The 63065-nt window shown below is 42.7% G+C and overlaps 2 protein-coding genes across 7 annotated transcripts; both read left to right on the top strand.

The window, feature by feature from the left end:
* Positions 1-3898: 3898 nt before the first annotated feature.
* On the top strand, positions 3899-7180 carry LOC138615586 (RING finger protein 228). Its single transcript, XM_069689347.1, has one exon. The coding sequence runs from the start codon at positions 4315-4317 to the stop codon at positions 5083-5085; it is 771 nt and encodes a 256-aa protein (XP_069545448.1). The 5' UTR covers positions 3899-4314; the 3' UTR covers positions 5086-7180.
* A 5065-nt stretch (positions 7181-12245) lies between these two features.
* On the top strand, positions 12246-41851 carry pax3b (paired box 3b). Of its 6 annotated transcripts, none has more exons than XM_069689145.1 (9): positions 12246-12694; positions 13292-13527; positions 13717-13771; positions 14211-14354; positions 28427-28626; positions 29357-29522; positions 30255-30463; positions 35249-35528; positions 40963-41851. In XM_069689145.1, the coding sequence occupies exons 1-9, from the start codon at positions 12610-12612 to the stop codon at positions 40995-40997; spliced, it is 1410 nt and encodes a 469-aa protein (XP_069545246.1). In that variant the 5' UTR covers positions 12246-12609; the 3' UTR covers positions 40998-41851. The 6 variants fall into 6 exon arrangements, with proteins under 6 accessions (XP_069545246.1, XP_069544986.1, XP_069545165.1 ...); XM_069688885.1 differs by having other exon boundaries at positions 13717-13843; XM_069689064.1 differs by having other exon boundaries at positions 13714-13771.
* Positions 41852-63065: the final 21214 nt, after the last annotated feature.

Raw genomic sequence — 63065 nt, 5'->3', positions numbered from 1 at the left:
AGTTCAGTTGTCCAAAACCAGGCTGATATGAGATTCAGTCACTGTACACTGTTCTACATGACATAGAACTAATTGCACCTTATAGACCCAAATAACAGAGTTTGGAGAGTTATCCTGAGTTATCCTTAATTTTGAACATTTGAGTTCAAACCACGAGTCTGCCTTTTCATCAGCCTAATTCATTCATAATATTTGTAAAATCTTTAATTTGTTGTTCTGCATAGCTTGTATACCATAGGGTCTAACAGGTCTTCTTGAAACTCTTTGTAGTTTTTTTAGATATCTAGATTTTCAGTGGGAAAAGTGGGCATCTGCAGGGCCCCCCCACCCCCACCCCTTCTCCATAACACTCATTTAATTTATTGTACATTTGGCAGAACTGTCTGAAGCACATTATAAACCATCCTTCATCTTGTTGCCTTGCTTTTTGTTTACTGGTGGAACTCAACTGTGTCCTGGTATTAATAATAACAATTGTAAAATGTATTATGTCCGTTGCATTACGTGCTAAATTTCATGTGTGGGGCCGAACCACAGACTATGGACCGAGCATGGCATGAAATCTGTAATACTTGTTAATCCAGAACTTTTGTATTTCTTTCACATTCTTAGGCCTGAAGAGAACAGTGGAGTGCTCTCGTCACATATATCAGCAAGGAACGAAGAAAACCAGCCACCGCGGGCCCATGTGGGTTTAGTGTGGGCAGAAGCAGCCCACGCATATCGGACCCACTGTGTATTTTCCAATTTAAATTTAATCTTCACTGACAGCCCACATGCAGTTGTGCACCACAGAGCCCATAGTCTTTTCTCCTTTTGGCCCCATTGTGCATTGTCTGTGGACAGTCCACATTTTGACTTGCCTGCAGTTACCCAACACGGGCCCACCGCTGGCCTGCCCGTACCAGGCCCCCGATGTTTCTCCATTTGGGAAGCCCATTTGGGCTTACCCATAGGTACCCCACACAGGCCCATTACTGCCCAGCACTGACCTCCCACATTGGCTATTTGTGAGCCTCCTCACACATGCAATCACTGGGTAATGTGTCAGGCTATTGGAATTTAAAATGTAATATATCATGGATATGTAATGTACGGTTTGCCTTTTAAAGCTTCAGACAAGGCCATTTGGTCGACGCCTGTGTTTTGAAACCAAGTACAAGCACATTATGGCAGATTTTTCATTTGAGTTTTAGGAAATTCTTGTTGAGATCTGTGCTAGACGCAGGCCTACATGAAATTGTCCATCTTAATGTGCTCTGCCTGACTGCTGCACTGGAAAAAAGAAACAAACAGATAATGGTTGGGCATTAATTTAAATGTTGGGTTGGTTTGCACTGTTAAAATCTCTTGTTGTGTGTATGTGTGTAGCTTTAAGTTCCTATATTTGGTTAAATTGGATTATTTTATGATTATAAAAATAATACCTGTCTTTTTGACATAAAGTAATACTAAACACTTGGATAAAACTGGAAATTCATGCGACAGTGATGGAGTAAAGTTTCAAAGTTGTTTCACACCAGTTTACTGGCATTGTGTGTAGCTGACGCTGGTGCTTTTATTCTGAAAGGATGAGCTAGCCAGGTCCGGAGCAACACCAGGTACCTTAATACAAGTAGACCCCTTTCTAGCTAATATTAGCTCAGTCAAAACCATTAGCTTTCCTCAGGTATGAATTTAAGACAACCTGATTCATAAAAATGAATTTGTTCTTACTTGAACCAAATGTGTTCTTGGAGTATTTACGGTGTACTTCTCTGTGTAATCATGTCTGTTTGTTAAAGTTAACTCCATATGTTGTGAATGTAAATCGCACAGTTTGCTGTTTCTTCTTAAAGCTTTTATTTTCCTTTCACAGCCAGCCAGCCGGGATGTGAAGCTTCAGAGAGAAGAGTACAACAGCAGTGACTTGCATTGGCAGGTATGTCTTCAAACAGTGCTGTCTAGCATCTGTTTATCTCCATCACCGCCCTGCTTAGAAACACTGCAGATCACGAGAGCATCTTTGACAGCTGGACAACATGAAAACTTGTAAAACAATAATAATAAATAAATAAAGATGTGTTGAAGGTCTTGTAGACGCACGAGGAAATTTTGATTGAGGATAATTTCTCTAACTCAATAGGTCCATCTTAGTATACAAATATTATATGATGTAAAACTGTGTATTGGAAATAGGCAAATACTTTTGAAATGTTGGGGTTGTTCTGGTACTATGGCAGCTATTTTGAGGGGCAAAAAGACACATTACTAACAGACAAGGATGTTATATTTAGATCTTATATATTTTATCTTTTAGTGGCACACTGGAAATATACTGGAATGTTTAAATCCAATTTGGATTGTTCTTAATATAACAATGAAGAAATTGTGACTTTGCCATGTATGAGTCAAACATACTGCATACAAGTAGAATAATTTTGATCTGGCAGATATAAAGACCCCCCTCAGATATAAAGTCCCCCCCTCAGATATAAAGACCCCCCTCAGATATAAAGTCCCCCCCTCAGATATAAAGTCCCCCCCTCAGATATAAAGACCCCGCTCAGATATAAAGACCCCCCTCAGATATAAAGTCCCCCCTCAGATATAAAGACCCCCCTCAGATATAAAGTCCCCCCTCTTCTCTGATAAACACAGCTGAAGGAAGTGGAGGAAATATGAACCCACCCAACAGGGACTGTGTTGTGCTGTTTTTCTGATAATTGTTGTGAGTTTCAGGCCTATGGGATATTACACGTTTATTATGTTCTTTTACATCATTTAAAACTTTTTTCAGTATTGTGAATTTTTTCACATGATCAATTATGTACTTTTGAAAAACAATTTTCATTTTTTTGGAATAGCTTTTGTATGACGTACGTGGGATTGTTGTGGCCCACTGTTGGTCTGTGGCACCTCTATAATAATCGTTGGGCCCTTCGGGAGCCCATTAGCGTCCCACCTGTAGTGGGTCCACACCACCAGGGAAATGAGCCCAATAGTGTTCAGCCCTCACCGGGTCCGCTCTTTTGGGCTTGGTGTCGGCTGCCCACTGCGGCCCACTTGTGGCCAACATTTCACGGCAAATACGGGCTCCATGTGGACATCCCAAATGGGGTCCAATTTTCAGCCCTCAGTGGCCCCCAAAGTGGGGTTGTTTGACCCGTATATCAATTAATGTCCTTAGCGTATATTGACTTGTAAAACCTGTAGGAACTATTCAGCCAGAGATTTAATCATCCTCATCTGGAAATCCAAACAGAGTACCTCACTTGCAACCTATTATTAAAAAAAACTAAAGTCAGGACTTTATTTTTCATATCTTGGTCCCCGTTATTACAAACTCATGAAGTCATTGTCGTGAAATCAATTTTAATCATTCATTTGATGTGCTCTGATGTCGAGTTCAACTAAAAACTGGTAGGAATCCATTTCCTTGCTTCAAATCCTGTGATCTAAATCACGAGTTCGATCATCAAAAGAAGTTCGACTTCTAAAAAAAAAAAAACAAAAACATATTTCAAAGTACATGAGCGTCCTGTGGAGAGAACGGTTTGGGTCAGTTTGATCCCAACCAAATGCCACAAACTATCAATGTCATGGGTGATATTAAATATTCAGAAATGATGAAGTTATTTTACCTTCAGTCCCTGACTCCCCCCAGTTTCATTCCCTAAATCATCCCTACCCTCTGACAGCACCTCCATCACTGTAAGAGTGCTGTATCACCCTCACAGGTTCATCAGCTGCTAGTTGTACAGTTGGACTTCTGTGCCTGTATATTGAAACAGATTTTGTACTTTGGATGTTTTGCTGGTGCTCTACAGGAAACAGTGAATTGACGCCCCCACTTGACCAAATTAGCGCATCCTGTTGTCCGCTCGTGTCTACGTAATTGCGATCGAGCATGGCAGTCAAATGCTGCCTGCACAGCCAGCACTGAACACAACAACCTCTCTCTCTCTCTTTATAACGGGACTTCGGGGCGACACATCGTCTCTCTCTCTCTCTCTCTCTCTCTTTGCTCTGTGGGATGCTCGGACTCCCTGGACGGATGAGCCCTCGCTCGCACCGGAGTCACCACCATTACATCATCTACTCCCACACAGCCCAACGCCAACTGAGAGCTTTTTAATATTTCACCGGGACCCTGGTCGTTTCGACCGAGCCGCCCCGCTCTTCACAAAGGACGCCGAGAGGGATTATTAAAACACATCCACAATATCTGCGGGGATGATGGCGTTTCAATAAAAGGGGGAGGAGAGGAGGAGAGACGTGCACCGTCATCAGCATCTGTCCGCCAGCTCCCTTTGTGTTCACCGGAGAATGTGAATGGCGAAAGATGACATGGCAGAGGTAGATTTGGCATCAAACGGAGCGGAACCCCCCGGCGAGGCCCCCCCGGTGTTTCCGTACGAGGAGTACGAATGCAAAATCTGTTACAATTATTTCGACCTTGACCGCCGGGCTCCTAAGATCCTAGAGTGCCTGCACACGTTTTGCGAGGAGTGCCTGAACACGCTTCACCTCCGGGAGGAGCGGCCATGGCGCATCAGCTGCCCCGTCTGTCGCCACCGGACTCCGGTGCCGGATTATCGGATACAAAACCTGCCCAACAACACCAAGGTGACGGAGGATTTTCCGCTCTACATCGACTCGGACCCCCTGCCACAGGACGCTTTGCCGCTGTACCCTCCCCCGCTGCACCCAGCTCTTGTCGCCCTCCGCCGGGAGGAGGCGTCGGGGACGTCCAGCGCCAGCCAGGCGACACCATCCACCACCGTGTCCACGGCCACGACCCTCTCGCAGGATTCGGTGCGCTACGACAGCTGTCAGAGCTGCAAGAGAGTGGCGCTGACCACCGGCTGCGTCTGCGTGATCTTCTCCTTTCTGTCCATGCTGGTGTTGCTGTTCATGGGCCTGATCTTTGTGCACAGTCACAGCATTCCGCCCTCGCCGGCGGGACCCATTTGCTTGTCGGTAGCCAGCATCCTGGCCATGTTCTCCGTGGTCGTCACATGGCTCATCTGCTGGCTTAAATACAGACCGGACCATGAGACAGGCCGCGCGTCCGCCACCAGTAACTCCCGGAGAAATGCCTGATAGGCAGCGGGCTCTGACTATTGATGGAGATGTTGTTCCGTGGGTGTGTGATTATGTACATAGTACTGGCAACTGATACTCCTGCTCCCTTTACTTTTCTAGGAATAATTCTTGCCCAAAAATGGCCTTTTATCAGTATAGTAAACACCCAAAGGCCTTCGAGTTGTTTGGAGCAATAGGCCTACATGATCCTCCATAATCTTTTCCTTAAATTGTGCACTTGAATTTGCAGTAGGCCCGGCTGACTGGGCATCTTGATGAGTGAACTGAAGACTTAGACCCCCTGCTGTTGGTCTGAGCCGGTTTGGTGATTGAATGTGAAGTGCTTATTTCCAGGATTTGACAACCTCCCCACCCTCTCTCACTAAATAATATGCATATGCCACTCACTGTATGATAACTGTCCATGATGATTCACTCACATGTCAACAAAGCACTATTGTATTGTACAGATATTTGACAATGTTCACTTCAGAGTTTGCAGGTGATGGCTTATGGATTCTATTGAGGCTCATCGTAGCCTGTATGTTCACGTGGGAAGCCTCTAATATGTCAATCCGTTAAGAGTCGTATCCACAATCCAAATGTGTAAATAGTCCACGAGTAGCTACAGAGAAGTGGTGAGTGATACTGGGTAGGCGTGATCAGCCTTCTTTGAAGACCTTCCTGAATCTTGTGCTTTAACCTAATCCTGCAGGATGGCACAGTTTCCATTGAAAACAATGAAAGGGCACCTCCTCCAGCAGACAAAGGGATACAAAGAGATAGCTTGTGATTTTTGAACCTGTGTTTTTGCTACTTTTGTGCATGTTTGGCTACTGACCGGTCAAAGCTTTTGATTTTTCCCTCTTTTTCTGAATTTTGATGGAAGTCACTCCTGACCCGTGTGCCTCACCTTGTTACTGAATGAAGCTAAACTTCACTGTTATCATGATCAAAATCACGCACGGGCATCCCTCCTGCCTCCGACAGCATCCGGCTGGGGTGCATGTCGGCAGGGATTTCCTCCTCTTCACCTCATTTACACGTTAGGTGAAAACAGGGTTCCCAACATTTAGTACCTTTTTTTTAATTTTTTTTTATACTGATGAAAAATGTCTGCGTGGTTTTGCGTTCAGCTTTGGGGAAAGAGTAGAATTCTTAAGTAATCAGTGCTCCCCTTTCAGCTGCTTCCACATCCACTCCTCTTCTTCCTTCAAAGCCATAAGTGAGAATCCAATCTTTGCAGAGAATTTCTGAAAGGAAACATTTGGTGTCACTCTGGTTCCTCTGGGATTGTCAGGAGTCGTAATTACCTGTGGAAAGAGCCCCGTGAGCTGTGTGGCTGAGACTAGAATGAGTCCTTTAAAGGAAAAAACACCACAGTATGGGCTGAGAGAGCGTGTGCTGCACTAACACCACGCAAACACTGAGCGATGCTAAACTAAATCTATTTTTCCCTCTGAAATACATGGTGTGAAAAGACAGACAATGTAATGAAAAAAAGCTCAAAGTGAAGGGACTAGAGCGGACAGACTTGTTTTGAGAATTACTGTGAATCGTTGGTAACGTTTGTGTTTGTTACTGTTGCTACAATCTATTCAATTATTTATTTATAGGTCTTAGATATGGCAAAAATTGCTACCCTATGAATGTGGGTATTAGGGCATGTGAATTGGAATCTTCTGGCTCCCTGAGGGCTTTTGATTTAGATATTTGGACACCTAAGTGTTTTTTTTTTTCCTTTATTCTGAGCACTTCTTGCACACTGGTATCCGTACCTCACAGCAGGGGAAACAGAAAAAGCAATTTAACACTATTTTTAAACCCCCTCAATCTGATCGTCATGCTCGCTCCAATCATCCCGCCAAACCTTCTCCCAACTTCTATATATGATGCACTTTCACCCTCTTATTTGACACAAGTAACGGGGTATACCTTTGACAAATGGACGCATATTGTATTTATTTCAGAGGACCTAAAAAAATGCCGTTGGTTTTTATGAGAATCTGTGGTTGTTGTTAAAGTACCAAATTGTATTTGCACAGAGAAATGTTCTTTATGTGCTGTTTTACATACATAAACACATTTCAGTAATAAAGGTATCGTGAATATCCGCTGCGTTCATCATTTGTCTCAATGCTGGGTGAAGAACAGCTGATGGATAGGCCTGTTACCGGCTTTATTTTGTCATGCTCGGTCTTACATAATGACTGGTAATAATCTGAATATGATCCAAGCTGACACATTTACTCTAGCTCCCTGCTGTGCATCAAATATGCCCCCTGCTGGATGATAAAGGATTCTACATGCTATATATATATATAAAAAAGATGAAATCCACCTTTCTGTCAGCATGGTTGCATTTGTCATGTAGGTCTGGCTGTGTAAACTTCTGGTAGCTAAAGCTTGATTAAAAGTAAATACATTTTTCAGTTTGGGCAGGATGCTGATGTCAGTGGGTAATATCACAGACAAAGATTTATCATATGTGTTTACCTGTTCATACAAGGCTCCCCTTTTTAGGTGATATAAATCCAACCATTCAGAAACAACATTTTCCTCTCAAACAGCAGCAGAATATATATTTTTATTAAAAAGCCGCGCTGGCTGGTCACCATCTAATTGCTGGTGACCATTAAGTTCATACTTCACATCACGTGCCAACCTAAAGTCCAATGCTCCACAAATGAATGCTGTCACACAGTGGGTTTACTACAATAATATACCTCTCTCTCATCATCTCAGCTCCACGTTAAAAAACAACAACACAGTCTCTGTTCACTGATTGGTCAATTCAGTGCAGCACAACAGGAACAGGTTTTACTGGAAAACACTTACAGAGGCAAATGTGTTTACAAATTAGCCGTGACAACAAACAGCATCCGAAAATCAGACATGTTTTTGTAAGTATCGCTGGTCTAATGCATTTGAATGCCTCTCATGAGATATTTAGCTCAGGGTACAAACTTTGGCTTAACAACGAGGAGTTTTCATCCAGGGCTCTCGTGCTACATCGCGTGACTTTGCCGGCAACGGGAAAATCATATCAGGTGTATAAAAGCTTTGAGTTTACAACTCTCAGTAACCTGCAGACTAACTCCTGCTTGGTGTTTGCATCTCCATCATACTTGAGACGACTGCATCTTGATGCGACACCCGGACCCGGTTTAAGTAAACATTTGAATTATTACTGTAAAACACCCAATAAAAGTTGGCTAGAACTTGGAGATAACAAAAACATTTTAGTATTTAGATATAGGCCTAGAGCGAACATTTACTTTTAGATTAAAAAAAAAAAGGAAAAAAGATTAAGCACATATTCATTGGTCTTTTAGTAATTCGTCATTATAGACGGGTCGATATAATCTAAATAATAGGAATAAGCTTTTTTTTCTTCACTAGATTGGCAAATAGTTAAAATATTCAACATGGAGAAAGAATAACCAAAATAACTGATGTAAATCAGGTTATTAAATTTAAAAAAAAATACACAACCCAATTTGAATCCACGTCTCATTGTGTTGATTATAGCCTATAGTTTATTATAATTTTTTAATTATTTACATTATTGCGCATCCAAAGTTCTATATTCAGTGGTGGAAGTGTATTTACATAATGGAAATCAAAAATGGTGTGCTGTCATTAGTAAGCTACAAAGCTCATTCGTAATGAAATGATTGAAAATGTAAAAATACCCAGATACACTTCCACTGTGCAGTTTGTATTTATGTGCATTAATGGAATATGATGTATTAACTGTTCACCTCTCAACATTTAAGACAAGTCACCCGTCCAGGTCAGAGTTAAAGGACAAGTGAAGGGGAGAGGGAGAGAAGAGGAGAGAGCGCAGATAAATGCCGCAAATGAGTGACGCTCACCAGATCAGTGGAAAACAGGAGCTAAAATATACACATGGTTATTCTGAGGCAGCTATGAAATGACTCTTCCTCCAAAGACTGAGAAGAGTGAAAGGAAACTTGCTGTGAGTACAGAGGCTTCATGCAGACAAGGGTTCATTTCATTGAGGATGTGTTTGTTTTTATGCAGTTTGCTTTACGGACATCAAGTGCGTCATAAATGGTGGTCTATCGGTAAAAGTAGCTATATATATAAAAAAAAAAGAAGTAAAGATATACTTACTGTGCACAAAGGCAGTTCATCTCAGTATTTATCATCTGCATGAATGGAATATGACGCATTAACCTTTGACAGAAAGGACCTGAATTTGTACACTTTTCACTTTATTGAGTGTAGTTGAATGTGTCGTGTTTAAAAAAAAAAACAACTTTCTTCCTAAACTGAATCAACAAATGTAGTGGAGTAAGAAATCTTCAAAATCAGTCCGAAATGTCGTGGAGCTGAAACTTTTGTGTGTAAATCCACAGCCACCCCGATCTCTCTATTAATGATTACCCTAACACACTGATGGAAAACTAATTGATTTGACAACTACGTGTTTGTGAAGTCCCTCCACACAGAGCATGTGATGCAACTAATTTATTTCTCATCAGGAGAGATTTCTGACTTTGAGTTTCATCCCCCGGTAATGGATTGGACACGGAGATTGAGTGTCGCTTTAAAAGAAAGGGCCGAGGTATGCATCATGCCTCTCTGTTTTCCATTTGCTCCCCTTTGTTGTTTTTTTCTTTTCTTACTCTATAATATCCAATTTCAATCCGATCTCCCCCAAATCGTCACGTCCATCAGTGTAAAGAGTGATGGTTCTCTTTCGTACCCCTCGGGTTGTTCTATCATTTATTTTGTTGTCCTTAAAACAACATATTCATTCATATATTAACTCCGAACTGTTCATTTTTTTATTTGCCTACCGCCTGTAAAACCCAAAAGGTTTGAATATTCCCTAAAGAGTACTATCTAGTTTACAACAAATGTAAAATGAGTCAAAAACAAACTCACACGTCCCCTCTCTTTGAAGCCATGCTGTGAAAACCTGCAGGTTCCATTCATTTCACGCATGATAATCATCCAGTGTCTGCAGGATGACACCCCCTTTTAAGCAGGTGAAAGACCGCCGTTAGTCCTTCTTATTCTAATCCTTTGTCCGCGCGCGTATTTGTCAGCAAAGACAACATTTGAAGTGCGTTTCCCCCCAAACAGTCAATAAAAGAGGCCAATGTTAATTGAAACCTACTTATCCTGTGGGATATCTCCTCCCTGCGCATATGAAGGTGAATAACGGTGACCCCCCCCCCCCCCGCCCACCCCCCGTCGAGGCCTCGTTATTGCTCACATAGCCCACAGGTGAGTGGGCTGGGACATTAAAGGGATGATCAGGTGCTCGGGGTGCTTTTCAGCTTTAATTTTGCATGAGTCACACGAAGCTCTCGGGGCTTCAGGCGTTCAAACAAACTCTGAGGTAGAATATATATATATATCCTGCTACAATCACTTAGATATTTCCAAGTGGGCACAGATGTCCTATTTGACCAGTAATGTATATAAATTTGCTTTATAATCTTGAATTCTGCACCCTGCCAGGAGATGAGGTAATCTGTGCCAAAAATATAAGATACAAATGTATTAATTCGAGTTAAATTTATCACACGGTTTTGCAGCAATTCTACAGCCTGCAGATTTAACAACAACAACAATACAAATCTAAATGAAAATTAAAAAAAAAAGTTCCTCTCTTGCACCCGTTCAAGGATCCACTTTCCCAGCAGTGATGACGGAGCTGCCTTTCTTCGGACGATGGACAGTGAAGTAAAACGAGCCTTTGTCTCGTTTCAAAGCTCACGAGCGGAATCTTTGCTCCAGTGATTGATTGTGAACTAAAGGATGCTGTGACCCACGACACTAAAAGAGAGAGAAAGCCAGCAGAACTTTCAAGGGAAACAATACCTTCGCGCTCCTATTGTCTCTGCTGGGTGGTGACGCAATGTTGATTATTAGACATTTGAGTCGGAATGAAAATACACCCTCTGCACTGTGGTGGCTCGGAGCTAGACGCGCTTTACGGCCGCCCCGGCGTCGTATCCTGCTGTGGCGCACGTCCCCCTTCAGACTGTTCTCGGCTGGCTGGTGCTCAGTCTGAAAACCACAATAAATTCCTTGAGGTGCACACACTTTAGCACCATTTGTGTCATATATGAGGCCACGGGGTGGAAACAAATTAGAGGTCGTGTGCGATTATATGCGTTAAACACTTCGGAGATGATATCATGCGCAGTTTGGCAACAAGGGAATCTGATGAAGATATTTTTTTGTCCCAATAATTTCTAAAGATCTGCACATAGGAAAAAGTTACAAGTTTGGGCTTTGCTTCATCAGGCCATTGCGGCTTCATTAAAGCCAGAATAATACTGGCATGTAAGCAGTGGTCAATGGAGAGGAGCCTACAATAAATTGACCAAATATGAAGCGCTTGGCAGTTATCATTAAAATTGGTCTTCAAGCTGTGTCAGGAAGTTCTGCCCTGGTATCAAAATCAAATCAGCCTACGTAAAATATAAATAATCGTAATTTAGTTCAATGCAGCAGCTCAGCAGTGCCAGTTCAGTCTTGTTCAGTATTATTTTGGGGCTGAGACTTTCTTCGTTTTTATTTTAAGGCTGCAAGTGCTATTTTAGGTGACAAGTGTTTCTAATAAATCGTCCATCTTCTTCACATACACGAAGAGGCAAATATTTCACAAGGAAAAGTGCCTGAATTACACCGATTTTTTTTTATCTGTCTGCAGCCCTTTGTTTAATATTTAGGCTGTTCATTTTACAGATTAGAATACAGGGAAGAGATGATAAATGGACAGAAAATAAATGGAAAAATGCTGACTTCAGTGTGTGTTTGTGTTAATAGTTTGGTGACTCACTAATAGTTCATCACATTAACCAAATAATTAGAGCTCTGCCTCTCAATCATCTTTTTCTTGCTGTACTTTCCACCCAGCGGTTCACTCAACACCGACGTTTTGCGGGTTAAACAGTACATTCAGTGAGTCTGCCACAGCTTTGGGTTTTGTGAATCGACGCCCCTGTCCCGTCCGAGCCGAGCTGTGACAGCGTCCCTGATAGGACCAAAGTTTTCGGCCTCAGCCAATCATCGCACGCCGCTGCGCACCGGACTGTACCCGCTCGACCAATCCGAGCCGGGAGTGCTGACTGGGAGAGAGAAGAGCTCCGCTACTTTGGACGGACTCCTCTCACTTTGAACGGGTGTCAACAAACAACAACAACAATAACAATATTTTTAGCCTGAGCTGCACCGTCTTGGCAACCTCGTTCCCAAAAGCGTCAATAGTGGGGAATAAAAACCAGCAGGACGAAGAAACGAACTCCTTTAACGCCCTCAAATCACGTTTTCTACTTTTTTTTGTTGTCGTCAAATCGAGCTCCTCAGAGGGTTGAGTCTGTCCCGGGACGCTGCTTGGCTGTAGCGGCAACTCTAACCCGAGCCCAACTCCCAGGAAGCTTCTCACACAGGCGACCGTTTTAAACACCGTCCTCCTGCGGCACCGTCGCTGTCGGGGGAGCAGCTTCTCCGTCAGGAGGAGGTCTCCGCAGTCACTGGGGTGGTGGAGGAGGTATGACTGCGTTGGCGGGGTCTATTCCCAGGATGATGCGACCCACGCTGGCCCAGAACTACCCCCGCAGCGGCTTCCCACTGGAAGGTAAAGCATCAAAGGACGGAGGACGCTGGAGGTTGTCAGAGGATCATTTAGCTCTCAGTTGTAGTCAGTGAAAAGTTACTGTTGCTTTTATGTGGCCGCGGACCTCTCAGTCAGCCATGTCTCCATAAAACTCAAGCTCAAAAACCAACTAGGCCATTTGTACACTGAAAGGACGTACAACTTTGAAAGAATTAGGCCTTCACCTCAGTTAGATGGACCATCATTATGTTGGCTATTTTTCATCGCAATTATTTAGCTGCTGCTTTGGTATTTCATTTACTGATTTTCTAATCATTTTGGTTGTAATTTTGCCAATCTTGTTTGCAGGCTCTTTTTTAATAATTCAACTATTAATTCGGCTTAAATTAGCATTTACATGAATGATGTACTTGTTCCCATAATGCATTGTATACAATTTTATTTAGTAAAACAGTTATTGTCACTTATTTTTGGTTGACTTATATCATTAATGATGTCTTTTTTCTGAAGTACGTCTTTGTCATTCTTACAATCACGTGGAGATGGTTTAAACTCGCCCTGCCTGTGCTGTTTAGTGTCTCTGGTGACACGTTCCTCTCGTGTGTTGATGAAATGCAGTGTCTACCCCGCTGGGTCAAGGCCGAGTCAACCAGCTCGGAGGAGTTTTCATAAATGGCAGACCTTTGCCCAACCACATCCGCCATAAGATCGTGGAGATGGCCCACCACGGAATCAGGCCGTGCGTCATCTCCCGACAGCTCCGGGTCTCCCACGGCTGCGTGTCCAAAATCCTGTGCCGGTACCAGGAGACCGGCTCCATCCGACCCGGAGCCATCGGAGGCAGCAAGCCCAAGGTAGGGACCAGAGAAAGCAGAGCCGGAACAATCAATCCTTTGATATATATATTCAAGTGTTGCGCACAAGCTGCGTAAAAATAACCTGTTGATGTATTTGTTTTGCCCTGTAGTAGACTCTGTATACATTGTGCCCCAAGGGCCGCAGCAAGTGACTAAACTGGGCAACTTTTCTGACCTTTGAAGCAGGGAACCACGCCGGACGTAGACAGGAGAATAGAAGAATACAAGCGGGAAAACCCGGGTATGTTTAGCTGGGAGATTCGGGATAAATTACTGAAGGATGGGATATGTGACCGCAACAACGTTCCTTCAGGTAAAAAAGGGCAGAAATGAACGAATATACTTCTTAGGCTAATTTGATTTGAGTTCATTTAATTTCACGTGACTTTATAATTGATATTATAATATTTAATTATACTTTTAAAGTTATAAAATGGCCAATTGTAAAAAAAAAAAAAAGAAAAGAAAAGAGAAAGAAAATACAGCGATAAATAAAGTAATAAAATGTTTCTCACTTTAACAAGTTTATTTTATTGTTTTAATTCTTAGAGACAATTAGTTTTAATGCTTGCCTTTTATTTTGTAGTATTTTCATCTGCGAGTATAATTGTTTTATTTCCGCTTAATTACTTTCGTACTTTTTCAGTGAACTTCATTTGTTTTTGCCCCAACTTTCACAGTGAGCTCTATCAGTCGCATCATGCGGAGTAAGTTCGGGGGTAAAGGCGATGAAGAGGAGGATGAAGATGATATGGAGAAGAAAGAGCTGGAGGACAGCGACCGGAGAGCCAAACACAGCATCGAGGGCATCTTAGGAGACAGATGTGAGTGAACTCTTCGACTTGTTGCTGCAAAAAAAAACTGCAAAAAGAAAAAGAAAAAAAGTTGGCTGTTATAAGTTGAGTTATCTTTGTCATATCAGTGACCACAATGAGACACATTAGAGCCCAGCGGGATCCTGTTCCATCAGATATCGTCTCAGTGAGTCCATATGGGAGGATGTTTTAATTTAGTATCGTTAAGCAGTCCAGTTAAGATAGACTTGAGGAAACAGCGGTGTAGTGAAAGTGAAAACTCAACTTTCCATCCATTTATAATCTGACTGAGAGGAGGAAAACACTGCAGGGAGCTGAAACGCAGTCGGACTGTTGGCCGCTTCGGAGCAGGGTGTGAAACAGAATGGTTTTATTTAGTGGTACACAAGCCTGTGTGTGTGTGTGTGTGAAGTTTTAGCGTGCTGTAAAGTGGTTGGATGTGGGCGGAGAGTGTGTGTCGGCCTTTGTTAGGAATTCTTTATCGACCATATCTCTCCGGCTAATGCTTTTCCCATGAGGCCATACCGTAAATCAAACAGCAGGTGATGGCTCTGTGCGGGAAAGGGGGGAATGTGTGTGTGTGTGTGTGTGTGTGTGTGTGTGTGTGTGTGTGTGTGTGTGTGTGTGTGTGTGTGTGTGTGTGTGTGTGTGTGTGTGTGTGTGTGTTCAGTAGAGGCTTAAAAGCAGTGTGTGGATGAATAGCCATGTTACAGTGATGCACATTTTGTAAACGATTTTTTATTTTTTTTTTTTTTTTATTCTCGTGCTGCATTATAAATCCATCCATCACATTTCGTTGTAATGCTTTCATGAATTATAGAAACAGAACTCACTTTGCTCTTGGCCCTTTGGTTTAGACTTTAATTATTATTGCATTATTGCAACAAATAAATTTTTATTGGGCTGCGAACTGCGGCGTTCACTGTAAAAAGTGACCAGCTGTACAAGTTTGACATCAGTGAAAAATCCTTTTTTCATAAAGGAACATTTTAAATAATGCTGATCAGTTCAATGAGTTTGTAGTTGATTAAATAAAGTGGAATAGCCTCAAATAGACCCAAATTACGATATAAAAGATGATCTGAAATGTTTAATCCGAAGGTTTATTTAAGAATAAAAAAAAAAACAAAAAAAACATGTTGCTATCAAACACAGTCTAAGGATGAATATTTTACAGTGTAGGCCCAAGCGAAGCTGTTTTGCAAAAACTCTATGAAGTGCAGCATGTGTTGCAGGCCAAGGAATAAAACATGACATATTTTCTCCATTTCCTCCCCGAACAGTTTCACAGACAGTAGCCTAATTGGAGATGTTTGAGGTTTTGGACTCGTTACTTCATAGTTTTTACCCAGTTGGGCTCATTTTGAATGTCATCACTTTAATTTTTTTTACCTCCGTCATGAAAGTGGAAATTCGTCACGGCTGCATGGCAGCTCGTTTAATTCTGAATTTTGCAAATTTTTACACCCTCCATGCTGCACACATGAGCCGACACGTTCTACTTTAAAATGTGTAGTTTGTGTGATTGGCACGATAAAAATCTATTTAAAATATTTAGTTCCATAAATTTGTTATAATTATCAGCATGGCTGGTATGGGCTTAAATAAATTAAAATCGGGCAATTATTCTGGGGGGAAAAAAAACAGCGGAAGTGGTGGTTGTTTATGACTATTTTGACTAGTTTGTAACGTGTATTTACAAAACTTTTGACACGTAATAATCTATCGCTTCACAAGCTGCCACTGTATTTAATACCAAAGTATTATAGCCCCTAACGTGTCTTGGTCAAATATGTGCTCAACAGTTTCCATATCTCTCCTCTCTCGTTTTAAACCCGTTTAAGCAGCCCAATGTCAACATTGGAGCCGCGGTTGCCCCGCGAGCACTCGCTCGGTCTGTGCATCAGTAAAAGAGGGGAGGAGAGATGAAGGACTCGAGTTTGAGGAGACAAAATGTCCCCCAGATGAGTTGATCAAACATTTGTTCAACGGTTTCCATCTCCTCACAAAGACACGCCTCGCGCGCACAACGGGACGCTCTGGGATGAACTTGGGAGACAAAGGCGCGAGAGTCTATTTGGGGCTCACGCTTGGGCTGCGCGCGGACAAAAGGCCAGCTTGGAAACAGCTTTGGCCGCCGCTAAAGAAGAAGGCAACCTGTTTATAATTCAGCCAGAGGAGAGGAGAGAAAAAGAAAAAAAAAGAAGGGGAGAGGAGAGCTTCTGCACAGAAAAGCCCGACAAAACACATTATGAGGCCGCAATGAAGGATGAATTATTCAGGGAGCGCCCCGGCACGGTTTAGAGGGCCCGTTCACCGAGAGAAAATGGCCGTTTTCACCTACAAAATGTTTCCTTTTGGGGTCGGCTAAAGAAGCCGACTGCCATTCAGGGGGACAATTGAGGCCTCTGAAATCCACTCACGTATGCCCCAAGGATGCGTGCTCGCCCCCCCAGAACCCTGCGCTCACGCGGTCCCACACTCTCGTGTGCGCGCAGAAAATAAACATGAAATACTAGATTTTCAAAGTAAAATCTGCGATTTCATATTTTGTGTTGTTGAATGCGCCCGTTCTCCTTATCTGAGAAAAAAAAAAAAAAAAGTCTTTATAAAAAGTTATACTCACATTTTGGTTACACATTTGTGTTTATTTGTTTTTTTCCCCCCAGTAAACTCAATATCGTTCCCATTTTTAATCCCAGTGCTTTTAACAGGAAAAGCAATATTGTCCCATTAAGTCTCATTTGATGAAGCTTAATTGCTGTGTTTGTCATAATATTCAGAGTGTAATTGGTCTACAAAACAAAAGGGCCTTCTCCGCTTTGAATGACGCGAATAATTCCTTCTCGAGCCTGTAACTCATGATCTCGTATTGATTCTTTGATGAGTCCCCGGCCTTGCCCCCTTGAACATTAATAATGTCTTCTAAATGATGTCGATATTGTGCTATGTCACATTTAATGACGGAGGGAGTGTATTAAAGAGTGTTTTCGGTGAATGGGGACCAATGTTCTCCCCGGAGAACCCCGGTCTGGCCCGGAGCGCAGTTTCACAATGGGGGCCCCGGCCACCCGTCCTGAGCTGCAGCACAAGTCCGAAAACTCAACCCCTCCACCCGCCCGCTCCTCCTCTACCCCCGTTTGCTCTCCAAATCTCTTCAAGCAGATTAAATCGACTCTTTTATTTCATCCCACTTTCATCTTGAGAGCAACACCGCCCCTCTCCCTCTGTTTCCTACTCCGTCTCTGTGTCTCTCCGAGCCCGCGGCGCACAGCTCTTTTAATATCTCGGCCGCATCCTCCGGAGCGCACAAAGGAGAGTCAGTCCAGTCCATAACGTTTTGTAATGAACTTCTGTATGAACTGTTTGTGCGTTGATTACGCATAGCCGAGATTTTGCTGTAATTTCAAGTCCAATTTCAACACTGTTGTTGGCTATTACCTTTAGATTTAAACGCCTGAAGCTGTGGGGAAACAACATGATCTTTACTTCCTGAGTCGAAAAAATATTATCAGCAAATGAACCAACATAAAAAAAAAATGAAACTAAAACATGTGCATTTTATACTTTATCAGATAAATAACAATGTGGGAACTATTTTCTACTCCTTTAAAAAAAACTACAACCTGTTGACTACTTTTCTGATTAGTTTTTATGACTATGACTTTTATGAGCATTAATACCATTTCCAGCCATATGGTCAAAGGTGAGAGATTAATATCTAAAATGGCACATGTGTATATCATCTGTTAGGTAACAATTTGAATAATAATACAAGTGTCTAAAGTCTCATCTTTTGATATATAAATTCAATGAAACCATTTTTTTCTTCCAAACCCCTGTGCAGTAAGAAACTATGAAGTTGAAACAGAAAGAAATTTACACTAAAAAACACGCCGGTGCCGCCCCCATTATTATTCAAATATTTATATATTTGACTGTAATGCTGAGGCTGCAGGCCTGTTGCTGAGGCTGCACCAAACTCCCAGCATCATAGTAATTAACCCTGGAGACAAAGTTAATGATTAAAACAGTCACGGTGTCCCCGCCTCCTCCCTCCTCCTGCTTCACATTTTCACAGTGTATCTTTTGGAGTCCATACTTAGTTAGGTGAAATTAGCCAGATAATACAGAGGAGCCTTGTTGAGGGCCAATACATTTCCATTTAGGCCAGCCGTGTGTGTGTGTGTGTGTGTGTGTACGCACACACACATACACACATCCACATGCATATACACACACTTGCACATTCCACTCTGCAATGCAAACAGTCAAAGGGATAACTTTATTTGGTGAAAGGGGATCCTGGAAAGGGCTAATTGAATAAGCCAGGGATCTTTGAAAAACCCCTACCATGGTGAGCGCAGTCATCATGTCATAATTAGGTTTATTGAGGCGCATTCCTTCAATCTGCCTCCATTCTGCCGGGCTCATTGTATCCATGGCCCAGGCCAATGGCCGAGGGACAAAAGGGAACCGTGAGCAGACAATACATGAAAGAGCCATAAAGATTTAGCTGGCTTTGTCACAGAAACGGAGCAGGACTTTGTTTGTGTAAATAATGCGCGAGAATGAGGAACTTGGGGTTTGTGCTGCCACTCGGGGTGAAGGATGGCGTGCTGCAAATGGAGTATGTGAGCGCACACTGGACCGGTGCCATGACAGAGAAGAGGAGAGGAGGAAACAGTGGGCCGAGGGGAAAGAAAGTGAGGGAGCAGAGGGGGCAGAGAGTGCTGTGTTTACTGTGTGATGACAGAGAAACGTTGGAGCTTTAACTCAGACTTTTAACATGAACTTTTTGTGCTTGAGAATCAGTGAAAGTACATATTTTTCAGTTGCCCAGTATTTCTGTGTACTGAATGAATGAGAAGTAGACTTAATTATTTTTTGCCTTTTTTTCTCCCTTTGGGTGGCAGAACAATCACAAAAAACATATTGAAAGTATTTCAGACAGAATGAACTAATTAAAAAATGTAAGAAAAAAAAATGGTCATTTTAATGTTTCAGTAAGTTTTATGGTGAAAAGTGTTTGTATCAATCTGTAAAAACACCCCAGATTTTCTTTGTTTAGCCTCTCCAATATGAGGATTTGGTGCTTTTCTGTTTTATTTCAGCGTAACCTGAATCTATTCAGGTTTCAGACTGTAGATATACAGATACCACTTAGATTTTTGGCCTTTTTTAATGAAGTATTCTAAAATTTTACATGATAAATGAATAAGTGAAATGATAAAGTAACTGGAAGATTAAATCACAATGAGAAAAATCATCCTCATACGTTGCCAGTTGCTGGTTTTGTCTCATCAAAAGTGACAAAGACAGAACCAATAAGTTCTTGATGAATCCCATAATAGCTGATGGCTATAAGTGGCCTGAGCCAATCGCCTGGTGAAGAGGGCTCTGTCTGTCCACTGAAAGCATGAATGTGTCACTCAGTGAGTCCCTGGGCACGAGGGCAAAGGGGGGCACGAGGGCCAAAGTGGCGAGCTCCAAATCACTCTGGTCTACCCCGGGGCTCTCTGTCTGTCTGTCCCTCTCTCCTCGCCCCGCACTCCTCCCTCTCTCGTGGTTTTTTTTTCTAATAAGCCCATGCATGATGACTATCCAAGCATGAAAACATAGTTATCTGCAAATGAATGGCTGCTCTATGCTTCATTAAAGCCTCTTTTTCCTTTCACACTCTTATTGTGACCCTCTGATATCAATTCAAAGGGCAATTAATGAATGCACACCAACTTTGAAGTCAGGGTGATTTCTGAGAGGGCGGGGCTCTGCGTGCGTGTATGTGTGTGTGTGTGTGTGTGTGTGTGTGTGTGTAAGGGGGAAGGGGCAAGGGATATTTGGGGTATTCCCCCCTTCAAGACCCGCTGTTAGCGCCCCAGCCTTCACCCGTGATGGACTAGTCACATTGAGGCGAGAGTGAGCGAGCCCCCAAAGACGGTTTGAAGGGAGTGAAAGAGTGAAAAGGCCCAGCGAAGGTCAAGTAGAATGGCTCGCCTTAGAATAAGGCCCCTCTTTATCTGCTGCGAGTAGGCACTATAGGCACAACAGCTGGGGGGGGAGAGGTTGTTTTTTAATGTGCATGAGTGTGTTTGTGTGTGTTTCTGAGAAAGTAAGGAAGAATGTGTGTTTTCATCTCATATGGCTGTCTGTGCGTTTGTGAGCACGGTTGTTTGTAATGTGTGTGTGTGTGTGTGTGTGTGTGTGTGTGTGTGTGTGTGTGTGTGTGTGTGTGTGTGTGTGTGTGTGTGTGTGTGTGTGCGTGTCGGGGTCAGGGTGGTGTGTCAAAGTTGGCAGAGGGCAGTAAATGCAGCGTGGATGCTGCCGACAGGGGGACAGGCAGCTGTCAATCACCTGACTGATGAAGCCTGACTTTTCTTTCAGAGCTTTGTTAACTAATTAGCCCACAAGCTTTTTGTGTTGTGTCGGCAAAGAGGCTCAAAAAGAGTGTTTATGCTGTAGCCACGCCATGTGGGAATATCTGTTGTAATAACCAATCTTATGAACGCATCAAGTAGACGCTGAATGAAGGTTTGCGATAGATTGGCACTTGTTTCTATTTGTTTTCACGGCAAAAGCTACAGTCAAAATGATGAAAGTAAAGTAAAATGATATTCAGGTCGTTTGAATGAACGTAGCGCTCTGTAGAACATGTGGCAGGAATTTCCCTTTTCAACATAAGGACTCGGTGCCAGAGCAGGAGTCCCTTGGTCATATTTACTGTCAAGCAAAAATACTTTTCAATATTTGCTGAGAACTCTTTGATTTTATTTGAAGAGAGAGAAACTCTTTCATGTTGTTAACTCGGGCCCATTAAGTGCCTTGAAGCTTGGACAAAGCTGAGGAGAAGCATGTCTGTGGCTTCATCTTTAAAACGAGGAACATGGTTTCCTCTCTAACATCTAACATCAAACTCACTTTGTCCGGTGACAAAGCTAGCCATTGATTGTTGGATGAACCGTCTGCTCTGTGCTTCGCTCTCAAATGTCTGTTCATAGCTGTGGTGGCCATTGATATGGTAGCTCTACCTGGCAGAGTTAGCACTGCACCTCATTTTTTGTTTCCATTTCTTTTTTAAAGAGCTCCATGAATAACTTTTTGATGATTGTCATCGTCTTTGTATGTTTCTACAGTTTGTGTCACAGCATATAATCCCACAGAGCCACACAGGTTTTCACTGAAGCCGGGTAATAACATCTTCTCCTTTTGTTGTTTAATGGGGGTTGGTAAACAGCTTTTTGGTGAATTACTGCCACCTTCTGACAGTAGTAACACATTACCCCGACGCACTGGTAAAAACAAGAGAAATAAAACAAGACAATAGTCGCACAAACTATTTGATTTAAAAAATAAATAATTAACTAACGATTTCATTTGATGACCTATCCCGACTCAGGAGATCTTATTGAGATGGCATTTTTGTATTGAAAATGGACTAAAAACAGTAGTATGTGATCATGGATTTGCTTCAGTTGTGATGGTAGCCTGAACTTTTCCCGAAAATTCCAGTTATATCCTGAGGAAGATGAATAGCTGCTGCAGGGCAGCCTGCCAGGGGTATGAGGAAGATGAAGCTGTCAGGCTTCCCCCTTGTCAACAACAAAATTGAGAATGACAGTGAACCCAGCTCACAGCTCTCCTAACAAGTTCCTCTCTGACTGGAGCTCAGAGTCTTTTTCCAGAGTTAAAAGACAGAGAGGAGCTCCAAGGTCACAGAAGGTCACTCTCCCCCAGCGCTACACAGGAAACAGGGTTAGAAACACATTTAGCTACAAGTGACAGGTAACTACTTCCTGATTCCCCTCGAGTCTTCGCTGACACCTCAGGACCCATTGATGCCTTTTCTACTGTCATTTTCATTGCACCATAATCAGGTCGTGAGTGATGACAGCTCACACTTGTGTGGCAACACTTTTCATTTTTTGTCTATTCATGTTCTAGCCAACACACACACACACACACACACACACACACACACACACACACACACACACACACACACACACACACACACACACACACACACACACACACACACACACACACACACACACACACACACACACACACACAGAGGGGCACACGCTCCTTTACAGGGCAGCTGTACAAGTTGAAACTCCGTCTTAGCAAGTCAAGTGAGTTCACCCTCCTCCCTCCTCCCACACACACACTCACACACCGTCTTTTTCTCAACCCGGCAGAAAGAGTCGCAGATGGGTCCATAAGCTGTCAGTAAAGCCATTATGCGGCCCGGCATCTGCCTGCCTTGACTTCTATATACTGTTTAATGCAGTCGGCCAGTCACTTAGTCCCCCGGCCTCTGAATAGGAGCAGCATGGTCGGCCCGCCCAAATAAATGCTGCGTTTGTCTCCTCTGCCTTTTGTTTTGTGTTTTTTTGGAGAGGGGGGAGGCGGAGGAGAAGGGGAGGGCGCAACGTGTCAGAGCCTCAATTTGGCCTCGCTATTAACCAAAGCCCCAGAAGAGTTACTGGGATGTCCGAAGAGGGGTGTAAATAACCCGCATATGGTCGGTCAATTCCCCAAAGTCCCCAAGAAAATCCACATTTGACACATCGGCTCCGTCCCTCCGTGTCTCTCACGCACACGTGCACGCGCGCTCAATGCGTACTGTCTCATGTCTCAGCGGACATATTTAAGCCTTTGTGTCCCCGTCCGACTCCCCCCCCCCCCCACCTCCCAGAAATTCAGCCTTTCCAATAGACTGTTTCAGCTAAATCCTCTTTCTCCTCCTCTGTTTTTTTCCCCTCTCTGGGATGGCGTTGCACTATGGGAGCCATTTTGGGGCTTTCTTGGCTCCGGAGAGGTTTTTTTGGCCTGGAGTCCCTCGGCACTCCTGTGTGTCTCTCAGGGCTTCAGTTTGGTTAAATTAAACAGTTTTCTTTTCTCTCTAACCCCTTCCACCTACCCACCCTCCTCCCCCTCCCAACTGCTCCTCTCTTATTTTGCGGCTTAGTGCTCCCGGCGCTCCCGGTCGAGCTCGCTGAGGCTGCTTTTCCAGGCCTTCCCCTCCTCAGATAATTTTACCCTTTTAAGGCTCCTATTTTCTCAAATTTCGATGAACTGACAACGAGCCAGGACCACATCTGCAATACGCTGCTCCTCTGAGCCGAGGTGGAGCGAAAGTATACAGAGAGAAGTCAAGTGTTTACAGGGGCTATAAATACAGCATTTTAAGATATAGCATGTGTATACGTGCAGGCAGCGATACGGGGGTTAGAGTGGATAATTTGATTGGCCGAGGCTATTCGACGGTGCCAAAGCGATATGATCAGATCTTGGGGATAGCGAGGCGATGACGGCAAACGGGGCACTCTGAAACCACAGGTTGGAAAAGCAGGGGGAAAGGTTTCCCCGTCATCTTTCCATCTGAACCTCCCTCTCTTCCTTCTGTGTTAGAGGTATAGTGCTGATTTGGCATTATATTTCATCGTTGCAAAGATCATCGCGGAAAGTAGTGCGTGTGTGTGTGTCGGTGTCGGTGTCGGTGTCCGTGCTTGCTCACACTTGCAGCCATGTGAGAGGGGTAGAGTATTAATGGATGCTGACGTAGAGACGCCTCAGGGCTGACAAGCTCGATTAACGGAGCCTTAAAATGCGTGTAGAATGAGAGGAGCTGTGTACATGTGTAGCAGGACATGTGCTCAGGGTACTGCAGCCTTTGTGTGTGTGTGTGTGTGTGTGTGTGTGTGTGTGTGTGTGTGTGTGTGTGTGTGTGTGTGTGTGTGTGTGTGTGTGTGTGTGTGTGTGTGTGTGTGTGTATTTGTATGCGTTTACGAGCTCTTTAACCAAGCTGTAGGGAGTCGTGAGCTTTCGGGGTGATTGGGTGGCTGCCCTCCATCTTGGCACAGCTTTGCCTCCAAAACTCCCCCGCACACACCCACACCCCATGAATCTTCATCACCTGCCACTTTAATTTGCATGACATTATATTTCAGAATTTGAGGCATGTGTTGGATGCTGTCAAGCAGAGATTTATACAGAAGAAGAGTAAACTTCAGGTCCTAAAAACAAACAAACCACAAATAATGGCAAAAAAGAAAATAACCTTGGCATTTGAGAAAGTTTTAAACAAAACTTTGTTGTGTCCTCCAAAATCAAACCCGACATAGATGATAAAGTTTTGGTGCACTTTTCAAACTGCGATACTGAAAATGTATGATTCTCTGATAGATTTGTAAATGCAGGGCGTCAGAGACGCTGGAACAGTAACTTGTTCTGATACAGAAAGACTCATGTCTTTCAAGCTTTGTAATTTTTGCTGTGAAGGCATCAGATCTGATTTAATTGATTTTTCCAGATTTAATGTCAACATGTTGATTTCCACTGGAACAGGACACTGATTACTGCAGGCTGCAGTTTAACACAACAAAATGTTGTCTTGCTTTGTGTCATGAGACTTCTTCAAAAAAAAGGGTAACAAATTAAATCTGGGATTTTTTTATTTTATTATTATTATACAATTTTAATAAAAAAAAACAGTATTCATAAGTCCAGTTGGATTTATGTTTCATAAATATAAAAAAAATATGATTTACACTTTTTATCCATTTACAGTAAATTGTAACATTTTCATCTTTTTACAAACAAACAATCCTGACAGTTGATTTTGAACTTTTGAGAGGCTCCATGATGATATTTTAAGAACAATTGTAACAGCGTCTTATCAACAGCTACAGGGGTGCGTAAAAGACAGAAGAGACAGAAGGATCAGAATCTTTTAGAAGCGTTGAAGAGATGATTTGGGGAAATTATCGGCAGCTGCGTTCTTCCTTTCACCTCAACTGGTGTCCAAGCTTGGAGAAGAGACTGTCGATGCACTTTGCTTCCACCGACAACAACTTCGACCAACACAGATGCCCAGACAGACTTATCCCCACGGGTCCATTTACAACCACAACAGCAGCCCCTGTCGCCCCCCCTCAGGTGCTCTTACAGTTCCCTCTGGAACAAGAGGTTTTTTTTTTTTTTCAGGGGTGATAGGGAGGGGGGAAAAGGGGTTAAAATGCCCCTGGCTATGCCTCCATCTACCCCCACCCCAAGCCCTCTCTGGAGCCTTTTTATGCCCCCCTCTCCTCAACCCCTCCCAAGCTCCCCCATGGGGCAGGTGACAGCCCTCCACTGTGAAGGGGCTGAGGGAGCCATGACGGATTCCACAGATGGAGCGTGGAAATCGCCGGCAAAGACCTCAGCTCTGTGGAGCAACAAAGAGCCCGAGAGTCAGAGAGAGAAATATGGGTGGAAAGGAGAGAGAGATGGGGAGACGGGAGACAAAGAGAGGGCGAAAAGGAGGGAGAAGGAGACGAGGGAGGAGAAGGTGGTGCTTGTTTAAGAAGGGTTGGAAGCCAAAGCTACAAAAAAAAAAAAAAAAAAAAAAAAAGTGTTTGTTTATTGGGTGATTTTGAAGTCTGCTGTTGGTCGAAGGGAAAAACGTGTCAGTCTAAAGTTTTCTCCGCACTTTTCCAGCCACTGTTATCAACTCGTGTTTTACCCGTCAGCGCAGGAGGCTCGGCGCTGCAGCGACAGACACGGTTATCGTGTCATCTTATCGGGTCGTATCTGCACATCAATTGACGAAGCAACCCCACGAAGTGAAATGAAACTAATGAGGCAGCTTTGGTTCCTCTGTAAAGGATTGTATCACGACCAGGCTCCCGAGACTTAAGAGGTGCCACTCTGTCGCTTCTTTTGAAAAGTTCTCGAAACCCCGGTAGCAGTCATAACCGATAGGTAATTCCAAAGTGATTAAGGATTTTCCCGGGCCGCCTCAGCTTTCCCAAGGCCCAAATCCCTGTGAAATGCTGGGGTGAGTGAGTGAGTGAGTGAGTGTGTGTGTGTGTGTGTGTGTGTGTGTGTGTGTGTGTGTGTGTGTGTGTGTGTGTGTGTGTGTGTGTGTGTGTGTGTTGGAGGGGGGGGGGCATTCCTAGCGGCCCTCCTCCGTGCAGGAACTTGGAGGGGGAGGCTACAAAAGGCATCATCTCTTGTTTTTCAGCCATCCTGTCCAAAACTCCAAAGCCCTCACATTCCACACCCCGAATTCCTCCCTCACCATCAAAAGTCCTGCAGCCCCCCGATAGTCGTGGAAAAGACCCGGCCGACAAAAGTCCCGAGAGGTTTTATCACCACGCTGTCGCGACCAAACGGGAAAAGTTGCAAAAACAGCTGGTGACACTGAAATTTTTGAAGCGCAGAGGCCATTTTGAATCGTCTCCTCTGAACTCACAGGCAGGCTGATGAAGAGCTCCCAAAACTCCCCAAAAATATTCAGCAGAGGCTTAAGGCAATGTCTCCATTTCTCTCGCTCCGCCTTTGAAAATATTTTACTTATTGCCTGCCTCATGCTTGAATGTTTCTTTACCAATTTGCTCCTAATGCATGTTAAGTTGACTCCCACTGCTATTGGTGTTGTGAGGAGAAAATCGCCAAAGGGGGAGAGGGGATCAGTTTCACATGAGGGGCCCTGAGCTATTTGGATTCTCTTGTATTTTATTGTTGCTTCTGCGGGGGGAACTAATACAGTGTTGCACACAAAACTTCCCCTATGCCGAGGGGGAATTAATTAAGTGTAACACAAAAAAAAGTGGGCGCTTTGGCCTCGCTGAACTTGGAAGGAAAGCCAGTGGAGTGTTTGAAGTGCTGAGTTAAAAAGCAGGCTGCTGGCTTATAGCACGTAATTCACAATAGAATTAAAAGTAATCTGAGACAGAGATGAAGAGAAAAAAACACAAAAGCTGTCGAGACACGTCATATCAGCGAGGCTCAGTGAGCCTGAAAACACACCGAAGGACGCGTCAGAAACACTTCAAAATAAAAGTCTTCTGAAATTGAAAACATTAGTACTCAAAGATTAGTTATTAAATCATGAACTGATCAGCTGAGGATGAGAAAATGCATCAATTGCGATGTGAGTTATGTCATTTGTTTGACAAGAAATATATTAAAATAAATTCTGATCATAGCCTCTCCGATGTAAGACATTTTAAATTGGTTAGATTAAAGGCAAAACAAGCTGTTTGAAAATATCCCCATAGACTCGATGAAGGATATTTTTCTACCATTTAAACAGCTCAACAATTAAAACAATAATCAACAGATTGATTGAGCATATAAATAACTGATCATTTCAGTTCTGTTTTAACACTGATTGTGTCCAAAATGACATCAGCGCACTGAAACGAATGTAATAAATGTTAATAACTACAAATAGAGAAAAACACAAATAGAACCATTTCTAAATTACCTGAAGCATCTTTTTTTCTTCATATTGGACACACATATCCCAAAACTGATGCAAATGTGATGAATCGGCCGGTCTCTATATATGTGATTATCTTATTTAATCTGAATTGTGTTGTTGCACATCTGCAGTGACAGAAAGGGAAAGAGAGTTTACCTCATAAACCAGCAGTCATGCTTCTGGCCCTCCAGACTACTGTCTCTCTCCACACACACACACACACACACACACACACACACACACACACACACACACACACACACACACACACACACACACACACACACACACACACACACACACACACACACACACACATAAACATAGACTCTCACACATGCTCAAAGAACAGCCCCTGGATCCAAATTAGCCTTTTGTGTGCCTTTTAGTCCACCAGTCCCCCTGTGGTGCTCTGGGAATCTTCTCTGATGGGATTATTCCTGATAGGCCTGGAATATTCCTTCTGAATGGAGGTCTGTTTGGCTGATTTTGTGTGTGTGTGTGTGTGTGTGTGTGTGTGTGTGTGTGTGTGTGTGTGTGTGTGTGTGTGTGTGTGTGTGTGTGTGTGTGTGTGTGTGCGTGTGTGTGTGTGCGTCTGTGTAATGAAAGTGGAAAAAAGGGCAACACATAGAAAACATTTTGTGATTGCGCTTACTACTTGTGATGTAAAAATAAAAGGTTTCAGACAATAACGGCGGTCTGTTTGCTCTTCAGCAGGAAGGAAACGGCCATTTTAGGTTGTAGTTTAAGAATGAAGCTGACGGTGTCGTCAGTTAAACATCTGATCTTTGGAGGATTCTTGTCCTTTTCTCCTGCGTTCGAACAGCGAGTCACTCAGACGAGGGTTCGGACGTGGAGTCGGAGCCCGATCTGCCGCTGAAGAGGAAGCAGAGGCGCAGTCGGACCACCTTCACCGCGGAGCAGCTGGAGGAGCTGGAGAGGGCCTTCGAGAGGACACACTACCCCGACATCTACACCAGGGAGGAGCTCGCTCAGAGGGCCAAGCTCACCGAGGCCCGGGTGCAGGTACGAGCACAAACACACATGCAGACCGTCAGGAGCTACCAAACGTCCACGTCACTGCTCACAGTTAAAAACACATTCAAGCTTGCGGAACACAGGAATTCATATGAGCTCTATTTGAAAGGGTTTTATGAGCTCCAAGGTTGTAAACATTGTCTCTAAAAGAAGCACGAGAACCACAACTGAACACACACTTGTTGACCTCCCCCATCGAACAACCCTCTGACATTCACTTTCAGACATTAACTTAGTGGCTTCATACACTCTGTGACCATTTAAAGGCAACCTGCTGATCTGTGTTTGCGCCTCACAACGGCAGAAACCCGCCGGCACACGCACCCCCCCGTCCTCCGCACCCCCCGTCCTCCGCACCTCCCGTCCTCCGCACCTCCCGTCCTCCGCTCCCGGGGACCCAATCTGGACTTCCGCATTTCTGATGTGGGGTTCACTAAATTCTCCTCCACAGGCTCCACATGGGAAGTGTAAACAGGACCCAGCATGAGCCCCGTCCATATGGACACAGCATGTCCCTCAGTGCAGCCAGCCATGTTGCACGCACACACACACACACACACACACACACACACACACACACACACACACACACACACACACACACACACACACACACACACACACACACACACACACACACACACACACACACACACACACACACACACACACACACACACACACACACCCTCTGATCGAACATCGTCATCTCTTCTAGGTGTGGTTCAGCAACAGGCGAGCCAGGTGGAGGAAGCAAGCTGGAGCCAATCAACTGATGGCATTTAATCACCTGATCCCAGGGGCTTTCCCACCCTCGGCCATGTCCAGCATCCCACCTTACCAGCTCTCTGACAGCACCTACCCCCCCTCATCCATAGCACAGGGTAGGTCGGGCTTCCTGGATATAATCAACACAATTTGACTGAGGGTTCAAATGCACAGAAGAGCTGCAGAGAACCTTCCAGTTCAAAGTACACGTATTCTCTGTGGTTTGTTGTACAAGCAAATTGTTATTTTTTTCCCCGTGGAAATGAAAGAAAGCTTTATTCTTACTTTGATGTCGGTGTGTTTTTAATTGTGTCCAGTTTGTTTTCAAAGATTCATAATCCATGTTGTGGCAGGAATAATTCTCCACAGAGCGACATGTCATCATTTGTTTGAGGTTAAAGAGTTTGAATTACTAAAGCTGAAGTGACAAAAGTTTTACATGACATCAGATATCTGACGAGGAATGTCAGCTTTCATTTTGACAATGTTATTGGTTTTGGTTAACCATCTTAAAAATAGTTGTGTTGTGAAGTTGTAGCATTGTTGTGCTTTTTGAATGAGTGGTTTTATATCAAACAAAGTATATTTTGACAGAAGTATTGCTGTTTTATTGCATAGTCATTTTGTATTTGTTAAAGTGTTTATTTTGAAATGTTTTTTTCATTTTCAATTGAATTCAACTACAACACCTCATTATGAAATAATGTTTTTTTTATTGTTTTTTTTAATGTACTGTTGTACTGACACGGTATCAAATACAACTCTGTATTGACTTCGGCAGTTTTGTTTTTCCATGAGTCAAACTTGGACTTTCGCTCTCTAACTTCCTCCGTCCTTGCGTTTGGTAGAGCCTCCCAGCACGGTGCACCGTCCCCAGCCTCTGCCTCCCTCCTCAAGCCACCAGGCCTCCGGGGGTGGAGGACAGGGAGAAGGAAGCTCTGCCTACTGCCTGGCCACCGGACGCCACTCCTTCTCGGGCTACTCGGATGGCTTCGTGAGCCCCGGAGGACCGAGCAATCCCATGAACCCCTCCATAGGAAACGGGCTGTCTCCACAGGTGAGGCAGCAATATGGGCACGTACATATGTGAGCTGCATTAAACAGGGATTTATATATCTCAGCCAAAAAAAACAAACAACAGGAAGACTGCAGTTTAAAAAGAAAGCATGTAATTTAGTCTGTTATTTCATTTTGAGAGGTATTTATCGTCGAGAAAGTGGAACAAACTGATCACCGAGGTAGAACAGCTTCACTCATATCCATTATAAATGTAACTGTCAAAAGAAAATCTGTGAAGACAGTTTAATTTGATTTATGGAAATATTCATATTTCTTAAAAAAAAAAAACAAAACAAAAAAACTTTAAAAATTGCAGTCATATTCACATCTTTGTTTATTTATTTGTTAGGATCACAGCTAGTTATCCAGAGCTTCAAAATGTACACACACATACACAATACAATACACATAAATCAACACATTTCAAACATCAACACAGATGGCAAACGGAAGACATATTAGTGGTGTCAAGCTCATTAAAACATTTAAATAAACATACAGTCAACACAACAAACAAACAAACACGAAACCTATATTGAAGAAGTCCATTAATATGTTTGAATAAAAACATCTAATTTTGGATAAATGTGTTTCCAAAAACCGCACAGGTCAAACTGATCAGTAGGATTCAGTCTGGCAGACGTGTTAGTTTGGTGTTTGAAACTGTGTCTGCCTTCAGAGACGGACGTAGCTTTACTTTTATGAATGATATCCGTAACATGGCGCAGCACAAGTGGACAGAAACGACATTCACTCAGTATATTAAGAGATTTAGAAAGCACACACGTGCTCGGTTTGTACACCTTTTTCAAACGATATGACACCCCGACTCATCTCTGACTTACAAACTGCTCGACCAGAGGAGGACGGCTCGCTCGCTGTCGGAGGACAAAGCCGAGATGACTCTTGAGAAGGACAGAGGACAGTTGAGCTCGTGACAAATGAGAAGTGAAAAGACAATTACAGCCAATTATCCAGGCATGAAGTCCTGAGGTCTGAGCGCCGAGACGAGAGGGTGCAGCAGAGGAGACGGAGGAGTCCCACAGCCTAACAGGCAGAAAATGAGATTTCAGCCTGGCGCGGTTTGAGTCCTCAGAGAACGGGACGCCACACACACACACACACACCATCACAGGTTCAACGGAATTACACACAGTGTAGATAATTGATCAACTCCATAACATTTAGAGGATCAGTTAAGGATTTTGCAACATCTTCGACACAAATATTACATGATGTGGTTGAGTGGCATGCCCGAGTCAGCTTTTTCAACCTTCGTTTTAGATTGGAGGATTAATTATTACACAAGGACGAGAAACTAAAACGGCTTTTATTTACAAATGATTTCATACTCGTTTGAAAAAAAAATAAAAAATGCTTTGGCCATTTTGTTGTAATTAAATGGCACTACACGAGTGTGTGTGTGTGTGTGTGTGTGTGTGTGTGTGTGTGTGTGTGTGTGTGTGTGTGTAGAGAGTCTCTGCAGTCGTGCTTTCACACACAGAATAAAACAAGCATCATACATACTGTCAGACATACAGAGACCCTGCATGGACAAAATGGTTTTACCCAGATTCAGAGTTGTGCGTACACAGGCAGCCAGACACCGGACCGTCATGCTGCAGCCCCGAGGGAAGCCTCTCATGATTGCATTCTTAAAATGTTTGCCTCGACATTCTTCCACGTGAAAGCAAAGGTTTTAATTTATTTGTATATATTTCGTACGGCGGGGGAGGAATGTCCCGTCTCAGATGTTTCCCCCTTCTCCTCCGTCCCGACATTCTTCCCCTCTCACTCCTCGGCGCACTGATTTAGGCCGCTGGCAACGGTAGGCGCTCCGGTATGAAACACCCTGGACGGGTCAGTCGGCAGCCATCTCATGAGGCGGGGGAGAGGGGGGGGGGGAGGGGCATGATGGGTCGGGGTTTCGGTGAAAGAGACGTAAAAGCACGAAAGACCGAACTGTAGACGTTAAGGGGAACGTAGTCGTGTTCGCGTGACTTCTTTCAGCCTCGTTGTGGCCTCGATGTCTCGGTGAGAAAGCGAACCTTCCAAACGCAGGTTAATTTTTTAGGAAAATGTTACCAGGCATGGGAGGAAACACAACTCCCCTCTCCAAATCAACATGGACTCCTCCACTCGCCTACCCAACTTGGGAAATGATTTAAGCAGGACCATGTGTGTGTGTGGATGTAGAATAATATGTCACTTAGAGGGCCAAGAGGACCCAAAGAGCAGCGTACCTGCTTCTTATTAGGACAACTGGAAGAGCCTCGAGGCCTTTGCTCTGCTGAGAAGAAGGTGGGATGTGATACATTTAGAGGTAGCAGGTTCAGTTAGAGTTAGTTTCATAAGTGTTAAAACCCCGGTCTCAATTCCTTATTAACGGTTTACTGAGCTCTTTGATGACAGACAGGTAAATTTAACACGCGTACGGAAGGGGAGGTCGGCGCTATCGGTGGTAATCGGGTCTGTTTCCAAGCCAGTTGAAACACTTTGCCCCACGGCTCTTTTCCTTCCTTTGCTGGCCGAGGAATATTCCCCCAAATTCGATTATCTGGTCGCTAATAAAGACCAGGTCAAGAGCTAACGGATTTCTCAAAGTGCAAATCCATTCTGAGGCCGAACAGAGCCGAGCTCACACAGACTTCTCGTTCCTGTTATCTGTGTCAGCGTATCTCTCTCGGAGATAAGTTGTTATCTTGTGCCGTGGGTTTTTGGAGCAGCGTCAAAAAGGAATTTTAGAATAAGCAGAGCCGTGGTTTGGACACAAATTGCTTAATTCTTCCTCTCTGGTGCTATCGCTGTCTGGGACGGGCCGCTGGAAGCCTTTTGATGTCTGCGACAGAGGGATTTCCTGAGTGTGTCTGAGTGTGTGTGTTTGTCTCAGTGTGTGTGTGTGTGTGTGTGTGTGTGTGTGTGTGTGTGTGTGTGTGTGTGTGTGTTTTGATACACGCTACACACTCCTGTGCGCGTACACTCAAAATGAGAGGCATTTCATGTGTCTTATAAAGGCCCGGGTACTGAACTCCGACATTTTCATGGCACCAACTGAACTTCTTTGGTACCATCTAATATATATATATATATATATATATAAAATGCTTTTGTCATTCGGTACAACATTTTAAAACCTAGACTGCATCCACACTAATACATTTTAGTTTTAAAACAAACTTTTACCACGTTCACAGAAAAGTTAAGCTCGTCAGCATCAGTGAGCCACAGCATTCACCATACGTAGGTTGTACTTGGGAGACCCGTCCACGTAGGTAAAAGGACTCAGACTCCCTTATTTTACATTTTTATACAACTGTTTATGACTTTTTTTTTTGGCCACACTGCTGTCTGAGTTTTATGCTCTACAGCAATTGAAGACTTCTAGGTCTCTATCTATAACCTACATGTGAGGCGTTTAGGGAGCATCAGTTCATTGTTGTGTCTAGAAATAGCTTGCATGCGAGGCGATTAGGAGTCATCTGTAAATAGTAACTACAGAAAATAACCTGCCTTACACTCTCCCCCTCTAAAATGCATGAAAACTCCAAATTCATTCTGTGATGTATTTTTTAAATGTTTTTTTTTTAAATTTATTTTTTTAATAAAATTGTTATGAAAAAAAAATATCATTCAGGTACCTGAATTTACGTGAAGGTACTGGAACTGATGGAAGACCTGTCATCTACGTAAGGTTCCCCATCCCTCTGTCTTAAAGGAGCAGTGTCTAAGATTGCCACCAACTTAAACTTTGTTTCACACTTCCCTTTCGAGTGTGTACGAGAATTCAAGGTGTCTGTGAAACTCGTGAAAAACGTGGAAAGCACTCTCCGGATCCGGTAGTTGGTTTGTCCTGTCCGCGCTGCTGTTGCAGTATGACGACACGGTGAGCTCTTTGGGGAAGAACCTGCTTCCTATGTAGATATTAAGGAGGTAAATAAAACACAACAGTTCTTAGTTTCAGGAGATCATACATTAATTATGTTTCATTTGTCCTACATCAACATTATCCGCCGCGCTGAACCTTTAAACTAAGTCAGGTTATTGCTAGGTTTGAGGGTTATTTGGGTTCAGGCATTGGACTTTTGAAATTCCACGTTGTTAGAGTGAAGTTTATTAGCCTGGTGCAAACCAGACCCGATTCCACTCTGAATATATGGGTCTGTCCACCCTCTGTAGGGAATCGTTTGTAGTCGTTGTATCTAACTGGGCGTAGACCTCGGCTTAATTTTAACCAATCAGCTACCGGTCCACCAAAGTGTTTTTTCTTGAGTGCAGCATACTTTTAAAAATAGTTTTAATGAACGCCAGCAGCTCAACGAGGTGCTGAGTGTTTATTCTGCACTGAACGCTGAATGCGCAGTGATTTTTCTCATCAAAATTTAAAAAAATGTTAACTTATCACTGTCAGCAGACGTCCAATCACAGTGAAGGAGGGGCGCGACAAACGCGGTTAACCTCCCGACACTGGTCGCTGATCGGTCCGCCCTTCAGAGTGGCTGTGAAAACGCTGATACGAGCCGAGTGCCCAGACGGTATTCACAGCGAAGAAAACTGAAGCTGTGAGCGACAGTCAGGCTGGAAGTTCATCTCGTTTAGAACAAGTTTATTGATGGCGCCTGTTTAGGCAAACAAATGCGAGGTGACAAGTTCTTTTCCTTTTGCTCATTTTCAACACACGCTTACTGTATCAGATGCCACAACAATACGCTACTAGTCCCTTCCCAGTACTGTCAGAAACACAAAATACAACTCCAAACTATAACTTGACTTCCACTTCCACCAGGTGATGGGTCTGCTGAACCCCGGCGGTGTTCCACATCAGCCCCAAAGTGACTACGCCATCTCCCCTCTGACGGGCGGCCTCGAGCCCCCCGCCGGCATGGCCGCCAGCTGCAGCCAGCGCATGGATCACATCAAGGGCCTGGAGGGTCTGACCAGCGTCCCCTCCATGTCAGCCCTGCCCTCCCTGCCCAGCTCCCAGTCCTACTGCCCCCCGTCCTACAGCTCTCCGGGCTACACCGTCGACCATGTGGCGTCCTACCAGTATGGCCAGTACGGACAAAGTAAGGTCAATATACTTCCGTTTTTTTATTCTCACCTTTTACTTCCACACCGCCACAATCTACAGGGACACATTTTAAACAAAAAACAAATGTGATATTTGTAATATTTTGCTTGTACATTTATTCCGTTGTTTAAAAGAAAACAGAGGAAAAAAAGAAAAGAAAAAAGGAAGCACCTAAAAAAACAACAACACCAAAACAAGGCTAAATATGTCTGTCCAAATTTATACTGCACATACATTTTGTAGCAGATTAAGGCACCATCATCCAGTTATAGAAGTATTCAAATCCTTTAATAAAGTAAAAGTAAAGCCCGACTATTGATGGATGATGAAAACTTGTTGTTACAGAACATAATGCAATAATGTCAATAACACACTGTTTGTCAATAAACTCAAATATTTGAGGGATCACTGTTAAATAAATGTGTGTTTATACACATTGTATATCCAGTATTTATATATAAAGAATATCGGCTGCTACATTGACATCATTTTTCGTACTCCTTAATATCGGCCCCCAACATCCAGTATCGTTTGGCTCTAAGACAAAGTAACAATAACACGATAAGATAAGTAAGGCAAAATAAAGTATTGAAACTTCTCATTATGCAGAAAAGCACCTGTTAGTATTTAGTATTATATTATTGGATCATTAATCTTGTTCTATTAACATATATGGAGTGTTTTTAACATTGTAGATTGTTAAGTTTAAAAAAACAAAACAACAACTTAATATACTCTTAGGTAATTAGATCTTTAATTGTTTATTCATTTATCCATTGTTTCATAATTCATAAAGTAATCTTACGTATTGGGTGTAAAATCTTGTTCTGCTAAGTAACCAGTAGCGACAGCAGTCAGATAAATATAGTGGAGGAAACGGTACAATATTTCCCTCTGAAATTTATGAAGTATTTAGAAAAACTCGAGTAAAATTACATGCTATGGCTTTCACTCCATTTACACTGACAGCAGTCTTTTTTTGAAGTCATAATGAGAGACCTGTAATTATATTGAACAGGGGAGGAGTGATCGTCATGTCTGAGCTCATTTACCGTCTGAACTTACCGGCGTTAAAAAAAATCGACATGAAATGGAGCAAAGACTGAAAACGGCCACAGTATGTCAACACTGATTGTCCTTCGTAGATTGACTCAATGATAAACACTTATTGTTTTTAGTGATGATAGTGATGTAGCAAGGCGTTACAGTGGTTTTGGCTTCTCTGACTTCTGCGGCCGACTCTGAAATACGATGTCCGTGCTGGCCTGGTCTTGCAGATCGTGTGACCACGCAACACCAAAACCACTGAATTATTTTGTTAAACCTAAAACCTTTAGCAGCTTCCCAGTTTCCTGTTGCAACCTGAAAGAAATCAGATGAAAACATTTGAGCCAAACCAGGCGATGCGGCGTCCTGTATGATTATCAGCCCCTCTGGTAGTCCGTTGGTCTCAGGTCAACCCTGGAACCGCAAATTCTTCGCTTTGATTCCACCAAGGGAAAAAAAAACAACCAAAAAAAACGACCTTTCGTACATGCGGCGCGCAGCGAGGCTGCAGCCCTGCTTGTTAACGACAGCTAACATTTTCCCAGGTCCGCTCGTGCCGTCTCAAGTGTTGGGGTTAATTGTGCAGATCTGATTCCATCTGTGAAGTGATTGGACCGGCGCTGATACCGAACTCTGCGGTCAGGTTTACAGCACAGTCGGCTCCCATCAGGGTTGCAGGGGTGTCTGATGGCCCTCCTCAGACTGTCGGACCTGCGGGGAGAGGCTCTTTTCACTTCACATTACTGTTACCTCAAGGGTTAAAATCAACTTCAAACGAGTCTCCGTCTGACTCTGGAAGGCAACGTCACGCCGTGATTACAGCGGCCGCCGTTTCCAATTTTGGTCCACGGTGGGGGGAGGGGTGACCAATCAGGTTCATCCACTGACCTTGTGGCAACCTCGAGACAACGGAGCTCTTCAAAGAGCGTGGCAACGATCCACCGAGTCGGACTCCTCGTATCAAATGAATATCTAACTTAATATCCGAGAGCAGCGAATGTCGAATGAAATATCTCGCTCAAACATCTTCAAGTGGACAGAGGAAAGAATTAGAGCCACACACACACACGATGAACTGCTAACATGTGGCACAACACACACACACACACACACACACACACACACACACACACACACACACACACACACACACACACACACACACACTGAGAGGGTGTGTGTGTGTGTGTGTGTGTGCGCGCATGCAGCCGTCAGGACAACACACACGCACACACACCTCCGCAGCGCTACAAGGCCGAGCAGTCCATCTTGATGTGATTAATCAGTGCGACTGGATAGCCGGTGTGCGGTTGGGTTTGGAGCTGCGGAGGAAAGGTCCTTTCTGGGGGTGGACGGATCCTAATAGCCTCTGGCAGGGCGGCTATTAGAAACAGGTGCTCGCACCGAGGTCAGCTGGGGAAGCAGTGGTGAACAGTGCCGCTCGCGGGTCCAGTGGAGCCGGTCCGTACTGCGGCGCGTTTTTTTCGACGACACAGCAGAAATCACAGCGGCGGCCCGTGAAATACCTGCTTGTTTGCGTTTAGCTGATGTCTCCGTGACAAAGCGGACACACTCTGCTGCCGTGGTATCAGAAGTTGTGTTCATGAAGTTCCTCTGGATGGTGTTGGATCGAAGCTCACACTAACTAGTCCTAACTGGAGACACAAACTCTTCCCATCATGTGCATCAGATGGGAAATAATTGTGTTGTCACCTGGTGATCGGGGTTTTTAAATGTTTCAATTATGAAATAACCGCCTGATTGCAATTATTTAAAGGGATCATTTTAGACAGTTGTCAGAATGGTTTCCATCATCTGGAGAAAACCAGCTGGATGAAACTAACAAATGTCAGACATCCGTCTCTGTTTTTGAGGTCTGACTCATCCTTCTCCTTCTCCTTCTTCTTCTTCTTCTTCTTCTTCTTCTCCTTCTCCTTCTCCTTCTCCTTCTCCTTCTTCTTCTTCTTCTCCTTCTCCTTCTCCTTCTTCTCCTTCTCCTTCTCCTTCTCCTTCTCCTTCTTCTTCTCCTTCTCCTTCTTCTCTTCTTCTTCTTCTTCTTCTTCTTCTTCTTCTCCTTCTCCTTCTTCTTCTTCTTCTCCTTCTCCTTCTCCTTCTCCTTCTTCTCCTTCTCCTTCTCCTTCTCCTTCTCCTTCTTCTTCTCCTTCTAATTCTCCTTCTTCTTCTTCTTCTTCTTCTTCTTCTTCTTCTTCTTCTTCTTCTTCTTCTTCTTCTTCTCCTTTTTCCTCTTCTCCTTTTTCCTCTTCTCCTTCTTCTAATTCTCCTTCTTCTTCTAATTCTTCTTCTTCTTCTTCTTCTTCTCCTTCTCCTTCTCCTTCTTCTTCTTCTTCTTCTTCTTCTTCTTCTTCTTCTTCTTCTTCTTCTTCTTCTTCTTCTTCTCCTTCTCCTTCTTCTCCTTCTTCTCCTTCTTCTCCTCCTTCTCCTTCTTCTTCTCCTTCTTCTTCTTCTTCTTCTTCTTCTTCTTCTTCTTCTTCTTCTTCTCCTTCTTCTCCTCCTTCTCCTTCTCCTTCTCCTTCTCCTTCTCCTTCTCCTTCTCCTTCTCCTTCTTGCACCTGTCACTCAGTAATGTCGTCATCCTCTTCAGGAACAGGTTTTGTATTTTAAAGTTATCTATGTCCTATTTTTTTCGGTGCATTTTTTGTTTTACAAAGAGTAAACAGGAAAGTATTTATTTTTCAAATTTTCCGATGGTCAGCGCCAATAAACATCTCTTTTTCTTCATAAGGTGTATTAAATAAACTACGACCAGCTTTATACTACACAAATGGTATGAAATAAACAGAAAAAAAGACAATGAAATCATTCATCATAATTATACGTCCTCTAAGATTTCATGATGGACAGCGCTGCACAGACAAAGACGCAAAACATGTAAATACAACAACATGTCACTCGTTGTGTTTGAGTGACTGGAGGTGACGGTGCTGTTTACAAAGTGCTGTCTCTTCACTCGGCCCATTAAATCTCTTATTGTAGTTGCAGAACTTCATTTCCATGTTTCATACATCAACGTCAACAACTGAGTTTTCTGAGAACAATATTTTATTATTACTTACACACACACAAAACTGGAATCCCCAAAATACTAAAACTCTCTGACTTTTTGTGTCTGTGGTTTTGTGCTCTGTATTTTGCAGTTGTTGTTTTTTTTTATCAACGACGGGTTTTTTTTATATATATATATATATATATATATATATATATATATATATATATATATATATATATAAAAAACACAATACGGTCGATATATTTTAATATCTTGAGCTTTTATCACTTTACCACCAATCAATAAATATAATACTTACGACTCTGAATTTCTCACGCAAAATCGCTGGCTTTAAACAAGCAGCACGTCGGCCATGTTGCAGAAATAAATTTGACAGAAAACACAAGTGAACTGAAGATACACCAAATCCACACCAACAAACAACTTTCCTTCTTTTCTTTGATGCCATCTGTTCACCGTTTTCTGGAGCTTAAACGTCAACACATGATCTCGGTGGATTGAATCCTGGCTTCCTCAGAGCTTGGCAGTATATCAATATTGTATTGACATTGTGTTACGAGCTTTATATTTTGGATATCGTGACATCGTGGTGTGATGTAAGCGTCGTTCTTCTCCCGGTTTTAAAGGCCGTATTTCAGTGAAAGTCAACGTCATTTTCTGAACTCATCAGAATCTTTTAAATGTTCTTGTGCGGAAACAACACAGTTTCCCCTGTTTTTCACGCGATCACGTGTATGACACGTGTTTACCGCACATATGATAACATGGGGAAAATATGTGGAAACGCTTTCACGTGGGGATCTCCATGAGCCTCACACGTTACACCGTGGAAATGTTCTGAAATCACGTCTCCAACGTGCACAGTCACGTGCACAAGGTTTTGCACGTGTGAAACTCGTGTTTTTTTTCTGTAAGGTTTCTGTTATTTGCCTTTAAACACATTAGTCATCATATCCACACTACTGAGGATTATTAATAAACAATTTCATCGTGTTAATAGTTAATAATTAATTTGACCATATGGTCATAATATGTGCTCAATAATATTGTGATATTACATTTATTGACCAGCCCCGCTTCCATCCTGCCTGGTCAGGATACTATGGAGCATCTAGTGTATATAATGCAGCGGTACACAATATATGACACATCTGTTAGGGAACCTTCACACTTCTCTGACCTTTACACCCCAAACCACTGTTAGCACATGCTATGTTAACAACATCCATATGTTAGCAGAATAATGACTCTAAAACAGATGCTAAAACAAATTTATGGCAGCCATACATCTCCTTCATATCATCTTTTGTCACTGGTAATAATTTAACAAGAGTTTCATCCCCTCTGCTTCCAGGTGCCCTTCCTTATCTGAGGCCTGAGATCACCTGATCAGCAGCTCCGCTCCTCCCAGAGGGACGTCTGTGTGTACCGCCGCGGACAGAGTCTTAACATCTGGACCAAAATGTTCCACCGTTTACCCGGGACACGTTCTCTATACCTGGTGGAGCGATGGACCAAATAAAAAAAAAAAAACAACAACAAAAAAAACAAAAAAACAAGAAGGGACCGCAAGAAGGAATATCAGAGCAAAAAAAAACAAAAAAACAAAAACCCTGGCTGACTGAGAACATTGCTGTCGTAGATGAAGAGTTTCCAGCGCTTAAGCCCGTCCTTGAAGAGGCACTTTCCACAGGCAGGTCCAGTGACCCTGCTCCCAGCTCTGCCTGTGGCTTCTTTGTAAGGAACCCAAACCTACCCTCTCAAGATCATGTTTACATATCTTAGCGCCACATATAAAATTCCACGTATATCCCAATTATTCCCCGATTTGTAGGGAGTTGGAGGGGAAGAGGGGGGCAAAGAAAAAAAAATGGGCTCTGTTGATTTTATTGCATTTATTCGAGATTTCTGCGTCCCACACATGGAGAGAAATTCCTGAGAGAATGAAAAACAAACTGCCCGCTAACGAATCGGTGGGTTTTTATTGTGTCAGACGCTCTAATGTACACCACAGCTGTACAGCAGAGAGAGTTCATTCAAACATTCCTCCAACCCCCCCCCCCCCTCTCTCCTCCAGCCCTTTCTGTCCTCTCTGTCTCACTGATGTCTCGGGCGGTGAAGCAGAGACCCTTTTGCCTTTTGTAGTTCTTAGTCGGGGAACTCTGAGGAGGTCAAGGGGTGACTTTAGGGAAAGTGACAGATGAGAGAGCGGTAGAGGAGAAGTGGCTTTAAAGGAGAAGGGGGGGGGGCGTGGCGGGGGGGGGCAAGATCGATCACAGTGTTAAGGAAAGAAAAAAAAAGAACTTTAAAAGATCCCGGGTCACAAGTCACGACCGAGAGACACTTGAGAGTTTTGACTTAAAGACAGCCATCCTCCCAGCTGACCAGAAGTGCAATATCACGTATCTTAGAGTCAACCTCACCATTAAAACTAGAACAAAAAAAAAAATCTAATAAAATCAAATGTGCCTCTTGAAGTCTTATGAAAGGATTCTGACTCTGGATCTAGTTTAGGACTTTGTAAAGGAACAACACGTGTGCCTTTTGAAGGCTTCGGGGTCCAAAAACAAATGGTAGACATCGTTAACTTTGCTTGTAACGGCAGACGGAGGTGATCGTGTTTGTAAGACCAGAAAACAGAAACAAATCAAGGGAAAAAGATGAAGGAATGACAAAGCCAAAACTGTATTTTGTATTATCTTGTGTTGCTGGGAACCTTTTTTTTGTTTTGTTTTACTTCCATGTTGCAAAAAGAAAAAGAAGCAGGAAACACTGATGAGTTTTCTGATGCATTCCTGACATATTTATTGTCACAAGCGTTGTCGCATCTTTGGAAAAAACCTCTCCACATCGTACGAGGTGAGCGAAACAGAAATACTTTCTCCATGAAATTGTGAGGAACAGAGCCCTCCGAGGCACTCCTGTTTTGTCCATCTGTCTATATTAGAATGAAGCAGTCCTTTCATTCCTTTGGTATATATATATTTTTTTTTTGGTATTATTTTGACAAAGCGAAATGACATAATGTCATGTGTACAAGCGCTTTATCACTATTTATAATGAAATAAAACTTTGGAAAATAGCCGCTGTCTTATTCCGGTTGTGTCCTTTATCTGCCGATAATTAGAACTAAATGGAGTCTTTGTGTTTGTTTTTGGAGAAGGCGACTGACTGTGATTCACTCGGCGGACGATAACAAGTGCACTCGCAGACAAATATGTACTTTTGAAGGGGGCTCATGTGAACACTCCAACCAAAATAGGCCCGGCCAAATGGGGATCACCAGACATTAGATTTGACACTGAACACAACAGGCTTTCTCACGGATGGCTGTGAACGCTCAGACATCTGCATTGGTGTGTATTAATACCCCCGCTGCCCCTCCATCCCCCACCCCCACCCCCCTCTGCCAACCCCCCCTCGCTACTGTAACAAACTGACTTTTGTTTAACAACCTCTCCGACGAGGAGCCTTAAAGCGTTTTTGGACAAACAGCACGAAAACCTCTGCAACCCATCCAGCCTGCACACGCACGCACGCACACACAGCACACACACACACACACACACACACACACACACACACACACACACACACACACACACACACACACACACACACACACACACACACACACACACACACACACACACACACACACACACACACACACACACACACACACACACACACACACACACACACACACACACACACACACACACAGAGGGCCTGTGTGTGTGTTTGTGCACCACATGCATTCAACATTATGTTCATGCTCCCTTATAGTGTTGTTTCTCTCTCTCTGTGTGTGTGTGTGTGTGTGTGTGTGTGTGTGTGTGTGTGTGTGTGTGTGTGTGTGTGTGTGTGTGTGTGTGTGTGTGTGTGTGTGTGTGTGTGTGTGTTCATGCAGCCTGAGGATATTAAGCCTAATTATAACATTCTTCTGATTAATCGTGTCTGCTCGCAGGCCTCAGAGGGGTGGCGCTGTGTGCAGCTCGTACAGCGCGGACCACACACTCTATAAATAAAGTCTGAGTCAATAACAACGTTAAGGATCACTCATAGTCTTGTCAGCTCTGTTTGCTAAGCCCCAATAATTCAGCCAATCAGAGGACACACACACACACACTGGAAAAGTACAAGCAGTGGGTCTCTAATCACCTGCACACACACACACACACACACACACACACACACACACACACACACACACACACACACACACACACACACACACACACACACACACACACACACACACACACACACACACACACACACACACACACACACTGTTTGCTTTCTTAATCAGTCCGTACCATTAAAGATGAAGACAAATCACACCTGCAGAGTTCCTTCACTAAGACATTACTTTTATTAATGAACGCTCCCCTGCACTGAAAAGGCTATTATTTCTTTAATACACCCCAGAGTGTAGTTACATGGAACTATTTTAATGACATTTCATACTGCCAGATAATGACAAGTTTTTGGACAGGTCTCTGTGCTCCACTCATACTCTTAGAGTCAAAGAAATCCAAAATAAATAAGCAGATTTTCCATGAAAATCTGTGCTTTTTTTCACTGCTGACTCTGGTTATAGGTTCTGGTTAGTATTGTAAATGTATTGTTATTACATCACACTTTTTTTAATAATAAAACTAAAATAGCAGTAAAACTCCCCCCTGGCTCCACAGCTGGATTGTTTTCTCTGGTGTGCAGTGCAGTTATCTATCAAGGTGTTAATGAAATAATATTCGATGTTCTTCTCAGTGTGAGTCGATGGTCTTACAGACTCTCCTGCTGAGACTAATACGTTCCCGCTGCGCCCCTTTACACTTCTGCTGAGTGGGGATCAAATGGGACAACATTTCTAATGTAAAACCCCATCACTGTCCTTCTTGTTCACACACACACACACACACACACACACACACACACACACACACACACACACACACACACACACACACACACACACACACACACACACACACACACACACACACACACACACACACACACACACACACACACACACACAAATATAGAGAAAAACACTCCCAGCCTTGTAGAACCATGTGATCCAGTAACTCATATCTCAGACAACCCCCTGGGTTCAAGAATTTGTTTTTTTCCTCTGTGTTGTGATCTAACATGACCTCCAGATCACGCCAGCAGCTGCTTCTGTCATTCTTACTATGTTAAATGTGTGTGTGTGTGTGTGTGTGTGTGCGCGCGAAGCCTTCCCGATTGTCTATGTCTCTACCATGTGTTGTGGGTCTTTGTTGCATTGTTGGAGTCACTTTAAGATGGTCATGAGAAAGCCGTCGTAGCACTGAGGGGTTTTAGTTTGAATGTGATGACCAGGTGGCTGGTGTTAGCGTGTGTGTTAGAGTGTGTGTTAGCGTATGTGTCAGCGTGTGTGTTAGCGTGTGTGTTATCGTGTGTGTCAGCGTGTGTGTCAGCGTGCTCTCTCTCTCTCTGTCTGTGTGACTGTCGCCCAGATGTTCCCGCTTCCATCAACAGTCCAAAAAAACATACAGAATCCAGTCAATTCAAAACTCCCGGTCGACGGGAGTGAGTTTGTGTGTCTGTGTGAGTCCTGAACGGGACTTTATATGTACAGTAAGTAGAAATCTCAGTTTTATAGGCTGTCAGCCCCATTCATTTAAAAGGGAAGGACAAAATATTAGGAACACCTCTTCGTATAACTGCAGTTCAACAGCAGCACAAATTCCAGTCTCTAAAACAACTATTTATGTAAATAAACAACTCTCTCTATGAGCTATGAAGATTTAATAACAACTTACCAATGGAGGATTTGTCGCGGGGCTGTTGTATTGAAGATTTTCTCAGGTTTCTGGAGGGCATAGGTACTCTGGTTTAGCACTGGTTGATCATGTGCAGCAATTTGACTAAAAACCCATGACAATATTTATTTAAGATTTCACTCTGCAATAACAATAATATCAATATTAAAACTGGTAAAACAAAGCTTATGGTGAAGCGATAGTGAAAAACCGCCTGCAGCTAAGTGTTAGCATAGTGATCTGTAAAAACAACAACTATAAAACCCTGGAATTATACGTCACGCTCTACCCATCAGCGGTTTTAATGTTGTGAATGAGCAGTATACAGGTAACAAATAGAAATGTCTTTTTTTTTTCCATCACGGTTTTTATAAATATTTCCATGGATGGAGGTTTCACCGGTTCTCTTTCAGCTATGCCATACAGCTGCGTGCCCTTCCTCTGCCACGGTTTAATGTCGCCTGACTGGAGAATTACAGCATCTGGATGAACCAACTTCCGATCTTCACACAGTAGTAGTGCATGGGATTAAGAATTCATTCATATTTTTTGGACATCTGTTTGAAAATGAACAAAAAGATTTGATAGTAACTTGGCTTTCGAGTCCTGCTGCTGTTGCTTTGCTCCTGCACAGCTCATCTAAACCCCGTAAGAATTACAGAAGTTGTGATAAACAAGCATTAACCCCATGTTCAGGTTTGTACAAATATCCCCATCGCATCAGTCCTGTCTTTTCTGGCGTCTCCTATATGTAAACCCAGCTCGTCATACAACCCCTGTACACACACTTAACCCCTGACACTCCCCAGCATTCACACACTCTGTCATCACAGGTCTTGGCTGCCGGTGACCTGAGCACTAACACATGCTGGGGACAACTTAACCTCTGGACCTCCAGACGGAAAAACACATCGACAGAAGAGAAGGAAGGCACCCGAGGAGGAGGAGGAAGAGGAGGAGAAGAAGGAGGAGGAGGGGTCAGTGTGTGTGTAAGTGTCTACATTATTGTTGTTATTAAGTATTTAATCTCTCAATCCATCTGCAGAGTATGTTTTTGTCATCAAGGCCTGAATTTCACTTTTCAAACTGGGGGGGGGGGGGATTCACCCCTTAAATGCTTCACATTTACACATGGCCTCAGGCGACACTTTGGGGACACTACTTGTGAAGTTACCTACGGTCTAACTCGTCCTACTCTCACCTTAACTGAACTTCTTTCTCTAAACTACATTGCTGTAATTGGTTGTCTCTTTCTCCTTTCTTTGTGGTCGTCTTTATGGGCTCCATCAGTGTCCTTTTTCTTTGTGTAATGAGTAACTTGCTGTTAAAAATGTCTGTGTATTCCTCCAGTAGTCAGTAAAACGCAGGACTTTGTTACCTCCTCACACTGAAACTGAAATCTTTGCTGAATCTACCTCACGTTTGCTTTTCAAGGCTTCTGTGTGAGAAACGCCCTCTGAGTGCCGACTTAAAGTTGACGTTTTGTAACATCGGCTGTTGAAAGGCGCAGCACCGTACATTTTACAAATCAAGCAGCATTTTTCACTTGTTAAGTTCGAGCCACGGATCTAGTTCAAACCAGCCAGGCTGAAACTTATCTTTGGACGGCTGCTTCTTAGTAACCTGAGAGTTACTGGGCTGATGTTGCAGTAGACTAGTGAGGGGACCCCCATTACAGTCTAAAGCCCCTTTCCAAAGCCAATTGCACAGTGGTTGGCTGCTGAGGTGACGCCAAAAGACTGTATCTACTACTGTACTGTACTACTGTACTAAACTGTATCTAAACTGCCAGCTCAGTGGTTAGTTCTGCTAGACAGGAGGTCGACCGTTTACTTGGTATAACTTGGCATCCTTTTGGGCACCTTGATGACCTCTGGCCAGTGTTCATGTCCGGTATGTGTCTGATGCTGAATTAACCAGCATTTTCGGGGGTCGAGCTGCGTATGGGGCACAGGAATTACGTTTCAACTGAGATTCTGGCCTCACGACGCGTTCTTACAAGCTCACCGCAATATGTCTCAGCTGTGGCAGTAAATACTGAGATTTCCTGGATTGAAAAAGTTGCTGCAGCGTAGAAGGTAGACCTATTATTTTATACAAAATCCATTAATGTTCCTTTTGAGGAGTTGGATTAACCCATTCTCCAGCTACAGTAACACTTTTGATATAGCAGAATTGTCCGACACAAGTTGAAGTTATACACGTGTTTGCTGTGTGTGTAATACTTTAGATTTTGTTGGACTGATCTCGTTTAGTGACATATGGAAGGTGGAGCTTCACAATTTAAAAAAAAAAATAAAAAAACAACAAATCCTTATTTTATGTTATTTAATTCATAATGCAATTAACTTGCCAACTGTAGCTGTTTCAATTCTTAATGTACTCTATTTTTTTCTAATGGCCACCATACTGTAAGTGTCAGTAGTTAAAAAATGGTTCTATTAGACTATGGAAAAACAGGCACTGTATTTGTGGCACACTAAGGAAGGGGAAATTGTTTAAACTTTGCCTCGCTAGTCCAACAATTACTTGCCAAACTGCCATGGAAATTTGTGATATGACATTAATGGTGCCCTGAGGATGAAGCTCACTGACTTTGGACTAGATGGCACAGACTTACAAGGACTTCAGAGAAGGAATCCCAATAACTGATCTCATCTTTCCTTTGGCAACAAATAAATTCCCATCAGCCTCAGCTGTACTCTGTTTCATGCTAATTAGCTAAACTAAGCGAAATATTATACCAGCTAAGTACACGTATATTAGTATTGATATTGTGTGTATGTTAGTATGTGGAATTATTATTTACTGCTACTGTTCGCCCTTGGGGATCCACAAATGTCACCATGAATTATTTAATTTGAACTAAAAGTAGCACAAAGAGAAATACTGTGGCCACCAGAAAACAGTTGTTCTCATCCCAATAAATTAAACAATATGAACAAAGAAATCTTTTACTGGATTTCTCTTTGGTCAGGCCAAAAACACTTTTATTAATGCCATCCATGCTGGGCAAATGAGTTTTCATTTCACAACTGTCCATTGATATGCTCAGTACGCTCAACACTTTGTGGCCAATGTGGAAGTGCCATAAACTGCAATACCACCAAGGGCCACTAGAGGTTGGTTCCAAAAAGCCTTTAGCTCCTAAGACTCCCAATTCAACTTCTCTCATGAAAAACACAGTCAATACATTTTTTCCACAAATCACAATGGTCTGAAAAAGCTGTATGTTTGGGGGGCGTGTCTGTTTGATTAACAGGTCTGTGGTGCAGTCAGGTTTCCTCTATAGGTGTGCCGGTGAAGTGTCCCCGGGTTACCAATCAGATCGTCAGTTTCACCGCTTGCTCCTCCCCCAGCTGGTCCAAATATGGTCACTTCTGGCTCTGAAAAACTGCAAGATGGCAAATGGGGTGACGTCACTGTTGGTTACCGCTTGCTGTGCTAATTAGAGTCATGACAAAAAAAAAAAAAAAAAAAATACAGTAAAACCAAAACAACGAGCTGAAAGAAGCTAAAAGACTTAGTTTAAGTGAGAAGATCTGCAGAGTCAGGTGATTACCCTCTGCGGCTTCATCACTATGAGCAACCCCTTTCACATGTGAGAATGTTGTCACGTGACCCGTTGTTAACGTAAGAACATGGAACATAGCTGGTTTTAATACACTGCTGCACCTCCTTACACAGTTTCAATGTTTTGTTTCCTTTTTTCCATCATTAAACCTGTTGGGGTCAGCTGCCATGACTTGAGTCCAAGCTGCTGTACAAAGAAGGAAACCATCACGTTTAACTTTTACTTTTTAAGCCAACAGCTGTTGAGTGTCTGAAACTCCGATGACCAGTCTTGTGTGGAACATCACTATGAGGCTGAACCACAGCAGCCAGGAGACTGTTTTGACAGTGGCGAAAGCGGGATTGGCTTGATTCATTTTTAATGGAATCACATGATGAGAGAGAAATGATGCGAGGGAAGGAGGGCGAGAGAGCAGAGGACTGCAGACAATGTGTACAGTGTTTTGTATGTGTGTCAGCAGACGCGACATAGAGTACGCGCAGCTTGCATGAGTTTTCTCTGCAAAGGAAAAAGACAATCGGCAGACAACGACGCAGATCAGAGGGAAAGGGCCGGAGAGGAATTTACGTGAAATGACAAGCAAAACAAGAGCTGCTTGACAGCATCAACGCGAGCGCTGTGCCGCTCCTCAGCAGCGCACTGGCGATGCCTTCAGGAACTTCTTTTGCCGAGAAAAAAATAAAATAAATCACATGTCCTGTGTAGCTGTAATTTTGGGGGAAGGAAGCTGTTGGAAGTTGGTCGGTCACTTCAGGACCGCCTCTGTGCAGCACACGCTCATTTTGGAGAGAGTGTTAATATCCTGATACAATAACATGCCACAAACAATTTTAATTCTACGAGGAGATGATATTGCGCGCTGATTGCATGCACAAACATTAAAGCCCTGAAAATAGTAGAAGTTAAAACAGACTTCCAGGCAGGCCTTACATACTTCTGTCTAATCTGCTCTGACAGTCATCTGGACCAACATGGAGACATCTGTCGGCTCACCCTGCTCATGTGGACTTCGGCTACAGCTTCTACTTTTAGATTTTTTTCACTCATCTTAAAGCAAAAATCAGTAGTTTGCATCTGTTTTTCTCCTTCGCTTCCCACCGAAAACTACCCAGTTTGGCGTTTCTATCGGTATTAGATCTGCCCTGATGCTTTTAATGTTAGAGTAGAGGAAAACTTATGAACTGTAGATTTGAAGGAAGAGTTTTGAGAAATATGCATATCAATGCTGATTGGTTAAAGGCTGCTCCAATTGTTTCCAAATTAACCCGAGGTTCACGTCCATCAGGATGCAACGACTGGACCTATATATTCATACCAGGTGATGTCATGACCCTCTTAAAGGAGAACTTATTATTGATGGTTTTAATATTATAAAGCCATAAGAAGTTAATTAATGAGCTTTAAAGTTGCTGTTAGGCTGTTGGTTGTTTTAACATTTGGACAGAGCAAATCTTTTTGCTAAGCCAAGCTAAAGCTGCTGGTTGTACTTTCATGTCAATCTTTTCATCCCTTCAGCATGAATGGACTTTAGCTTCTTTCCAAAAACTGTTTCTTAAATGATCATCATTTATATGTAAATTGGCAGAGCCTATGAAATGTTCTTGCTCTCAATTACCGCAATCCATCAATTATTGCATCATGTGTTAAAAGAAACGATGGCAACACATGAGGAGAAGTGCACTCCATCCTCTCATATACTAGACATTAGATACCTTCAGCAGTCTTGCACATACAAGTGGTTCTCAAACTGGTCCTAACAACCCTGAAGGGCTGTGACACCTCGCCAAGGGTCCACTGTTCTGACTCATTAAAATGGTATTTACACTTGTAAACACCACTCATGCTACGCTGTGCAATAAATTGGTTGCTACAACAAACAAAGCCCAAGTAAACTCGGAGCATGTGAGTAAATCCGGATCCTTTTTCCAGCGGAAGGGTGAGGGATACACCCGCTGGAGAAAGCAGCCGGTTAACCTCGCCAGTTTCAGACAAAGCACAGAAGCCGTCTTATCTATTATCTCCACGCACCGTAAAAAGGCAAGAAGCCGCACTCAAACAGCAGCTGCAGTTGAAGTGTGAGTCATCGTTTTCCACGCTGACTGCAGCAGAAGCACAGGACACATTTGAACGTAGAAAGTGACTCTTTTCCTGTCAGCTACAACTCCAATAATTGAGAGGCTCTGTGGTTACTATACAAAACTTTTCAACCCTTAACTCACCTGTATAGACTGATCACCAGCAAAAAAAAAAAAGTGGTCAAATCTGCTTTATTTTAGATCAAAATTATAAGGCAGCAAACCTAAATGAAATGTAATGAAGTAAGTTGGACATCACAACTTACAACAACAAAATGTTCACATCTTTACACTAAATAGTTAAAGAAAGTAAAAATAAATCTCTAACTTTTAATTAAATAGACCCTACACAGCTGCGTTATTGCACTGCTCCAGGTTTGTCTCTATTTTAGACCAGCATCAGTTCAGATGAATCACAATATGACTGTAAAGCCTAAAGAGTGCGTGGAGCGCTTGAAGTGGAGAACAGTACACTTGCATAATTGTAATTTTCACAAATTCATGTGTCTCATCTGAGACACATAACAAACCTCCTTTATGTTCATGTGTTCAAAACGGAAACAAGGTTTTCTGGACCTTTTTTTTTTTTTTTCCCAAACGCAATGCATTACAGGAATAGATGGATAATAATCTAAGGAGAGAATGATTAGTCAGGCACTTTGCCAACTCATTACTTTAAGTGACAAGACTCAACTCACGAGGTCAGCCCCTCGTTGACCTGACGTGACACTGACAACTGATCTAAACACACTTTCAGAATAAAAGAGTTCAGAATAAAAGAGTTGTTTATTTGATGTAACATTGAGATTTTACGGTGCAGAAAAGCAAAGTAAACATGAAGTGAATTCTGTAACCAAAAAACACAAGTTAACAGAACTGTTTGATTTTGTAAGGACAGTTTTAACTCTCGTTTGTTGTTGCCAGAACTTCAGCTTTTAATTTAGAAAACACTGATTTTGCCCTTTTACCATGTGGTCACTAAATCAGCAGAAGGTTAAAGTACAAAAACACAAAAGGATACTGATCTGTAGCTTGGCGTGTTTTTACTTCAATCAGCAACATGTTCCTGTGCATGCAATATCGATGCAGTTAATATGTTGCCACACTGTCAAGTCAACGGTGGAGATGAATCCAATCCAGCTGTCCATATCCGTCCATAGTTCTTCCTATCTATTTGCCTTTGTCCTCTCGCAGGCTCCGTGCTGTTGCTGTATGATTGACAGGGGAACTCCTACGGGTGCATATGTGAGACTTAATGAGAGCCTCGTGGCTCCGAGTTGTGCAACAGAATTGCGTAGCCAAGGTCCTGAGGTTTGGCCGGCCCGTCTGAGGACAAACTGGCAACCCTGCGTTTGCGGTTACGTCATGTTGACCGGTGTGAAAGCTGAAAAGACAAGAGAACGAAAGAGAACGATTAAGATGCAGAGGGAATTGAGAGGAAGAGAAAGGAAAAACAAGACAGAGAGGAAAGTTGGTTGTAATTTGCGCACACATCCGTCCATAAGGGCGTTCAGGACAGAGGTTAGTGTTTGAGGTAAAATTGGTAATCCCTGAGAAATAAGGAAAGGGAGAGGAAAAAGACAAAGATGGCTTTCCTCCCAGATCAAAAACAAGCAGGGATTTTGTAAAGCAGATGGACAGAGCCAGATGCAAATGATGGCCAGTGTTTTTTGTTTTTTTTGTGTGGTTTTTTTTAAGGATTCTACCTACTCAGAGAAATATAGTATCTCTGCAGAGTTGGTGTGTCGGTGGGAGAGCAGGGGGAGCTGGGAGGTATGCAGAGTGTTTTTTTGGAGAGGTATGTGACGTAAAACGGTGGAAGTGGGAGAGCAGCTGAAGCTGTCCATCGCCCATGAATCAGGCTGAGGCACCGTGAAGCAGTGGCCCTCACAGGAGCCAGATGGGCCCTTGGCTCGACACTGGCCAGGATGAAGGAACACACACACACACACACACACACACACACACACACACACACACACACACACACACACACACACACACACACACACACACACACACACACACACACACACACACACACACACACACACACACACACACACATTTACACAGGCAGGATGTTAACAAATGGGCTCTTATGTGCGCTGCAGATACAGATGCTGAAATCAGGCAAAAGCATTTGTGCTTGTGTACACAACGTTTAATATGAAAAGGTTTCATTTTACATGCACGCATGACATGCACATAAAGCCTGCAATGTGACAGAAGCAAGTTGAGGATGAAGGAAAAAAAACCAACCCGATATACATAATCAGTTGTGACAAAAATGCTACTGATGACATCAATCAACACCAGTGAAATACATACATATAAAGCAGTTTTTGGATTTTATAATCAGTCATAAAGAGGAATGCATTCAATATTTTACTTAATTACTAATAAGTTGGGAAAGAAAGTTGGAAAAAAGCAATTTTTCCATTTACCTTTCACTGGTCTTGAAAAACATTTTATCAATCATAATGTAATTAAATACAATATATTGCGGCATTGTATATCCAGTTCGTGTGTGTTTAAGATCATCTTAACACTTATCTTAGATTACCTGAAAACATTGAGATAACATACTGAACACAAGCTTTGCAGCTACTGTACTTATAGCAGCCAACTTTCCTCATAAATCCGCACTAACTAGTATGATGCTGTCGCATCCCAGTGAACGGCTAAAGCATTTTAACCAGTAATGCAAACAGAATTAGTTTGTTAATTTCGAAATAACTAACCTCGAAACCACTTTGGACAATTTTGGTTTAGACTTAAATCACACGACGTCGTTGACACAATGGCAAGAATAACATCCCAGAAATGATTTCCTTCCCATCGATATAAACTCCAATTTGAAGTTAATGCTACTGAGGAAAAAGTATTTTCCACATGCAAAATTTCACATTTTCTATGATGTAATTCAATATATTATATTATTTATAGGCATTGATGTACGCACATGTATGTCCGGGGCAATAATTGATTCAACGTGTGTGTGTGTGTGTGTGTGTGTGTGTGTGTGTGTGTGTGTGTGTGTGTGTGTGTGTGTGTGTGTGTGTGTGTGTGTGTGTGTGTGTGTGTGTGTGTGTGTGTGACGTCAGTGGAACATTCAGCCGAGCAAAGAGTCTCTCGTTAGTTTACCTGAAAACACAGGTGGCTAATCACACACACACACACACACACACACACACACACACACACACGCATGTTAAACACACACACACACACACACACACACACACACACACACACACACACACACACACACACACACACACACACACACACACACACACACACACACACACACACACACACACACACACACACACACACACACACACACACACACACACATCCACTGTACTTTATACTGCTGAATTACATCAGTATATAAAATATCAGTATAAACTCTGCTGAAGCATTTTAGCCAGCAAGCCAATGCAAACACAGTTAGTTCAGTTTGCTCTAACTGGCAGCTCCGAGCTCACTAATTAGACAACTTGAAAGATGTAGTTTAGTATCGGCCTACTTGATATTATAAGAAACAAAAACTTAAATGACAAAATCTACAAAATGTCAAAATAACTTCCAACATTTATTTCCAATTTTCTCCTTGATCTGGTCTCAGTCGGCACTAGTTTCACCTCTGAACATACATGATTCAAATTCAGCAGGAATTATATGAAGAACTGTCGTCAGATGAGTTAAAAACTAATAATGTTGTGAAGACAAAAATATGCCCTTTAACTTTTCTTTTTTGAAATTAAACTCAAACTTTAAATGAAAACAAAAACCAACAAAAAATTTTGAACAGTTAAAATTCACATGAAGCAAAAAAAAAACAACCAAAAAAACATTTCATAAGAAAGCGTTGAGGATTTTGTGGGGAAATGAACAACCCAGAGAAAGGAGGGAGCGGGGAGCTGTAACTGCAGCACATCCTCTTCCCTCAGATCATCTGAGCAGGTCACTGTTTCAATGGGGCCTGAAAAGTGTACGTTAGCTGCAATGAATGGTTTCCTAAAGCCCATCATCCCTGTTTGCCTGACTTAAGTTCGACAGACTGTGACTGATTTCAACCCGTACTGAACCCCTACCATCCCAATATTTTACAGGCCACAAAGGAGATGGGCCCTGGGAAAAGTGCCGCAGTTTATGGACTCATAACTACTGAGCTTTATGTGATGGGTTTTCTCGGTCTTAAAAAAAAAAACCAACCCTAAAAAAAACACACGTTTTGATTTTATTGGGTTTTTTTTTTTCATTTTTTTTTTTTTTTACATACTTTGTCAGATGTACTTTTAATGAATGCAACATTTTTTTTTCGAAAGTTTAAAATATGCAACCATTAATAGCTTACATATACGAAGAAATAAATTATTTGTGTGGCTGTCAGGCTCAAACAGTAATATATATGTATTTGAAATGACTGCATGTATTTTTGTAATTATTTGGGAGGTGTTGGTAAGTGCCTCTTTGAGACTCCACATATCGGAGTAAACACACAAGGTGCACTAACCACTGTTTGTATGTAAAAAAAAAAAAAACAATCTCTCTCAATAAACATCTGCAGTCACTTGTTCAAAAACATTTCCATGTTTTTCATCTACTGACCGGCCCTGCGGAGCAGTTTCATGCACTCTGACTGATAATTATGAGCTTTGTGTTTTGACATCCTGCCGTACTGACTTTTATCAGATTACTGTGGCAGGATTTGTTTTTCTGTGGTGTCATATTGCCAATAAATCCAAAGCCGGTGATGGCAGAACAAAGGGCGATAATTATGAGCAGATAGGAGGAGGACGAGGTTGAGTAACACTGATCGGATCCTCAGCCTCCAAGACATCCAGAAAACAGAAGTCTGCAAACAAATTTAAATCCCACTGTTTAATGGAGCATTTTGAGAGGGAGATTTATTATCAGCAGCGACATAATTCAAAAATTGTTCAGCATGATTTCTTTTCAACTGAAAGGAAAAACTGAGAAAACTGCAAACTATTCCTCAACTGAGGTTTAATCAGATTTAATCCAGGGTTAAATGGTTTCTCATCAGCATGAGATGAATTTCCATTGTGTTGCATTCAAATACAGTTGGACACATTGCGATTTAAAGCAGTGCACACCAAACAAAGCAAGACAATGTTTTATTTTATTTTTTTTTACATTATTTATAATAATTCGTGCTGTCACCTTTTTTCTTTTTTTTTGTTGACAAATGCAACATACTTTGTGTATATTCTTTTTTTTTTTTTTTATCACAGTTCTTTATTCTTTCAGTCTGAATCAGGGCCCAAAAGTTAATGAACAAAACCCTGTGTTGCCCCTTAGTGAGTCCACTAAGGGGCAACACAGGGTTTTGTTCATTAACTCTTCTTTTGGCCGGCCATTTGAAGAATGAAATAAAACAAGAACATAAACAAACCAGAGTAATAAGCACCTCCATGATAACACTTATTCCTCTATAATTGCCACATGAAGCAGCTAATTGTGCAACATATTGTGTCCCCCTTTAAAACTTGCAGATGCATGCAGCCCTCTTCACACAGCTCGTTGCTGCAGTCTTCGCTGCTCTGAAAAACATTTGCTGCTCAACACTGACCTCTGCTGGCAGCTTTAGGGAAACAACTTGAATTCACTGCAGCCCTCAAACACTGTTAAACACAAACACGACCATCTTGAATTCGATCATTTGTAATCACATTCACCACGATTTTGCTTTGTTGTTATTATTAGTGTTGATGTGTGTAAGAATGGTAAAAATGAAACCTTGAATTTGAATAGTCCTTCATGTCATTGTCTTGGTCTGTGTGCCTTTTAAAGTTTAGTTTATCCCCCCCCCTGTGTTCCAATATCCATACTACCCTACTATTTAGTATGCCAGAAAAAGATTTAGTATCCCCCAGTACATATCATGTTCAATGTAGTATGCCCAAAGTACCAGGATGTCCTTCTCCATCATGGTGGTATTTTACAGAATGCAGGCCAGCATGCTACCGGAGCCGTTCTGACCCACAATCATCTGCATGGCGGAAGAAATGTCACATCGATTAACAACACCACTGTCAGATACTCCACTTCTGTAACTCCACGAAACACAAACCATGGCAACATCAGCCAGCCTGTCCGTCACTTGTTAGTGTCTCCTGGGAAACAGTTGCTGTGAAATGTATTTCCCTTGTAGGCTGTGCGACTAGCGATGTGCCACTTCCTGGACTGTGTTGGCATATTGTGTTCCTTAATTGTATTTGCTTGCTGAAACTACAGTCCATTTTGCTTTTAAGGCCACCACAGTGGCAGTTGGAGACTGGTTCCCTCCAATAAATGAAACAAAACCAAAAACAGCACCATCTGGTGGCCATGGTAATTATGGCAGGAACTAAACAGTGAAATGAGACACTGCTGTTTGTTTCCTGCTTCAAAACAACAGTTTATTGATAATCATTCCATAACCTTTAACCACATGTTTATTAACTGACTGCAAAAACCAAACCCTGATCTTTTCCTAAACCAAACTGAGTTGTTTTTTGGTTCTTGCACGGTGCTGCAGCCGTCAGCACTGTTGCCTCTCGGCAGCAAGGTTCTGGGTTCAAACCTGCAGGTCGACAAAGACTGTGGAGTTTGCATGTTCTCTCTGTGCCTGAGTGGCTTTTTTTCCCCAGGTGCTCTAGCATCTTACCAAAGTCCAAAAACATGCATGTTAGATTGATTAATGATTCTAAATTGTCTGTATTTCTTTGTCAGTCCTGTGATGGACTGGAAACATGTCCCGGGTCAGGCGGGGCTGCAGCCTACACAGCGGTTATAGCTAATGGATGGATGGTGAGGATATAACATTGAAAACTATCCACCTGATTTGTCATAAACATTTGAATATACGTATTTTTTTAAACATGACATTTTGGCATTTGTGTTTTTATTGACAGTGATAGAAAAGACACAGACAAGAAATAAGTGAGTGAGTGAGTGTGTGTGTGTGTGTGTGTGCGTGCGTGCGTGCGTGTGTGTGTGTGTGTGTGTGCGTGTGTGTGTATTTGGCAGCTGTGTGCAATGCCGTGACCAATAATGGTCTGAAACAGGACTCTTCAGTTTTTCCCCCATCACGTCCATTGAAATCAGACTAAAAGTAAGTCTCTTCACCATGTACTCTGGATGACATGTCCTTGGCCTCCAGCACTATGTGAAGGATCTTGGAGTTATTTATGATCAGGATATTTCCTTCAACTCACACATATCTGGGCCTGCTTTCTTTCATCTTCACATTATTAGTAAAATCAGGAACATCCTGGCTCGGCGTGATGCAGAGAAATTGATTCATGCATTTATTAGTTCCAGACTAGACTACAGTAATTCTTTGTTGTGAGGATGTCCCGGTGGCTCTCTGAAAAGCCTCCAGCTAATTCACAACGCTGCTGCATGATGGGAGCTGATGAGAGAGCATTATTCTCTCATTTTAGCCGAATCGAATAAAACTGAGGAGAAGTTAAAATTCTGCTCCTGACACACAGAGCCGGTAATAATCAAGCTCCATCTTATATTATAGATCTCTTGGTGCCTCGTCATCCCAACAGAACGCCTCGCTCTGAGTAGCTTACAATGCTGAAAGTTTCCAGAAGCACAACGGGAGGCCGAGCCTTCGGTCAGCAGGCTTCTCCTCTCTGGAAACCAGCTCCTAATTTGGGTTTGGGGGGTAGACACACTATTTTCAAGAATAAGGTTCAAATTTTCCCTTTTGATAAAGCTTTCCATTATAGGGTCAACTACAATGACCTTTAACCTCACTCTCCGGCTCTCCATGCATTTAGTCTTTCTGCATGTTGTATACATATTTTATTTCCATCCTATTCACTGTAATACTACAGTGCCTAAACTAAGTTTTTTGTTTTGACATTTCCATATAGTTGACGTGAGTTAATTGCCTTCGTGAACATGAAGTATGATTACAGCAAGTGTCACTACTCAAATGGTCACCTTATTATTATCATTATTATTGTTTTTCTTGACCATTTGAATCTACATCCTTTAAAGGAGGCGCCAACATACATTTTGTGCTCCAAATAGCAAACTAACATGCTAACACTCACCATTTTGAGTGCATGAGTACTTTAACATGGTAAGTACAGAAACATGCAGCACACTTCAAGTACCAGGATGAAGCACTCAAAACGGACCAAAAACGAAGTGTGAAACTCTGGACACTTTCCACCCTAAACGGTCGCCATCTTGGCTCTGTAGAGGAAGGGGCGGGGCCATTGACATAAAGAATTTTCAAATGAAGGCCTCTGAGGAAGCTGCAGCTGTTCCTGAACACAAAAGTGTTTGTTTTTCACTGCTGCTGCTGGACAGAAGAATCAGTGTGTTTATTGAGGGGACAAAAACCTGTTGATTTCTGGATAAAATAATTAAAGCTGGAGATATTTCGACAGGCGATGTGTTCACATGCTGCAGTTATTTCCGGTCATTGTGTGATTTCTGACATTTGAAGTTCAAGCACAACGCAAGTAAGAGTCCCAACATGTAAGAGCTCTATTTGTTAGTGTACTTAGAGAAGCGTGCCATTTGGGATACAGCATTAGTTTCACAAACTCTACTGGAGGGCTGAACACTTCTTCCAGGAGCACCATCGAACACACAGCCGCCCATTAGTTTTGGCCCCTTAATGGAAATAATTTGGGCCCCTCTTGCTCTTCAGGATTTAGGTTGAGATCTGTTCAGTGCCCTGTCTGTGTGTGTGTATATATATATATATGTTTTCCTTTAATCTTTCAGACACCTGCTTTACTTGATCTAAAACAGTTATGATGTCCTAAATATTCCTCACATTACACCTCCTCACTCGAAGTAGCGGGCATGCCCCTCCCACCTCTTGCTATCTTCCACAGCGGGGTCGATTCTTACCCAACAAGCCCACTAGGTGGCAGTGGTAACCAGCTGTTGACTGGGGCTGATGAACCCATTAACCCCCACTTTCCACCCCAGAGTGAGTGAATCCTCCACCTCCCAGCTCTGTAACAGAGATATGTCTTATGCTGTTTCAACTCTGACATGCTGTGCTGCCAGGCTGTACTGCGGGGTGCTTACGTATGTATGTGCATGGCTATAAATATGTGAATATATCTGAAGGATGAAGTGAGTTGTCAAGAGTCCACCACGGTTTCCTTTTCACCTCCTTAGCACTTAAAGCATGTATCCACTCACTCCACCTCTCTGCACATTGGAGCTGCATGTGTGTGTGTGTGCGTTGCAGCAGTCTCCTGGGCGCTGCCACCATGCCCAGACTGCTAATGCCCTACCTGCTCCTCATTAGAATGGCCTGTTTGAGTGCGGCCATCTGCACCAGCTGCTTGGCAAACCCTCTGCCAACCGTTTGATGTCGATGAGGAGCTCAGCGAGACGCTTGTGACGGTGTCCCACCGCCAAACTACAAAGCAAAAAACCTTTTTGCTTTGTAGTTGGGTTTTTTTTGTGTGGAAAAACCTGAGATAATTCCTGATGTTTTCATCTGGGCTGGCGGGCTTAAGGGGCAACCGAGGTGGGTTTGGATGGCATCAGGCGAAGCTGCTTCACCAAGGTTTGCACAGTTTGAGCAGCCTGAGACGTGCTGGATTTGCCTTGGCAGATGCTTAAACAGAAAGAGGAAGAGGTGAGGTGGTGGTAAACAGAGAGGAGGGGAAACTAGACTGAATGTACAAAGTGTCTTCCTGTCACTGGGTTGCTGCCTATTTTGCAAAGTCAACATCACAAAGACTTGTCAACACGTCTCTTTGTAGAGTTAATGTGGAAAACCAGTGAGGACTTAAAGCACATATTCAGATAAAAAGAAAATACACGTGATTTGTTTTCACATTCAAAAGATAAATTAATTCAGCAAATATAAAACATGTAAATATTTTATCAACATGTTTTGGTTTGATGTACTGAAATCCATCACTGAGAGAGGATGTGTGGCTTCTACTGAAAAAAAAAAAATCAGGTGAGTATTTTATCTGGTGAGAGTTTTTATTGTTAGTGGTATAGTCTGACAACGCTGACATTTACCAGCTGCCCTCACACTTGAACACTTGACAATATTTGACACTCAGTACTATGGACGTACCCAAAGACTCTGTAATTCACCACATTTATTCCTGGTTCTCATGATGTAACAGCATTAGACCCTCATTAAAATGTACAGAAACTAACTGAATGAATGAAATATAGCACGACTGGATGGAGGGGGCCGTTTTTAGAATATTGCGCTCACTGTTTTGTAAATCGACTCAATATAAAGGATCTGAGTAGAACTTTTTTCTTTGTGTTGCTCGGCCCAGTGAACAATTACATTTAAAAAAATTCAGCAGCAACAGCTCTTTTGTTCAGAAACGCTGTCTTTGTCACTGTGGATAATTCATGGAACACACAGTCCACAGATTTCTGTGAGTATTTGTTCAGTAGAAAGTAGTTCTTGTGAAAACTAGTCTCTTGCTGTTCTTTTTTTCTCTCTGCTCTCCTCTCCGCCCGGCTGGTCAAGGAAGATGTTCACCCAGTCTGATTCTGTCTAAAGTTTTCTTCCTGTTAAAAGGGAGTTTTAAAAAAAATTCTAATTCATCACACTGTTGTTTAGGTTTAGGGTTAGGTTTTGTTTAGGTTAGTTTATTTAATATTATTTATCTTATTTTATTGTATAGAATGTGCATTTTATTATGCTGCTGTAACATAAAAATTTCCCTCTGAGGGATTAATAAAGTATCTATCCATCTATCCGTCCGTCCGTCCGTCCGTCCGTCCACCCACCCACCCACCTATCTATCTATCTATCTATCTATCTATCTATCTATCTATCTATCTATCTATCTATCTATCTATCTATCTATCTATCTATCTATCTATCTATCTATCTATCTATCTATCTATCTATCTATCTATCTATCTATCTATCTATCTATCTATCTATCTATCTATCTATCTATCTATCTATCTATCTATCTATCTATCTATCTATCTATCTAAGCTCGGATCCAGGAAGCAGCAACGTTTTTGTTGTTGTTTTTTGTTTCCAAACTCCATCCACGTGTTTTAGCAATAAGTTTAATTTTCCTGTAAATCAGTCTACGGATGCAATAGGTTTCATTTTCGTCCACTACAGGAAAACGTGTAACTTTCACACCTAGACAGGGCAAAGCGTGGCTTTGTTAGGTTTTGCTGTAGTGGACCGGCGTGTCTATCTCATGTTTTGCCGTGATACCAGGTTGCAACCTAATGTGGTAAGGTTCTGTTGTAGTGCCCTGAGATGATTTGTGTTGTGATTGAATTGAAATGTAAAACTTCTCAGTGTGCGGATGACTCAAAACAACCAATTGTCTGGGTGTGAACTGACCCTTTAAAGCTGATCCAGACATCTTTTTTCCTATATTAAAAATGTGAGTTGCATGGGTTTAGCTTCACTACAAACCGTGCCCTCATGTTTTTTTATCACCTGTCCTGGCATCAGCGATCCCTCTGCCCAGAATAAGAAATAGTCTTTGACTGCTGTGATGTCAGGCTGGCCTGCAGGGCTGGCAGAGGCTGCCTCCACATGTCTGCGAGGTGGGTAAACATGTGTTCAGAGATACTGGGTACGGGTAAATACATCCACAGCCACGAGCTGAGACATGGCTGAGCTAATCCTGCTCTCAATCTCTTCATCTACCTCTCTCTCTTTCTCCCTCCTCCTCTCCCCCGGTTCTCCTCCTTCATCATTTCACGCACTTTGAAAACAAAACTGCATAAAAGCTGAGGATCGAAGTGAGGAATGAGTGTGAGGAGATAGGAGGAAGATGAGAGGAGTGTTGGGAGACAGAGCTTTAAACCTAGTAATGGCTGACTCTCCATCATGCAGAGCCTCTCAGGGCCGGCAGCAGCCAGACCCGGGCTGCAAGTGGCCCGCCGTAACATAAAGATAAATTAATCATCGTCTTTTCTTCCACGCTCCTCCTTATTCCTCCTCTCCTCCATCCCTGCTCTTGCT

The sequence above is a fragment of the Brachyistius frenatus genome, unplaced genomic scaffold (genome assembly GCF_029030835.1).
Source record: "Brachyistius frenatus isolate BFR_SWC_R1_liver_20210118 unplaced genomic scaffold, ASM2903083v1 Contig_1, whole genome shotgun sequence".
NCBI classification, from domain to species: Eukaryota; Metazoa; Chordata; class Actinopteri; family Embiotocidae; genus Brachyistius; species Brachyistius frenatus.
The sequence above is the reverse complement of the archived record's forward strand: the minus strand, read 5'-3'. Positions and strand labels throughout refer to the sequence as shown.

What these genes read in the sequence shown, in the direction of transcription:
- LOC138615586 (XM_069689347.1), top strand. Translation starts at nt 4,315, where the DNA reads ATGGCGAAAGATGACATGGCAGAGGTAGATTTGGCATCAAACGGAGCG.
- pax3b (XM_069688526.1), top strand. Translation starts at nt 12,610, where the DNA reads ATGACTGCGTTGGCGGGGTCTATTCCCAGGATGATGCGACCCACGCTG. An exon ending in TCGGAGGCAGCAAGCCCAAG is followed by an intron (nt 13,528 to 13,713) that starts GTAGGGACCAGA and finishes TGACCTTTGAAG; the next exon opens with CAGGGAACCACGCCGGACGT. An exon ending in GGGCATCTTAGGAGACAGAT is followed by an intron (nt 14,355 to 28,426) that starts GTGAGTGAACTC and finishes GCGTTCGAACAG; the next exon opens with CGAGTCACTCAGACGAGGGT.